General features: G+C 48.6%; 1 protein-coding gene across 2 annotated transcripts; it reads right to left on the bottom strand.

Annotated features, from left to right (window-relative positions):
- Positions 1 to 5,705: 5,705 nt before the first annotated feature.
- LEP (leptin) lies at positions 5,706 to 19,105 on the bottom strand. Of its 2 annotated transcripts, XM_003261290.3 has the most exons (3): positions 19,083 to 19,105; positions 11,514 to 11,685; positions 5,706 to 8,948 (listed from the first exon to the last, which is right to left on the bottom strand). In XM_003261290.3, the coding sequence occupies exons 2-3, from the start codon at positions 11,655 to 11,657 to the stop codon at positions 8,589 to 8,591; spliced, it is 504 nt and encodes a 167-aa protein (XP_003261338.1). In that variant the 5' UTR covers positions 11,658 to 11,685; positions 19,083 to 19,105; the 3' UTR covers positions 5,706 to 8,588. The 2 variants fall into 2 exon arrangements, with proteins under 2 accessions (XP_003261338.1, XP_012367606.1); XM_012512152.1 differs by lacking the exon at positions 19,083 to 19,105 and having other exon boundaries at positions 8,456 to 8,945; positions 11,514 to 11,665.
- Positions 19,106 to 56,539: the final 37,434 nt, after the last annotated feature.

Genomic DNA, 56,539 nt, shown 5'->3' with positions numbered 1-56,539 from the left:
TCCTGTTGATGTGGTTTGAACACTGGTTCAACTGCATAGGAAAAGCAAGGCAAGTGAGGGTAAGCAAGTTTAGGATTGGCTAGTTTGAGTAATTTCAGTGGGCTCTGGAGCATGGGGGCTGGCTCTAGTTGTCTGGTACCTGGCCCTGGGAAGATTAGGGCAGGGGATAGTGGCTCTGAGTGCGACAGCCCAATAGAGGAGGTGGTGGGGTGTGGGCTCTAGATTGGTTGGTTTGCATTTGAAAGGTATGCACCCCTTGAGCTCTTTGCTATCTCTGGGAATTAGCTAACCCTGGGAGGATCAGTCCCTGCAATTCAGTGAGGTCCCAAGATGTCACAGCATCAGAAAATATAGGAAAAAAAAAAAAAAAAAGACCAACTAATACAGCTGGGATGGCTGGGGCTGGGGCCCCTCTCCACAGGGCCGCTTATCCTCTTGGAGGCTAATCTGGGCTCCTTCGCATAGTGGCTGGAGACTTCCCTGCAGTGAGAGAGGACAAGCCCCCATGGGCAAGCACTTTTCCAACCTTCGCTTGTGTCTTGTTTGCTGTTGTCTCACTGTGGCAAGCAGGTCATATGGCCAAGCCCAGTGTCAGTGTTGTGGGGAGCCTGCCTCGGGGGTGGACACCAGAAGGCAGGAGTCACACCTGGGCGCCATTGCCACAGCAATCTGCCCACAGCCTGCCCCAGCTAGCCCTTCTATCGGAGAGTAGTTCTAATGGTAAGACTAAGCCAAAGCTTGCCTTCTGCCACATTCTACCTGTTGATCCCCAATCTCCCTCCAGTCTTGTCCACATGACAAGACTTTGGCAACCATGTCTGGCTTGGAATCCTCTAAGTGGACAGACTGCTGAGCATTCCACCTCCCCTCATGCTGCTTCTTTGTACCCAAATGCAAAGGGGACATAGGGCGTCAGCTCTTGAGGTTAGAGACCCATTCGGCCAACAGGTTGTACCTACTCTGTGCCAGGATCTAGCCTAGATGCTGGGGATCTAGCGGGAAACAAAACAGACCAAAAGGCAATCCCTGCCTGCTGGGAGCCTACATTCTCTTTTTTTTTTTTTTTTTGAGATGGAGTTTCGCTCTTGTTGCCCAGGCTGGAGTGCAATGGCGCAATCTCGGCTCACGGCAACCTCTGCCTCCCAGGTTCAAGCGATTCTTCTGCCTCATCCTCCCGAGCAGCTGGGATTACAGGCATCCACCATCATGCCCGGCTAATTTTTTGTATTTTTAGTAGATACGGGGTTTCACCATGTTGGCCATGCTGGTTCCGAACTCCTGACCTCAGGTGATCCACCTGCCTCGGCCTCCCAAATTGCTGGGATTACAGGAGTGAGCCACTGCGCCTGGCAGAGCCTACACTCTTATTGGGGTAGATATTAATTAATAAACAAATGTACAAGTAAAATATACGAAAATGAAGAAGAGTGGATGGGGTGAGGAAAAGGAAAACAATGACTATGATTTTTTTTTTTTTTTTGAGATGGAGTCTCCCTGTGTCACCCAGGCTGGAGTGCAGTGGCAAGATCTTGGCTCCCTATAACCTCTGCCTCCCAGATTCAAGTGATTCTCCTGCCTCAGCCTCTCAAGTAGCTGGGATTACAGGTATGCGCCACCACTCTTGGCTAATTTTTGTATTTTTAATAGAGACAAGGTTTTGCCATTTGGCCAGGCTGGTCTCAAACTCCTGACCTCAGGTCATCCACCCACCTTGCCTTCCCAAAGTGCTGGGATTACATTTGTGAGCCACCGTGCCCAGCCACAATGACCATGATTTAAAGAGCTCTTCATCTCAGAGAAGGAGCAGGACAGGAGACTAATGGAGGGGGCTTCCAGCAGTGCTGGTGGGGAAGGTGGGCAGACCTGTGGGTGAGCCCTAGAGCCAGCTCTGTGTGTGTGTGTGCATATGTGTGTGTGTGTGTGTGTGTGTGTGTACAGTCAACCCAGGCTGTAAGCTGCTCAACTTTAGGACACTTCCCAGCACTTTGGGAGGGTGAAATGGGAGGATCACTTAAGGCCAGGGGTTTAAGACCAGCCTGGGCAACATAGCAAGACCCCACCTCTAAAAAAAAAAAAACTTAGCCAGGCATGGTGGCATGTTCCTGTAGTTCCATCCATTCAGGAGTCTGAGGTGGGAGGATCACTTGAGCCCAGGAGTTTGAGGCTGCAGTGAGCTATGATGGCACCACTGCACTCCAGTCTGGGCGACAGTGAGACTCCATCGCTAAACCAAAAAAAAAAGCACAATAAGAACAAATAAAAAACAACATTAGGACAGTGACATGACCTGCAAGTGCATTTCCTAATGGATGTCCCTCTGGGGGAAGAGGTGGGGATGGGTGGGCAAGCAGAAGACGGCTGGAAATCTCTGTGTGTATGTGTTTGGGACACAGATGGGGCAAGTAAAGAAATATCCATCAATCTCTGTCTTTGTATTTCTACATGTATACCTATGTCACCTGGGCATTGCAAGTCAGGTTCTAATCCTCAGATGCGAGTTGTTTGGGGGCAGGTCTTGTGAGGCTTCTAAGCCTCAGTTCCATCATCCATTTAAATTGACATGCTCCCCTGAGGCTGGGCAGGACCCTCAATTGTTCCATCCTGAAGTATGGAGGGGGTTCCTAGACTGTTTCCATGAGCCCCAGATCATTGCTGGGCTGTGCAGACCGGCTCCAGATTTTGGGTCAGAGGCAAAGTCCAAGCCCATGAGAGGAAGGGAGCCCCCACTTCTGTGATTGTTTCGGGCCTGCGTTGGGGAGGCTCTGCTCCATATGGCTGGCACAGCGCCTACGGCTCTCCCTCAGAGAAATGCACACATTTTCTACACAGAAAGCGTGAAGCTGTGACGGTTGGCGTTTCCTCAGAAATTAAGGCATGAAAAGGGTGGGGCAGGGGTGCTTTTCTGAGGTGTGACTGGGGACATTTGCCCCAGATGGAACACCAACCTTCTGCAGGGAGGGTCTGTCTGTGTCTGGAAGCCTCTGGCGCTGGAGGGCCCAGTTTAGGCTGGCTGAAGGGAAACCCCAGAGGGAAGGCTGGCAGGCCTCTGAACAGGCCCCTTGGTGGTTCCTTCTGCACTCTCGGAATCTCCTGGACTCAGGAGGATTCTGTCTGGGGTGGGTGGGGTAGGATGTGAGTAGTGATCTGCCCCTGGCCCTGGAAGGGCTCTAAGTAAGCAAGGGAAGAGCTGGGATGAGCTGGCCACAGGCTGCTGCTGGATCAAGGTTGTGAAGGGAGAAATAGGAGCCTCGTTTCTGAGGCTTACAATGTACAATTTAGGGGTCATGTAGCTCCTGGGTAAATTACAATTTAGGGGTCATGCATAATTACAATTTAGGGGTCATGCAGCTCCTGGCTCCAAGAGTCTGAACCTCCCCAAATTTCTCCTGGGGGTAACAGCACTGTTGTAAAATCTAAGATCAGTGCTTGAGATATTGTGCAGAGCCTACACTCCATAGATAGATAAGCTGACCCCACCCAGACCAGTAATCTGGCCCAACCAGTTCTGCCATCGCACCCAGGAACAGAAGACATTAAGAAAAACTAACTTGACCGGGGTGATTCTATCTCCAACCTGACCAATCAGCACTCCCCACTTCCAAAGCCCTTACCCGCAAAATTATCATTAAAACCCCCTGGTCCGGGGAGACTGATTAGAATAACAGTAAAACTAGCCTGCTCTGCATGAATTACTCTTTATTGGAATTCCCCTGTCTTGATAAATCGGTTCTGTCTAGGCAGCAGGCAAGGTGAACCCATTGCACGGTTACGAATGGTCTAAAGGCTTCTCTCTCTACACAGTATTATTTAATATGGAGGGACAGCTCCACAGCAGGAATACCACGATGCCCCCTTGGGTGGGGGGAGTTGGCTTCTGTGAGACACGTGAGGCCCAGCAGGACTGGGGCAGAGCTTGAGGCCCTGATGTCTGCTGCTTTGGCTTTTTCCTGTGAGCTTCAGGACTTGCCTCTCCCTGCCCCTTGCAGCTGGTTCTTACCATTCCTTCCTTGTTTGATTTGCTAAATCCCTGTCTTAGTTCACTGTTTCACACTCGCACTGACAGTCTGCCGTCCCCCCAAGGCCCCGGGACATCTGCCAGGCAGTGAAATCAAATGTGCACTTTAAATACAGCTCAGCTCCACGTCACATTCTCCTTTTCCCTCTTCTCTCCCCACCTCCCCTCCTTTCTTCCCAGGAATGCAACATTGCCCAGGCAGGGGACGGGCCAGGATGAACTGGACATTTCCAAAAAGTATTTCTTCTGGAAATTTCACCCAAAAGGAAAGGGTCTGGTATAATGGACTCCCATGTATCTGTCACTTAGCTTTAGCAATTCTCAACATTTTGCTGATCTTGTTGATATATATATAGATATAGATATAGTTATATATATAGTTTATATAATATTTATAAAAAATTATAAGATATATTAAATTGTTTTGCTGAAGTTTTTTAAGGTTAATCCCAGACATTGTGCTATTTCACCCTAAACTTCTGTTTGCATCTATCACGAATGCATAAGGAAGCACTGAAGAATAACTACCCCACCATGCCATCATTATACCTAGTAAAATTAACTAGAATTTCTTATCAGCATCTGAAATGAAATTGGGACACATGTTCTCAGGACCTTCTGAAGTTGTGTCACTGGCAAAAAAGTTTAAAAAAAAGAAAGAAAGAAAACAGCCCACATTTAAATTTTCTTCATTATCTCAAAGTTACCTTTTATACAGTTGATTTGGACCTCTATTTGAACTCAGAATGGTTTGTTGAACAAATTAAGATTAAGCGGAATACTAATAAGGAGTCTAACCTTTTATAGGTATGTTTTAAGCTTTTTGAAGAATTTGCTTACATGTTAAATAATGGGCTTGTTATCCAAGAATCTCAAGAATCTCAATTTTTTTTTTTTTTTTTGAGATAGAGTCTCACTTGTCACCCAGGCTGGAGTGCAGTGGCGTGATCTCGGTTCACTGCCACCTCTGCCTCCCAAGTTCAAGCAATTCTCCTGCCTCAGCCTCCCAAGTAGCTGGGATTACAGGCACGTGCCACCATGCCTGGCTACTTTATATGTTTTCAGTAGAGATGGGATTTTGCTATGCTGGCCAGGCTTGTCTCGAACCCTTGGCCTCAAGTGATCCGCCCGCCTTGACCTCCCAAAGTGCTGGATTATAAGCATGAGCCATTGTGCCCGGCCCAAGAATCTCAATTCTTCTGGCCACCAAATCAGAATGGAGGGGTGCATTGTGCCAAATTAGTTGCATCATAAGGTGATGCTGAACTCTTTATTTCTTCTCTCTTCATTCCCCTCATCCCTCTTTCCCTGTGGATCCTGTCCTTCTTCCATCCCAGTGGATGTCCTTGCTCTGTCCCGTGTTAAGGGGCCTCTCCGAAGTGGATCCCTTCGTCCCGAGGACCCCTCTCTTTGTCCTCATTCCTTGGGATGGCATAGAGGCCTCTCTCTGGGTCTTGGTGTGTGCTTCCTGCGCCTCCCTGCAACCTGTTTCCCAGTCCTCTCAGCGTCCAAACCCAGCTCTGTTTTCTTTACAGGGTAATCCTTTTGCCTGAATAACTGGCGGCTGGCTGTGGCCAAGCCTGGGGCGGAGCTGACCCCAGTGATGGATGGGGGCCAGCCAGGCCTTGCCCTGTCACACACAAACAGCTCTCCCAAAGCCCCTCCAAGAACGGCGACAGGAAACAGAGAGCAGGGGGCAAAGTTATTTTATTTAGATATTTTTAAAAACAAACTTTTTTTTTTTTTTTTTTTTTTTTTTTTTTTTTTTTTTTTTTTAGACGGAATCTCGCTCTGTCACCAGGCTGGAGTGCAGTGGTGCGATCTCGGGTCACTGTAATCTCTGCCTCCCGGGTTTAAGTGATTCTCCTGTCTCAGCTTCCCGAGTGGCTGGGACTACAGGCGCCCGCCACCACGCTCAGCTAATTTTTGTATTTTTAGTAGAGACGGGGTTTCACCATGTCGGCCAGGATGCTCGCCATCTAGTGACCTTGTGATCCCCCTACCTTGGCCTCCCAAAGTGCTGGGATTACAGGCGTGAGCCACTGCGCCCGGCCAAACTTTTTCTTTTTTAAGTTACAAAAACAGACAACCATTTATACTTAGGAAGTTTCACACTCTGGGAATTAGCCATTGTGCCAGGTTTTGTGAGCAAAAGGCTTAAGACACCTCCGCCTGATTAGGTGGTTGTGATGATCTGGGCCACGTTTTCCAGAGCAGCTCTCACCCTGGCCACAGCACCAGCCTCTTCTCTAGAACTTGCTACTTTTAACTCCTTTAATATCAAACTTCTTTACCCTTCAAGGTCCCTTCAACATGGCCCTTTCCCTCCCGTCTCTTCTTTCTCTTCCTCTCGCTGTAACTCACTGCTCACACCTTCACCTCTGCATCTCCACACACCAAACCTGCCAACAAAACAGCCTTCTCTCTGCAGGCAATTCGCATCCCTCACCTCCTTCAAACTCTACCTCGAAACTCCTCTTTTCCAGAAAGCACTCGGTCTCCCTGGTTCCAGTCCCTCATTACCTGGCTCACGTAATGCTCTGGGGATCAGAGGACCTGGGCTAAAGTCCTGGTCCTGCCATCTGTTGGCTGTTATGGTCTTAGGTACTTTCTTATTTTTAAATTCTCAGTTATCTTGTTTCAAAGGGATGTGGCTATAATAGATGCTAAGATGTCCTGAAAAGTAAACATGTTACAAAGTGCAAGCAGGGTTCCATGTGGGCCCCCGGGCACGGCCCCCCTCAGCTCATACCATTTCCCACCTGCTGTCAACTGCACCATGCATTTGGCTGTTCAGCTGCTGTTGTAAATCCCCCACCTTGGCACATGGGTGAGTGCGGTTTGACCACTGGGAATGCAAGATCCCTGAGGGCAGGCCTCAATCTTAATGTTTATTGGGTGAGCTTCCCAGCCTATAGCACCAGTCAGGGCTGAGCATGAAGCAGGTGCCCAGTCTTAAAGTTAACTGCTTTGATTCAAGTTTCCTTGGACAGATCCACCACCCACTGTGTGATGGCAAAACCACAGCAGTAGGATGGCGGCAAACCCCAAACCTCCTCGCTCATCTTCCTGAATGTGACCCCCAGTGGGAAGGGCCATCCTGGTGGCCTGGCCTGGGGGGTCCTGGCACTCACCTAGCGGTGCTTGTCAGGTCTCAGGACCACCTGCTAAAGGAGTTTTCTTTACCACTGGAGTAAAACCCCCCACGATTTTTGGTAATTTTGGCCTTGCTTGGGTGAGCCAATCAGACAAGAACTACAATTTGGCATGCAAGCCCCAAATAGGAACACTGTCATGTAATAAACCCAGAATGGGATCAACCCTGGACCATTCAGAGGGTCACACCAAGGACCCCTGCTCTGAAGATCGCAGTCTCCAGTGTGGGACCGTCACTCCATGACAGGAAAGACCACTCCCTAGTGGTCGGAGAAAGCCAGAGCTTACCACTGCCCCAACAAATGGCTTTCAGCCCTTTGCATTTTATTCTGGATAGATCTGAAGCAAAGCATCAGCTTCTCCAGGCTCTTTGGGGTCAGCCAGGGCCAGAAACTTCTCTCCAGGGGTGCCTGGCCAGGCCTCACAACCCCCCTGAAAGAACTATTTTCATGAAAAACATCCTAAGCAATTGCAGAAGATGAGAAAATGATCTCACTCCTTCCAAAGAACCCACCACACAAATGTTATTCAGAAAACACAATCTAGATCCTTCTCCCTTCTGCCCAAACATTCCCCACCCCTGGGTGCAGACACCTACATATGACACTTGACAAAACAAATCTTTTTAAAATAACCTGGTCCTTGGAGATCCACTCAGGGCAATAACATTGCAAACACTGTGATTTAACATCAGTCACAGTAGAAATGAAACCAGTTACGAGAGAACTAACTGGAGAGCCACCTTTGCCAGCCCTTGTTCAGATGAACCCAACCCTTGAGTCACTCAGAATAGGTTCACCTCAGCCAGACCCATCTATGGGATTGGAAACTGCACTCCAGGGGGACCCCTGGCCCTGGCTGACCCCAAAGAACCTGGAGAAGCTGATGCTTTGCTTCAAATCCATCCAGAATAAAATACAGAATAAATAAACATGTGCTTCCAGCTTGTGTTGCTGGGAGTTCCTGCTGTGTGTGGATGTGATCTTCATGGAACTCCTTGGAATTCTCAGAGGGAACCTTGTTCTGGTCATCCAAAGGCTCTGCCCACCCCTCTGCCCTCTCTGAAATCACCCCTGGTCACACTGAAGCATTCAGTGAGGGGGAGATGGGCCAAGAGGGGACAAGACAACTCTTGTTGATGGCGGAAGACCTTGGTGGGAATCCCAGATGCAGCCCACTCTTTGCTGGGTGGACCCCCTTCCTGGTGAGAATAGGATCCTGTGTATATATCTTTGGTTTCAAGCAAAAGGAAGGTTAGGGTCTTATGCCTTTGGAAGGGTGGCTTAGAGGAGTTAGGGAAATTGACAGAGTCCTGGATAAGGGGTGTCCATGCAATGCTCTTCAATCCTGGAGATACCTGGAAGCCAGAGTTCCTTCCCTTAAAGTAGTCCTTGCAGGAAGAGTGACCTTCAAGGCCTCAGCACCCAGGGCTGAGGTCCAGCTGCCACAGCATGTCCTGCAGAGACCCCTGCAGCCTGCTCAGGGCCACCACCTCCATGGAGTAGCCTGAAGCTTCCAGGACACCCCCCAGGCTGGCCAAGGTCTCCATGCCACTGGCCCAGGGCAAGTGGCAGCTCTTAGAGAAGGCCAGCACGTGAAGAAGGTCCCGGAGGTTCTCCAGGTCATTGGATATTTGGATCACATTTCTGGAAGGCAGACTGGTGAGGATCTGTTGGTAGACTGCCAGTATCTGGTCCATCTTGGATAATGTCAGGACGGGGTGGAGCCCAGGAATGAAGTCCAAACCGGTGACCTTCTGTTTGGAGGAGACTGACTGCTATGCAGGAGGAAGAGGGAGAACAAGTGCTCAGCACATGGGAGGAATCGCTCTCAGAGCCCTCTGCCTTCCCTGTGGGCATGGAGGGTCATTCTCTGGGCTGCCTCCTTCCACCCTCCCTCACCACTTTGGCTCAGGCCCTTGTATCCTGCACCCAGGTGACTGCCAAGCCTCTAAGCTGGTCTCCGAGATTCCTGCTCTTCCCACACCATCCTTCCCTCCACTTTCAGACCAACTTTCCTAGGTCATTCCTTTCTTTCTCTCTTTTTTTTTTTTTTTTTTTTTTTGAGACGGAGTCTTGCTCTGTCGCCCAGGCTGGAGTGCAGTGGCACGATCTCGGCTCACTGCAAGCTCCGCCTCCTGGGTTTACACCATTCTCCTGCCTCAGCTTCCTGAGTAGCTGGAACTACAGGCGCCCGCCACCACACCTGGCTAATTTTTTGTTTTTTAGTAGAGACGGGGTTTCACCGTGTTAGCCAGGATGGGCTCGATCTCCTGACCTTGTGATCCACCCGCCTCGGTCTCCCAAAGTGCTGGGATTACAGGCTTGAGCCACCACACCCAGCCAATCATTCCTTTCTCTACATGGCCTTTGCTGAAGAACCAGCCATGGTTTCCTATGTTTTATTTAGTGGAGTCTGTTCCCTAGGCATCTGAGGTCCTCCATAAGCACCCCCACCCCCAGCCTTCCTTAGTCCCTTCTACCCCCAGCCGAGTCCTCCCTCCCAGTCAGCTTTTCCAGGCAGTCCCTCCTCCTTAGAGATCAAGGCCGTACCCTCAGTGAGGCCCCCCAACCCTGCTCCAGTGACTCCAGTTCCGGGAGGGCTCTCCCCATCCATCTGCCTACAGCACTGAGGCTGACACCTCCGTGGTTACCACCCGGGGCTCCTGTGATATCGTATATTGACACCACCTAAGGTGGGGCACTCGGGGTCTATCACATGCAGTCTTGCTGAGTGGCTAATATGCCCAGCTAATATTTTTTATTATTTTTAAAGGAGACAAGAGTTTTTTATCTATAAAATGCCCAAGACTCTATCTAGTTCTGAGCCATCTTTGCTTCTGGACACCTAACTTCTCCCTAACTGCCCAAGACCACCATGAAACACCCACAATGACCAGGAGATGTGGAAGTCTCCAGAGAGCTCCATGCAGGGGGTAACAAGGATTCACTTGCTTTAGCTAATTTAGGCCTCATAACAACCTCGTGAATAGTGTGATATCCCCATTATCCAGATGATGAAAGCAAGGCTTAAAGACATTAAGGAACTTGCTGAAGATCTCGCAGACATCGGAAGTGTGAAGATTCAAACTTAATCTTCCTAATTTCAAATACAGACCTCATCAGGAAAATGGCTGAAGGTCTAGGCCTGCTGGACCCCAGAGAAAAGACCAGGGTCGGCACTGACTGCTATTTGCAAATCAGTAGAGGGTTGAATGTGAAAAAGGGTAGACTTGCTCTTTTGGGTATCTTTGAGAGGCAGGGCCAGAGATCAGCTGGAACTACAAGAACCCTAATGACAAGCACATGTAGAGATGGGATAGAGGCCCTGAGGAGATGTTGCTGGGGTCTTGCACCTGCCAATGGGACACAAGGAACTTCATGGTTCCCTCTGGTCATAGGCACTAAGATTCAACGAAGTGAAGTCAGGGAGGAAGGTGAGTGCAGAAGGTGGGGACAGAGGGGACAGGAAGGAAAGAGACAGTGGCTGTGCCTCCATGTGGCTCAGCTAATCTCTGAGGCCTGGGTTTCCCCTTGGTAGGTTGAAAATAAGCACGTGAGGCCTCATGATATCAGAGAATCCCATGATTTTTTTCTTATTTTTAATTTTTTTTTTTTTAAAGTTAGAGAGAGAGGTCTTGCCATGTTGCCCAGGCTGGTCTTGAACTCCTGGCCTCAACTGATCCTCCTGCCTTGGCCTCCTAAAGCAATGGGCTTACAGATGTGACCCATCGTGCCTGATCAAATCCTATGACTTTTATTTATTTATTTATTTTGAGACGGGGTCTCACTCTGTCACCCAGGCTGGAGCACGGTGGCATGATCAGGGCCCACTGCAGCCTCAACCTCCCAGGCTCCGGTGATCCTTCCATATCAGCCTCCCCTAGTTGGGACTACAGGTACACACCACCATGCCCAGCTAACATTTTTTATTATTTTTGTAGAGATGGGGTCTCCCTATGCTGCCCAGGCTGGTCTCGAACTCTTGGGCTCCAGTGATCCTCCTGCTTTGGCCTCCCAAAGTGCTGGGATGACAGGTACAAACCACCACACCCAGCCCAAATCCTATGATTTTTAAATGGAAACATGTAGCAAAATCAAATGTTCTTGGAGTGGTTTAGATTAGAACCACCCACCCTTGGAATCCCAGCAGGCAGAGGGGCCAAAAGAAACAACCAGAAAGAGTGGAGCCCTGTGCTTTCAAATCCTTCTCAGCTTCCAGTAGGTGCCTGGCATTCAGGAGGCATTCAATAAATGTTTCTTGGACTATCTGGGTCCAGTCCCACTAGGAGCCAGTGCTGGGCTGGCTGCAGTTCTGCTTCGTCCCCACATACTCTCCTTACCATGTGTGAAATGTCATTGATCCTGGTGACAATTGTCTTGATGAGGGTTTTGGTGTCATCTTGGACTTTTTGGATGGGCACAGCTTGGACGTAGAAAAGATAGGGCCAAAGCCACAATAATCCACACAGCGTTCCCCAATGCATTTTCCTTCCCAGGATGTGCTTCTTGGGCCTGAAAACAGAAGGAACCACACATTGCAAGGAGCGGGTATCTCAGAATACACCCATCTGCCACATTACCAACCACATTACCGGATGGGGATGAAAATCAGCTTTGCTTTCTGCCCTGGCTACCATCCCCTCAAAGTCAAAGACAATTCATGATCTACATATGTATTAATGAAATGCATCCCCTTAGGAAGAGGATTATTGTCTGGTCAATAAAACCACCATGAGGTATCCTGTAGACCACAGGGCTGTGAGGCCAGGGTGTGATCAAATGGACATGGTAGGGATGATTCTAGACTTCATTGCGTGCTCAAGGGAAAAATAACGGACTTTCAAGGTCTGGTTTGAACCCAGTCATTTACTCACTGCGTAATTTTAAGCATGTCACATAACCACAAAATACTCCACCTTCATCCCTGTAATAGATCTATCTCTAGGCTTTTATGAGGATCAAATTATCTAATGCATGTGAAAGGGCTTAAAGGTGTTGTGAAATGTGCTCTATCATTACCCTATCATTAGCGATTATGCTACTCACCTGTCCTCTGCATTTCTCCCTCACACCCGCCTGCTGATACTCTGTGAGGGCCTTTACCACTTGCTTCCTTACTTCCTTTCTCTCCCACCCACTGGGAGCCTGAATCCCACTAGCACTTACTGACCTTCTAAATAATATGTCAGACGCAGTGCTCAGCACCGAGGATGCAATGGTGAACAACAGATGCTCTCTTCCCTCGAGTGCCTTACAGTTTAATAGGAGAAACAAACAGGTCAATGGGCCACTCTAAGCCAGGAGGAAAGAGCTTTGCAAAAAGGGCAGGTACAAGATACCACCAGAGCGCATAGGGGGCTCCCCGGAAGAAGTGTCTCCTGAGCTGGGGATTGGACTGAATATGGGCTACTAAGACTAGAAAGTGGTTGCCACAGTGGCTGAGAAATCAGGGGGTATAAAGACATGGCGGCAGGAGAGAGCATAACACATTCACCCAGAACGCTTGAAACTTTCAAAGTTTTGGAACTGTGAATTCTAAAATTAAAATAATATGCAGATCCTTGATTAAGCAGCAAAGTTTTAATGAGATACATGAGGCAAAAGGTAATAAAGTTAAATGTATGCGAGTCTGTGGCCAATGATCCATGCTAAGTGTATGTGCATGAGCCTGAAATAATAATAAAATGTAAGTAAATATTAGGATGAAGGTTCTGGAGATGGCAGTAAAATTAATCTCCGCTTTTCGTGTTCTTCCTCGTCTGGGTCTTGATGAAAAACAGGTAATATATTTTCTGTCCATAGATGGCAATATTAGTAGGATTCATTTCTGGCAATACAATAAAAACAAGCAGTCTGTCTATATATTATTTATAATGTTTGATCAAAGCCATGTTTTTTTAATCTGAATTTTACAGAAGAGAAAAATATGGGGCTCAGGAAGAGGAGTCAACTTGCCCAAAGTCAAACAGGTCCCTGACAGAGTCAGGATTTAGATCCAGGAAGCAGGAGTGCGAGCCACCCACCCCTCCAGCCCCTCAAGGATTTAAGGAAAAGCCCAAATCACACCCCAATTCCCAGTCAAGGGCAGCTGCTAGGAACATGGCATTTGGAAACAAATACCCTGCTCTGGAATGAAGCTATGGTATTGTACCCACATCTCAACTTCAAACATGGAAAGTACTATGTACCAAGTAATTTGGGAAAAGGCAAATTTATGTCTTAAAAAAGTAAAACCTCCTCTATTAGCTACTTGTTACCTGAGTAATACACCAAATGTTCGTGCAACAGAGTTAAATAGTGCTAATCCCCGATACGATGTCATGAAACCCTAGCACAGATGGGCGGGTGTAGTGATTAGGCTCTGCGGCTCCAGCTGCAGGCTCCACTCTTGTTAGCTTTGTGTCTCCAGGCAAGATGCTTCCTTAAAGCATCCTTTCCTTTCAGTAAAATGGAGCTAACACCACCACCTGGCTCAAAAGGGTAAATGAGATGAACCTGTGAAGCCCCTGCCCATGGTGTGCGTGTCCAGAGCAGGCTGAGGGGAGTAAATTATTACAATTACCAGGCAGGGCTTGAAACGCTGGGCAACACTACCTGTAGCCAATTGTGAATCAAGCATTTGGCCCACTGCCTCCCACGAGCTATCTCAACAGGGCGCCTGGTGTCTCTGGGTCTTCCCCATGTGGCACAAGATCAGCTTGCCTCCTTTTCTAAGATTCATGTGTTGATGACACCCTCCTATCCATGAGAATTTATTACCAGATTAACTGTGGTCATAGTCACTCTCAAATAATGGCCACCCTCTAATACCTAAGTGGAAAAACAATTTTACAAGGCCCCATCTATCACCACTGATAATATGCTTCAGTGGATGCTGGAAATAAATTGTGGTTCCTTGAAAACATGGAGCTAAGAAGCTGCCGCTGAGTACGGCTGCCTAATAGGAGAGGCCAGGTTTAGGGGAAACCTATGGGGGTCTGCAGAGAGAACTGGTAGCAGGTCCATCTGAGAGCAAAGTGCTCGCAAGAATCTGCCCCACCAACACACAACACATAACACACATGCTCATACACACATCTCACACACACACACACACCAACACAGATCACTCTTTTAGTAGAGGCTGCTAGTCTTTCCCAATATCTTGTCTTCCATTCTTCCCCAGTCATAGAAAACCCAAGTCTTAGGTAGGGATATGGCCATCTAGAATAAATACTTTACTTCTCAGAGTCTCCCAACTAGGTGTGACCATGTGACTAAATTCTGGCCAGTGAAATATAAGCAGAAGTGTCCTGTGCCAGCTCTCAGGAACCTGTCATGTGCCTTCATCTCTTCCTTTTTCATCCCTTGCTCCATTCTGATGCCTGGACTGTAAATATGGTAGCCAACATTCTACCACCATCTTGAACCAGGAGGATGAAGACCTCACCTTATCACCTGCAGGGCAGGGAGCTGCAGGAGCTCGGTTCCTGAGGTTGATGGATCTGAGATGCCATGCTGGTCTTGGACTTGTGCTGGGTGTGTGTGAGAGACATGTCCTCTGCCTTTTAAAAGCCACTGTTCTTTTGGGTCTCTGCTAAATGCAGCCAAACTTAATGCTAACCGACTTAACACATGCCAACATGGGCATCAGAAAAGAGTGGGCATTAAGTCTTCCTTGGTTCACCTGAGTCTTAGTACCTGGGTGGGGCAGGGGTCCCAGAGTGCAGGAGCAGGAGCTAGGCTCATGAAAGGGGCCATGGGAGGGATCTTGGTTCTCCAAGTTGCTCAGAATCTAGTGGAACAGATAGAAGTTTGAACAACTCATTTTAACACAACCTGGTGGAGGTTATGAGGGAAGAAGCATAGAACCCAAAGAACAAAGGGGAAGAGGGACTCTGGGGATGGGAGGAGAGCTTTGCAAGGGAGGCAGTATGTGAACTGAGGCCTGAAGGACAGGTATTCCCCAGGGGAAAGAGGGGAAGCAGGGCATTCCAGGCCAAGCTCTGGAGTTAAGGAAAGCCATGGTTGGTTTGGGAAAATTCAATGTGGTAGAGGGGTGGAGTGTATGAGGCTGGAGAGCTAAAATTTGGGGGGCTTAAGTCTGTTTAGTAGGACCTCCTGGGAGATCTAACCTACCCAAGAGACACACATACGCACACACACACACACACACTCACACAGAGAAACACACACACACACATACACAACCCTTGGTGGCTATGTTTGCATTTACGCTCCAGCCCCCTTGGCTACAACTACCTGGCCAGTGGTAGGCGAGAGACCAAGAGGCTCTTCTCTCCTCCCTTTCCTCCTCCCTTCCTTCTCCTGACCCTGATTGGGTCAATCAACTTCTTTCTTAGGAATTTAGAGTGGGGCTGCAGAGTCCAGTTCATCTCTGTTGAGGGCTCAGAAGCTCTAGGGTAGCCACATTTGGCCTCATGTGCATGGAACAGCTGAGAGAGACCAGAGCCCACATAACCACTGAGCCAGCGTATGGTCACTGCCTGTGCTCCTTCTTAGCCTTCTTTGTGGTTCCTGGGTCCTCATGAGGACTGGTGGCCCTCCCTGTCCTTAGCCTTCAGGGTGAGATACTCTTTTCTTATACTCACTTGGATAGCTTTCAACTTTCTAAATATATTTTTCATTTGAGACATAGATAGATACATGTAAGAGAAATAAGTGTCAAGAAGTAAAATTCACCCTTACCATGGGTAATGCACTCTTGAGAGTCTCGGCTCTTTTTTCAAATGTTGATCACAATATACAATTTGAAAAACACAGGGCCAGCATGAGCGATTTTCTCTTATTTGCAACCAAAAGCCTCATCTGAGAAATCGTGTTAACATATGTAACCAGCAGACAGGGTGTGAGTACAGGGGTTACATTCTTTATGTTCATCAGAAAGATCTGATCTCATCAGAGATACAGATAGGTTTCTACTCCTGTGTCAGCTCTAATCTTGTGTGTGTGTGTGTGTGTGTGTGTGTGTCAGGGTCTCGCTCTGTCACTCAGGCTGGAGTGCAGTGGTGTGATCAAGGCTCACCGGACCCCCAACTTCCCAGGCTCAAGCAATTCTCCCACCTCTCAGCCTCCCGAGTAGCTGGGACTACAGGTGTGCACTATCACATCCAGTTAATTTTTGTTTTTTGTTTTTTTTATAGAGATGGGGTTTTGCCATGTTGCCCCGGCTGATATGGAACTCCTGGGCTCCAGTGATCCACCTGCCTTGGCCTCCCAAAGTGCTGAGATTACATGCGTGAGCCATGGTGCCTGGCCTCTGATCAATTTTTGAGGCTCCCTCGAGCTCTGTGTGAGGGGCATCTGAAGCTCCAGCAAGACTCAGAAGGAGAGGTTGCCCTGATCAATTAATGACACCTGTACCTGTTCCAGCATCTATCACAGGCCTGGAACACGGCAGGGCTTCGTTAAATATTTGTTGCATGAATAAATGAAAGATTTCCCATTCTTGATCTGCATTGGCTAACTAGGGTAACCTACCTCCTCAGTGGTTCACTTGCTTCCATCTTAAAGTCATATCCTAGAATTCACTTTGGCCCAGCAGGAATTCTTATGGAGTTGTCTTAATAAAGACAGAAAATGCTTCAGTGTCCAGGTCTCCCTTTCTTGGGGACCTTGGTCTGCTTCCTGCTTTTCCTATGTGCCCTCTAGCACCCGGGTGGGCCAGGATTCCCTTCAGCTTCCTAAGCTCTGCTCCATCTTGACTGCTGTCCCTGGGTACTCTCTCCCATGGCCCCTTTCATGAGCCTGGCTCCTGCTCCGGCACTCTGGGACCCCTGCCCTTCTCAGGGACCCCTGCTCTGCCCTCCCATCTTCTCTGCGGTTTCTCTTCTCTTCCTTGGCAACCCCCCAGCCTGGAGCACCCCAGAGCAAATGTAATGTACACCCAGATGGAGACTAAATCTCCTATGATATCAGTGAAATGTTGGTATGGGCACTGATTATAGATTCCATTCCAGAGAGCTAACAAACTGAGCAGGAAAGACGGTAACATGCTGTGTGCTAAGCAACGAGGCACATCGGCTGTCACACGTGGAATAAGTGCAAAGGAGTCTGTGGGCCCAGACACCAAGTGTGTTGTTTTTAAGCAGAAACAACCTCTCTGTTTCTCTGAGACAAGTGTGTGGACAAAGAAGAATTTCAAGGCTCTCTGCCGACTGGCCAGAATGGAGCTGCGGCTGCCAGACTCCTACCCCGGTGGGGATGGGGTAACTGACTGCCGGAGAATTTGGCTCAATTTTCCTTTAAATCATACCAGTGCTGTTCACAGATGCACAAGACACAAGGACTCTACCTTCCTGGAGCCCCTCTTCTCTCCTTGGCTCCCACGCCCCTGGTGACATCTAAGCGGGGGTGGGACATTGACCCAGGTTCCATGGCGGCCACCTCCATGCTCTGCATGGGCCACTCAGATTCGCAAGGCATCTGCCTGGGGCTGACGGGCAGGAATTCATTGCAACTTCCCTGGCTCTGTCCTTGGCACTTGGAGCCATTTCCTGGAATGGAGGGGGAGGAAAATATTTCCCCAAATACCAAGAAGAGTTATTTTGGGTATAAAATGTACAAAATATGAGGAGGACACTCCTTTAGCCAACGTGGAAATGTTCCCTTCAGCCCAATGTCCACAACTGCTTGGGAAGGAAAGAACCTAAAAGCATCCACTGTTTCTCTCTTGCCTTGTCTCCCTGCCTAAGTGATAGAAATGATCAGTGTGGCCTTCTTGTTTCTCAGGGCATTAGAACAGGAGCACCCACGTCGCTAGAAGCCTCCATATTTGGTTCTGCAGACAATCCTAATAGGAAAGAGATTGGGAACACCTCCCAGTTCCAGCTGCCCGTGGCCCACCTCAGAATCCAACAGAACAAACACAACTCCGGCTGCCAGAGGTCATTCTGCACTGCGAAGGAAGAGAGCTTGTGCTCCTGGAACGGTACCACCAAGTCTCTGCTCTTCACCCACCTCCCCAAAGATCACCCTTCCAACAGAAATTAATCACCTCTTCGAAGCTGCTATTCTGAAATGACAGCCAGGCCACTTGTCTCACTTGGACCTAACTGTATTTAAGGAGTCACTTTCCCAAAGCACCACTATCTTTAAACTATAGAAACAGGAGTGTAAAGGCGACAGCACCCACAGTGAAATCCAAGCCAAGCCCAGACTGAAGGAAGGCTATGGGTGAGCCTGCTGGGCCAACAGCGCGTATTTAGCAGTCCTGGCTAGAAGTTCCCTAATAACCAGTTCTGACCCCCAGAGACAGCTCATTGTGTGCATTGCAAAGAGGGCAATTTGCATGGCTATGAGGACAGATCTGGTAAGACCCTGCACGATTTCTCTGGAAGATTTTGAGTCTTCCTGACACGTGTTTCCCCCCACCTCTACTCATCGTTGCCTTCCTCCTAGACATTGGCCTTACACAGCCTCTCCCATTCAGAGGTCAGGAACTTCCCTGGAAAATGAAGCCTGAATTCCTACCCGCAGAGCAAGGCAATGTCTAGGACTGAGACTGATCACTTGCATCTGCGTCCCTCCTACCCCCAACTTTATCTCCTTCAGACTGGGGTGGGACACCCTGATCTTTGGGGATGTGCCCAAGGCAATTTCCAATGCATCTCAGCTCTGCGAATGCCACAAGGTTGGTGGGTCTGACAGTCTCCCAGGGACCTGGCTGGTTCTGCAAGGTCCTGCCTTCTGGGCACCGGCACAGCCCAGCAGCAAATCCAATGCTCCCCAGTTCCCGGTAGCCTTCTCTCTGGCTAGAACTCGGTACAAAGCTATCATAGTCCAGAACTAAGCCATCTGCCCTGCCTCCCTCCTGACTCAGTTTCCCCAGGATCCAGGGTCGGGTGGGGCCCTGTGGCCTGCCAAGAAAGACCAGCAGGGAAGGAGGAAGGAGCGCGCCGGGGCCTTACCTTGCAACCGCTGGAGCTGCGATTCCTACGGGGCTCCATGCCTGCCCGCCCCTCTTATAGCGGCCCGATCACAACTTGCGCAACTGCCCCGCAGGCCCCGGCGCATTCCTAGCGCCAGCTCCCGCCCCGCCCCTCAGGGTAGCGACGTGCCGGGCGGCTGCTAGCCCCGGGCCCGCAGTGTGCGCCTCGCGGGGCCTCGAGGGAAGGCCTCGGCGCGCCAGGAGCCACGCGCGCACCCTCGGGTACCTCCAAAAAATTTGGGGGTGGCTGGCAGGAGCCAGAAATCCTCGGTGTCCCGCCAGAGGCTCCGGCGCGACTATGGCGCAAGGACCGGCCCCTCCGGAAGGTGCTTCGAGCCGCGCGGGGCGCGGCCGGGGCCGCGGTGGCTGTGAGGGGCTCCGCGGGGCGGGCTGGGGCATCCGGCAGCGCCCTCGTTGGCCCTGGCGCGGCTTCGGGGTGGGAGCGAATCGGGACTCGGCCCCGACGGCCCTGGACGCCCGGGAAGCCCAGGGTTAGAGGGAGCGGCCCGCAGTGCGCCAGGCTCCCCGACCCAGACTGCGGGGTTGGGGGTTCTGCAGTCCCACCCCTTCTCTGGCACGAGAATCGAGTTCCAAGCCTCAGGGCGAGTTGTCTCTGGCTGGCGCCCCAGGGAGTGTGTGCTCTCTGGAGGGCTCCAGGCGGGCACTGTGGCCTTTGGGGACGCTCTGGACACACTGTGGGTCTCCATCCTCAACTCCGTATTTCCTATGTACAAAGTGGGGGTTGGGAGGTGGTCCCAGATGTAGCCACGTTTTCCTCATCATAGCCTGTGAGTGGGGTGGCAGGCATGGTTCACCTGTATCGTTTGCAGTTCCCTGCTTTACATGATGGGTTGGTTTGTTTTGTTTTGTTTTATCCTTGGGCTTAAGGGATGAGGAATCTAAGGTCCAGGGAGGTTAAATGACTTTCCTTAGAATCCACAACTGGTAAGGAATAGCGATGGGCTAGGAACCCAGGCCTATTCTGGTCCCCACTGTGCAGAGCAGCTCCAAAAACAAACCACTCCATTAAGAGCCAACCCAGCCAGGCGTGGTAGCTCACGCCTGTAATCCCAGCACTTTGGGAGGCCAAGGTGGGTGGATCACCTGAGGTCAGGAGTTCAAGACCAGCCTGGCCAACATGGTGAAACCTCATCTCTACTAAAAATATAAAATTAGCCAGGTGTGGTGGTGAGTGTCTGTAATCCCAGCTACTTGAGAGGCTGAAGCAGGAGAATGGCTTGAACCTGGGAGGTGGAGGTTGCAGTGAGCCAAGATCAGACCATTGCACTACAGCCTGGGCAACAAGAGTGAAACTCTGTCTCAAAAAGAAAAAAAAAAAAAAAAAAAAGCCCATCACGTAAAGCGGGGAACTGCAAACGATGTTGGTGAACCAAACCTGCCACTGCTGGGTTTGGTACTGCCCAAAAGCTAAGAGTGGTTTCTACATTTGTAAAAGTTTGAAAAAAAAATCAAAAGAAGAGGCCAGATGCAGTTGCTCATGCTTGTAATCTCAGTATCCCACATTGGGCACCAGATATTGGGGGAACCTGCCCCCAGTATTTCAATGTAGGTTCTTTCTATCTTCCATAAGTGTCAGCTGGCTGAGAAATAAAGAGAAAGAGTACAAAGAGAGGAATTTTACAGCTGGGCCGCCGAGGGTGACATCACATATCGGTAGGACTGTGATGCCCACCTGAGCCTCAAACCAGCAAGTTTTTTATTAAGGGTTTCAAAAGGTGAGGGTGTGTAAGAACAGGGAGTAGATCACATGCTTCAAAGGGCAAAAAGGAGAACTACTGTTAAGGGTCTGTGTTCAGCGGTGCACGTATTGTCTTGATAAACATCTTAAACAACAGAAAACAGGGTTCGAGAGCAGAGAACTGGTCTGACCACAAATTTACCAGGGTGGAGTTTTTCACCACCCTAGTAAGCCTGAGGGTACTGCAGGAGACCAGGGCGTATCTCAGTCCTTATCTCCATCGCATAGGACAGACATTCCCAGAGTGGCCATTTATAGACCTCCCCCAAGGAATGCATTCCTTTCCCAGGGTATTAATATTAATATTCCTTGCTAGGAAAAGAATTTAGCAATATCTCTCCTACTTGCATGTCCATTTATAAGCTCTCTGCAAGAAGAAAAATATGGCTCTTTTTGTGCGACCCCTCAGGCAGTCAGACCTTACAGTTGTCTTCCCTTGTTCCCTAAAAATTGCTGTTATCCTGCTCTTTTTCAAGGTGTTGTGATTTCATATTGTTCAAACACACAGGTTTTGCAATCAATGTGTACAGTTAACACAATTATCACAGTGGTCCTGAGGTGATGTACATCCTCAGCTTATGAAGATAACAGGATTAAGGGATTAAAGCAAAGACAGGCATAAGAAATTATAAAAGTATTATTTGGGAACTGATAAGTGTCCATATTAAAATGAAATCTTCAAAATTTATGTTCCTCTGCCACGGCTCCAGCCGATCTCTCTGTTTGGGGTCCCTGACTTCCCGCAACATCTCAGCACTTAGGGAGACTGAGGCGGGAGGATCAGCGCAACCCTGTCTCAAAACAAAACAAAAGAAGAATAGTTCTCACGGGAAAATTACAGGAAATTTACATTTCTGTGTCTATAAAGTTTTGCATTCTGTCAACAAAAAATTGTGGAAATTGTTTATTCTTATTGTATAAGTACCCATGTAATATCCTCAATTTTGCCTCGACTTACAAAGCCTAAAATGTTTTCTATCTGGCCCTTTAGAGAAAGTTTGCCAGCCCTTGAACCAGGGAACAAACATACATTGCACATTGGTTCCTCCAGGCCTTTTTTCTTTCCAGTACCTCTGTGGGAATGCCCAACTGTGCATCCATCGCTTCTCCTGGAAAAATCTCCCCATTCCACTAGAGTCTCTCCATCATTAAAGAAGCTTGTCCTGGTTCCCCTTGCAGCTAATTCCTGTCTGTCAGTCTGGGTTGGGTGCCTCTTTCCATCTCCTCCCTTAGGTTTTAGGAGGACAGGGATTGGGCCATCTGCTTTAAGTCCTGGTACTTTTCCAGTGCCAAGAACACATGAGTGCCCAGGAAAAATTTGCTAAATTGAACTCCAGGAACAACACACACCACAGAGATGATTTTTGTTATGTGTTATATTCATGTACCACTATACAGGGATTCCTCTAGATGCAAGGCCACTGGGAGGGTAAATGTTTAAAACTTGGGAAAATACACCTGCAGTGATGATGTGGAGGGAACAGGAAAAGCCAGGATCACACAGGTCCTGGAGACCACAGTCACGTTGCATTTGAGACTTTCTAATGGAAACATGTTTCCCAGAGAACGTGCATTCTTTGAGTTGGTAGGGGTCTATTTGGTCATTGCTAGGCTCCTAGCTCATAGCCTGGTGTCTAGCTCAAAGTTTTTCATTTTTAAAACGTATTTTTAAATGAAAATTTTAAACATACAGAAAAGTGTGCAATAATATAATGAACTACAATATACCCATCACCTAGATTTAACAATTATTATTTTCCATATTTGCTTCATTAATTATTTTGGCAAAAATATTTTAAAGCATATTGCACACATCATGACATTTTATCCCTACTTTGGTGCTTCCCAAAAAATAAGGAAGAATTTCTGTGTAACTGCAAGACCATTATCACACAATAATAACTCCCTAACATCATGAAAGCTAGTCTATACCAAATTTCCCCAAATATCTCCCTCTTCCACTATAGACCTCCTTAAACAAAATAATGAAAAATGAATAAACCACAAATTTTAGTGGATGTTTTCATACCTCCATCAGGATATCAGTGGCAGTATTTGGGAAGTTTCAAAAGGTGGTCTTTATAGCATCTCTTCCTCCAGTCAACAAACACACAGTCTTCCATGTTTGTGAGATACATAACACACTATGCCTAAAACTTAGTGGCTTAACCCAAGACTATTTATTTAGTTCGTAATTCTGTGGGTCCAGCAATATGGCCTGACTCATGCCTATGGTGGCTGGCTGGCTATCAGCTAAGATGATGAGGGTAACTGGTCTAGCCTGGGCTCGTTTACATGGTGACAGCTGCTGGATTCCCAAGAGCAGCAAAGGATGGCAAACCCTAATGAGCAAGCACTTTTCGAGTCTCTGCTACCATCCTGTTTCCTGTTTCCTGTTGACCAAAGCAAGTCACATGGTCAAACCCAGAGTAACTGGGAGATTACCCAACCCAGCAATAGAGGGAGGCACCACCAGATTGGGACCTTATTGTAATCAGCCCATCACGGGAAAGGGTGCCACACTGAACTTATGACAAGCTTAGCCAGCAGCAAGCATCAGCACAGGCAGCTAAGTGGCTACACAGAGAAAAGGGCAACTCAACAAGGGCAGGAAAGGATACAGAGAGGCTAAGTCAGCCAGAATGGAGCTTTGAGGAGTGAGAGAGAAAATCCTTGCAAAGAAAGGTAACAAGTGGCTGGGTTTTGAAAGGCCTTCGCAGACAGTGGGAGCCATTCAAGGCACCAGAGGAGATTCACGTGATCGAGTCACCATTTTGGAAGATTCAACTGGCAGAGACATATAGGAAGGATTGCAAGGAATAAAACGAGGATTGCAAGAAATACAGGAAGGATTGCAAGAAATAAAAATCAAGGTGACAAATTATTAAAACTTACTTATTTGCCCATTTGTTCATTCATTGAACCAAGAGGCATACATTGAGGGCATACTGTGCACTGGGTTCTATGCTAGATCCTAGAGATTCCAAAATGAGAAAGGCACAGCCCTGGACCTCAGCAGTGACTCAGGAGCAGGAGTGAGGGGTAGTGGGGAGACAGAAAAGACAGATTCAAAATAAATTTTGAAGAAAAGAACATCAACCCTCTTTGCCCTAGGGAAAAAGTGATCATATTTCCATACACTTTCCCATTTACAGCTCAATGCTGCTTGTAGAGACACAGAAGGAGTGGGTGAGACTAAGATGCTTCATGTGAACATGGTTGCTGAGGACACCCAGCTGCTGGTATTCAGCAGTTAACTGGGGCTACAGTCCAGGTAAGGGACCAAGGATAGAGACAATCCAGGCACGCTCTGCAAGGACACAAAAGATGACTTCTTTTGAAATCAGGGTTATGGGACCAGCAGGCTTGGGCCAGTGAAACATTTTATAATCTGCAAGGATTTGAGCAGATCAGTACACATAGAAGGGTGCAGAAAGGACAGAGTAGAGATGGGAATTTGCTGGTGTGAAGATCAGAAAGAGCTCGGTGGAAGCCACATGCAATAGAGGGCACATTGGAGCTTAGCGGCCCATATAAGTGTGGGGAAAGAGTCCTGCAAGGGACAAAGCAAGAACAGTGACTTTCCCCTCCCTGTAATTATTTAATTGCCCAAATAATCACGTGCATTGCAGAAAATTAGAAAAGGCAGAGAAGCAAAGCCATGAGAAAATGTCATCTCTCATCACACCACGCTGAGATAACCCCTGTTAATATGTTTGTGCTGATCTGCCCAGACTTGGTAACAGCCTCTTACATCCTCGGTTGGAAGCCAGCCTGGAAACCCTGAAGAAACAAATGACAGCCAAGAGGATGATGGCAACCAGCTCCCCCTCTGGGCGGCATGCTCTTTCTCTCACTTGGTTGGTCTTTCCCACTGGAGCGGAAGGACTCGAGCCATGATCCTTTGTAGAGCTGGACCCTGCCCAGGTACCCAGGGCTGCACAGGCATTTGGAGAGATGTTCTGGAGAAGCAGCGAGAAGCCTTGAGCCCTGCAGAAAGCTGTGATCTGACACATCCCGAGGCGTCCCCAGTCTCCAGCTCTACATTTGTCCCTAAAGAGGTGCTTTGCCAGACTGCTTGCATAAGCACCTCTAGATATGCCTCTAGCAGCAAGATTATGGCTCAGTAGGATTCACCACTTGCGCCTGCAGCTGGAGTAGGAAAGAAGGTGGGCTTCGGAGCCGAGAACGCAAGCCCCTGGGAAGGCCCTGTGCACTCAGTGCTCTGCTGGGCCCTGGATGGTCCCACGGAAGTGAAAGCCACAGTTCATGCCTTCGAGGAATCCATAGTCTTCCAGCAAAAATTTGGAAAAAACTCAGAATCACCATGGAAATGTGGATGTGATAGCAATTGTCTGCCAGGGGGCTGCATGGCATGGTGTCTCCCGGGCTGACCCTGGGGCCGCACTGCCTGGGTTTGAATCCTGGCTCTGCGTGGTACTTTGGGTAATCGCTTGTGCTCTCTCTGCCTCCGTTGCTTCATTTGTCACAAAAGCATCACAGTACCCACTCATAGTGTTGTCATGAGGATCATTTGGGTTATTACAAGTAAAGTACTCTGCAAGTGTTCATTATGAATTAGAGCAGGGGCTTTTGAAGCACACGGCATAGTGGAATTAGTCCGGAAGGCTGCCTGAAGAAGGCGCCTGCTTTGCATGAGCTACGCAGTCCAGCGGGGAAGGAGTCTGAATGTGCCTGCTCAGCTGGGTGGAACGCAGTGACCAGAAAAATCTATCCATCCTGCTTTTATGCAACCATCGGGCCTGAGGTCGGGTTTGTCCCATTATGGCCTGTAATGGAGCTAAGGAGTCAGCGGATCTGTTTGCCCAGGGCCGAGGCAGCTTGTTGCATAACCAGGGTTGCTGTATGGCACTTTGCAGAGGAGGGCATGGCTGAGAAGTGTGTCCCAGCAGACAGGAGCTCAGGGGGACTCTCCTGGCCTAAGCAGTGCAGCTCCCCAGCACCCAGCACCAACCTCCTACATGCATGTGCCTCAGATGGGAATCATTGTCCTGTGCCAGGAGATGTCATTTTCAAAAATAGAATATCTTTTATTCTGATTAAACAAATAGTGAACATCATAGAAAACATCCAGAGAATTAAAATTTCTTATTAATCCACTACCCTGAAATCATGAATGTTTTGTATTTTTGATACATGACTTTTCTTTCTCCCTTGTGTCTCTACATTTGTATATATTTTTTTCTATCAGAAATAGGATCATGTAGTACACACTATTTTGCAAATGCCTTAAGTTTCTTTTCGTGTCATTAAATATTTTTCCGTGATGTAATTTACAACTTCTGCATTGTGTGAATATGCCATAAATTATTTAGCCAAACTCTATGAATGAAAATTTAGATCATTTTCAATGATTTTTCTCTTTTATAAATAAGGCTCTCATGCATAATCTTATAGATAAATCTCTGCAAATACTCATGCTTATTTCCTTAAGATCATTTCTGAAAGCTGGGTTCACAGGATGCAAATATTTATGGCCTTGGATGCCCACTGCAAGGGCTCTCCGATGAGACTCTCAGGGATGGCTTCCTTGCTCGATGATCTGAGAAGGCACAGCCTTGCAGGAAGCTGGGCAGAACTCTTCAAGCACCTTGAAGATTCCTCCAGTGCTGAAGTTAAATAGCTGGGACAAAGAAATGTGGGAGGGAGTAGAGTCAGCCAATGTGAAGCGAGGAAGCTTAGATGCCTTTTGGAGAGTCAGGGAACCCAAGGATTACTGGTGGAACCCTGTGAATAATTCCACTGAGGTGAATGAGGTGCCTCAAAGAGGGAGAATACAGACTCTTTTCAGCTCAAAAACCTGCTTGTAGGCCAGGCTGGATGACTCACACCTGCAATCCCAGAACTTTGCGAGGCTGAGGCGGGAGGATTGATCGAGCCCAGGAGTTTGAGACCAGCTTGGGCAATATAGTGAGACGTGGTCTCTGAAAAAAAGAAAATTACCTGGGTATGGTGGCATGAGCCTATGGTTCCAGCTACTTGGGAGGCTGAAGTGGGAGGATCACTTGACCCTGGGACTTTGAGGCTGCAGTGAGCTGTGATCTTGCCATTGCACTCTAGCCTGGGCGACAGAGGGAGACCCTTTCTCAAAACAAACAAACAACACCTGCTTATAACTTTCAAGGGAGCCCTAGGTTTGCCTGCACTTTTGGGCTGTGATCTATCTCTCCCAGTAGGCTGAGCTCCCTGAGGGCAGGAATGTGTCCATTCTTCATATTTGCAGACCACACAGACACCACAGTGATGAAAAATATTTGTTGAGCTGACAGGACAAACTCCACTCCAACTCACAGCCCCTGCACCTCTTCCTCCTGCATTTTCAGACCAAGGCTCCAGGCATCTTAATGCCTGGCTAAGTGTACATTGGAGCATCCTTTCTGGAGGACACTTGAGCAAGGTGCAGCAAAGACCTTAAAACATGCGTACCTGTTGACCAGCTATTTCACCTCTCCTAAAAATAATCCAAGATCTCCGGGAACTGCCTCCTGCCTTCTTACATCCTGGGCCTTGGCATCCTTGACATTAGGACAAGGGCATCACCTGCCCCATTACCCATACTCCGCTACTCCTTGATGCACAGTTAAAATACTCCCTCCTCTAGCAAGCCTGCCCAGACTCCCAGCCAGACCTCTTCTCTACTGTGTGTTACAGTTAGTTACATGCATGACCTGTCTGAACTTCCAAACCTCAATCTATTTGAGGGCAGGCAGGCAGAATCCATATCTGTTTTATCTTTATCCCTTTCTGCACTTCGCTGAGTGCAAAGCCAATAGCAGGTTCAGAAAGTTTAATGAAAGGGCACACTTGGAGAAAACCTCTCGGTCACACCCAGCAGGGCTGTGAAACTTCATCCTCGGCCTGCTGACAATGACATCAGGAATGAGCTATAGAATTGCACAGTCTTCGTAGCAGCAACAGGATTTTCAACCCCACTTTTCAGAATCACAGTCTAAAATTTAGTGGAGCAAATGGAGGCTGGAAGGGGTGAGGGGTGTTAGCCAGACACACACAGATGCTCTGGAATCCATGTGATCTGATAGTAAGTTCCAGGCTCAGATCCTGAGCTAACTTGCTTTTTATTTATTTTGTAATACAAATGTTATTATTTCTTAAAAAAATGCATTCTTTACAATAAGATTCAGCATGCAGAACTTTTGTTTTTTGGGTTTCTTTTTTTTTTTTTTTGAGATGGAGTTTTGCCCTTGTCGCCCAGGCTGGAGTGCAATGGCATGATCTTGGCTCACTGCAACCTCTACCTCCTGAGTTCAAGCGATTCTGCTGCCTCAGCCTCCCAAGTAGCTGGAATTACAGGCACCTGCCACCACGCCTGGCTAATTTTTGTATTTTTAGTAGAGACAAGGTTTCACCATGCTGGCCAGGCTGGTCTCGAACTCCCAACCTCAGGTGATCCACCCACCTTGGCCTCCCAAAGTGCTGAGACTACAGGCATGAGCCATCATCCCCAGCCAGTTTTTCTTTTAGAAGACATCTCTCTCTGTTGCCCAGACTGGAGTGCAGTGGCAAGATCGCAGCTCACTGCCTCTTCGACCTCCCAGGCTCTGTCCCTCCTCCCACCTCAGCCTCCCGAATAGCTAGGACCATATGTGTATGTCAACACACTTATCTAATTTTTTATTTATTTATTTATTTTTGGTAGAGACGAGGGGATCTCCCTATGTTGCCCAGGTGTTCTTGAACTCCTGGGCTCAAGCAATGCTCTCACCTTGGCCTCTTAAAGTGCTGGGATTATAGGCGCAAACCTCCGTGCCTGGCCAAAGGCTGTAAATATATGCAGAGTTCCTATGAAACTCCCCTGAGTTTCAGGGAGGATTTAATTAAGTACAATTTGATTCAAAAGAGCCGGCCTCCTGAAACAGGATTTTATGAGAGACGGAAAAGAGCCACTGTCTTGACACTTGTCAAAGACTGGGAGGACAGGCGGGCCCTGGCATCTTCTTTTTTACATCCCCCAAAGCAGCACCTTTCTATTGATAAGAACTGAATTCTTATTGGTAACGTAGTTAATTACTGATGGTAAATGTCCACTTTCTGACAAGGAGAACTACTGAGAGAGCTAACGCAGGCCATGCTGGTGGAGGACACCAGCTGCGGTCAACCCTGCATGGTGGGTTGCAGCACTCCAATGTTGGAAATGAGAAAACTGAGGCTCAGAGAGGTGAATCAACCTGCTTACAGTTACTCAGCAGAGCCCAAACTCTAGGCCTAGTCAGTCTTACTGAGAAGTCAGGGTTCTTTCCCCTGTCCCAGTGAGTCTCACTCTGGCTACCCATTGGAGGCTCCTGGTGCCCAGGTCTCAGCCCAGCCCAATAAAACTAGAATCGCTGGGCTTTGTGGCAGGCATTCAATTTGTTTTGTTTGTTTGGTTGGTTGGTTGGTTGTTTTTTCTTTTATTTTTTATTTTAAGACTGTATCTTGTTCTGTTGCCCAGGCTGAAGTACAGCGGCTTGATCATGGCTCACTGTAGCCCCGACCTCCCAGGCTCAGGTGATCCTCCCACCTCAGCCTCCTGTGCCACCACCTTCAGCTAATTTTTTGCATTTTTTGTAGAGATGGGGTTTTACTATGTTGCCCCAGGCTAGTCTTGAACTCCTAGGCTCAAGGGATCCACTCACCTCAGCCTCCCAAAGTGCTGGGATTATAGGCATGAGCCACCACACCAGGCCAGCATTCATATTTTTAAAAAGCTCTCTCGGTTCTGTAATGAGCATCTAGAGTTGAGAGGCCTTTACCTCTAGGCTTCTGAACTCACAGGGAGCACTGACTGACAGACGTGATAGAGACTCCCACCCGGGAGCTGTTAAGGCAGATGCTGCCCTGGGCACCACCACGCCTCAATTAAGACAGAAACGCTGGGGGTGGGATCTGCACATTCACATATATACTTTTAAGCTCCTCTGGTGATTCTGAAATGCAGCCAGTGTTGAGAATTAGAGTTCAAAGGCTTAAACCAAATTGCTTCTTCAGGCCTTCCCCTTAGGTAGCCAACTAGCCCCCAGCCTGACTAGGGCAGAGCCTGGGGTCCCATTTAAGCTGTGGGGAGTGAGGGTGGAGGAGAAAAATAATCAATATTTGACAATCCAGTATGCAAAGATGTCATCAAATGTTCAAAAACAATTCCTGATATCAAGTCAATTGAGTGGCTCCCAGCAAGTTTGTTGATAAATTTACTTGACATCAACTTCCTTTACAGAAAAAGCAAAATACACTTTAATCTTTGCTCAGGAAAGTGATTTTTGAAAATGTCATGAATGGGGTCCAGATGAATGAGGTTCACTGCGGAAACAAAGGGGACTTGGCGGACAGGTAGAGAATGGAATCTTACCGTGCATCTATTACACACAGCATCTGTATGCAAAGCAGGCAAGAACTGCTGAAGGGGAAAACAAAAGAAGTTTAACATTCGATGCATAAAGGAGGGCAAGTGAACCCAGGGCAGAGAGCCTGGGAAGGAAGATGGGCTGGGGGCTGGGGGCTGGGGAAGCAGGGGAACAGTCCAGGATGGATTGAGCCTGTTTCTTCTGGATGATGCCCAGGCTCCGCTATACCAGCTGTGTTTGACCTTGGCAGGGCCTGCATGCCCCTCCTCTCTCCTCCCTCCCTCCCTCCCCTGCCAGTGGTGCTACCTCAGCCTGGGTATCCTTTCTTCAGCAGAGCACAAGAATTGCTGGGGAACGATAATTACAAACAAAATCTCCTCTCAACTCAGAAAACCTCTTCACAAAGGTAGAAAAGAAAGAAAACAGTTTTATTATTGCACAAGCATTCAACCAGGATGGGACGCACATGCCAGGTGATCTGTGAAGAGATTGCAAAGACAGAAAGGAGTCTTACCTTTTGTCCAGCCAAGCAGCTCCAATCTGTTACGTACGTGTTCTCACCTTAAACAATAACTAGTTTTCAGGGGACTAGTTCTATTTGTCACATATAGTTCATCCTAAAGTCACCTGGTTATTGGAGTGGCCGTCTGTGTTTGCTAATTGCCTTTATCCAAAGGAAAAATAAACTTCTTATTTCATTATGGCAAAAGGTAGTTTTGCAAGTTGGAGCTGAAGTTAGGCTCCTATGCTTCTCTAGAGACTAGAAGATGGGGAGCTATGTTCCTTGATGATTACCTTTCAAAGGGATGATTCCCAGGTCCTTGGAGAAAGACATACCTGGGTCCTAAAGTTGGCAAGAGGCTTATTTAGCTTTTCAAAAGATTTACATACATTTAAAAGAGACAGAGAAAGAACTACTGATTACAGGTTTCCAAAAGTAAGTGCTCTAGGAAAAGGAAGTGAGATGGGCTGGCAGAGTCTCTTCTGTTATTTTCTTTTCTTTCTTTTTTTTTTTTTTTGAGACAGAGTCTTGCTGTGTCGCCCAGGCTGGAGTGCAGTGGCCCGATCTCGGCTCACTGCAACCTCCACCTCCCTGGTTCAAGCATTTCCTCTGCCTCAGCCTCCAAGTAGCTGGAATTACAGGCGCAGGCCACCATGTCTGGCTGATTTTTTTTGTATTTTTAGTAGAGATGGGGTTTCACCGTGTTGGTCTTCAACTCTTGACCTCAGGCAATCCGCCCAACTTGGCCTCCCAAAGTGCTGGGATTACAGGCGTGAGCCACCGTGCCTCGCTCTTCTGTTATTTTCAGCGGAAAATTAAGCCTCTACTTTGGTGGCTGGGTGCAGTGGCACACGCCTATAATCTCAGCACTTTGGGAGGCCGAGAAGGGTGGATCACTTGAGGTCAGGAGTTCAAGACCAGCCTGGTCAATATGGTGAAACTCCATCTCTACTAAAAAATACAAAAATTAGCCAAGTGTGGTGGTGCTTGCCAGCTACACGGGAGCCTGAAGCAGGAGAATCGCTTGAATCCAGGAGGCAGAGGTTGCAGTGAACTGAGATCATACCACTGCACTGCAGCCTGGGTGACAGAGCGAGACTCCACCTCCAAAAAAACATAATAATAATTAAAAAATAATTATTAAAAAAGCCTCTAGTTTCTTTGTTTGTTTTAGAGACAGGATCTTGCTCCGTTGCCCAGGCTGAAGTGCAATGGTGCGATCTTGGCTCACTGCAGCCTTGACCTCCTGGGCTCAAGTGATCCTCCTACTTCAGCCTCCCAACTAGCTGGGACTACAAGCACTTGCCACCATGCTCAGCTAATTTTTAAATTTTTTGTAGAGATGGAGTCTCACTATGTTGACCAGGCTGGTCTCAAACTCCTGAGCTCAAGAGATCCTCCTTTTTTGGCCACCCAAAGTGCTGGGATTACAGGCGTGAGCTACCATACCTGGCTGTAAACCTCTTATTTTTAATGTGAATTTATCCTTACCGAATTTAGCTTTGGCTTTCATGGGGTGGGGATTGAATGTTTGGTGCCAGCAGTGGGCGTCAGCCCATGACATGAGAAAATCCAAGGAGTAGCCTTAAACTGGATTTGATTTTGCAACCTTGGGAGGGAGCTGGGATGGTACAAGGGTGGAGCAAGTGCTTTTAGGAGCCTCCAGGGCTTGGGTAGTTTCTGAATTTGACTGGGATGTTAGTAACGGAGGTGGTCCCTCCAACCACAGAGCTCCTGACGCCTCCCCCTTCCTGCGCTTCTGGATCTCATCCCACACCGTGTGTCCCTCTTACCCCACACCTAACACTCGGTGTCATCTTTGAGCTCTCTGTAGGGGAGGAAGGCTGTTGGGGATGCTGGACTGTTGTGGGTCCTGGGCTGTGGCTTCTTCCTTCCCTCCTTTCGGCAGCACAGCTCACAGCTTCTGCTCTACTCCAAGTAGACTCTAACCCACTGGAAACTGCAGCCAGTTCTGCAGAAAGTTCAAATCTTTAGGGACTTCATAAATTAGCCTTTACTGCTAAGTTCTCTGGAAAAAAAAAAAAAAGAATTGGGGAGTGGGGGCAGGGGGAGGGGTTGCAAAGCACAGCACAATCACTGCTTCCTCTTCCCAAACTCTGAGTGTCCATGTTGCAACCAATCAGAGAAGCACCATCGGGAAGGGGCCATGGGGGTGGCAGAGTTGGTGCAGGGGATGCTGACTGGCCAAGAGGCACTGGATGACCCTGGGCAGAGTGGGAGTGCGGGCAGGAGGGATAATGCTGAGGTACTGTGACAGCATTTGCTTTGTGTTAGCACTTTCTGAGCAGCACCTTGGATTTTTCCTGTTTGTAAGCATGTGGGGTGTGTGCCCTTCTATGTTTATGTTAGGAAATTCAGAGCGGGCTCCTGCATTTCTGCTCATATGTGTGTCTCTGAGGATGTTTTGCTGTTGCCAGTTGTCATCAGGCCTTCAGCTAATTGGATGGAGCCCACCCACATGGTGGAGGGTAATCTGCTTTACTCAAAGCCCACCGGTTTAAATGTTAATCTCACCCAAAACACCCTCACAGGAACACCCAGAATAGTGTTTGGCCAGCTATCTGGTACTGTGGCCCAGCCAGTTTGATATAAAATTAACCATCACAGTAAGGGATGTAGGGAAGGGGAGGCAAATTGTTGAGTCCCAAACACTATTTCAGCTGTCCCAGCTCCCTTCATAATGAAACAGGAGTAAAATGGAGCAATGGATGGATGGGAGGATGGAGATTGATGGGCAGATAAATGGATGGGAGGATGGATGGATAGGAGGATGGGTGGATGAGAGGATGAACGGATAGATGGATGGATGGATGGGGGGATGGGTGGATGGATGGAAGGATGGATGGATAGAAGGTGGATGGATGGGAGGATGGAGATGGATGGAAGGGTGGAGTTGGATGGGAGGATGGAGACTGGTGGGAGGATGGATGAATAGGAGGATGGATGAGTGGGAGGATGAATGGTGGGAGGATGGATGGATGAGAGGATGGATGGATGGGAGGGTGGATGGATGGGAAGATGGATGAAAGAATGAATGGATGGGAGGATGGATGGATGGAAGGATGGATGGATGAATGGGAGGATAGATGGATGGAAGGATGGACAATAGGAGGATGGAAGGATGGATGGATGGGAGGATGGATGGGTGGATGGGAGGATGGAGATGGATGGGAGGAAGAATGAATGGGAGGATGGATGGATGGGAGGATGGAGATGGTGGAGGATGGATGAATAGGAGGATGAATGATGAAGGATGATGGATGGGAGGTGGATGGATGGGAGGATGGATGATGGAAGGGTGGATGGATGGGAGGATGGATGATGGAGGATGGATGGATGGGAGGATGGATTGATGGAAGGATGGATGATGGGAGGGGGGATGGATGGAAGGATGGATGGATGGGAGGGATGGATGGATGAACATAGACAGATGGGTGGATGGGGAGGTGTCTATGTAGATAATAGACAGGGATAGACAGGCACTAGTACTGGCAACTTTTCAGACACTATTAGATGGAAATTTTCAAAAATACCAAACTGGAGACTAACAGAGCAGAAAGGCCAACTGACCCAACTCTAAATTTCCACATGAGGAAAATGACACCAAGAGAAGAGTGACTTCCTCAAGCTCACATATGGATTAATGGCAGAGGTTCTATTGCCTCCCTGCCTGGTTACTGAGACTGGCATATGAATGAGGTATGTACACACCAGATCAGGTGAGGCTAAACTGCAGGAGCAAGCTACCTCTGAAATCTCAGAGGCCTTGCACCTCCCAGGCTTCTTGCATGCTTACACAACGCGCGCCCAAGTCAGCTTGTAGGAGGAGCTCTATTCCACATCCTGCCCTGACACCTCAGCATGTGGCCCCTGAGTTGGCATGTTGGGTGCCAGCTCCTACACGCATCAGTCACCTTTTTATCAGCCACATGGCCCCTAACTAATGGAAGAGGGTCAGAAAAGTGGGTGGGTACACGGATATTTGATGAGAAATAAAAGTTTCCACAAAAGGGTAGTTTTTCATCTCTTTGTGGGCCCCCAGTGTTTCCTTTTCTACATTTTTTAACCAAACAAGTTGCCCCAGGATATCTCCAAAACCCAAGGGTCTCCTCTGAGCTCTTGAAACCTCCCAGGAGTCTAACTTGACTTTGCACAGAATGCTTCCACCTTTCACTATTGTAGAATTTGGTGTGCTTTTTTGTGTGTGAAGACTAAACCATTTACTGACATTTTCACCTAAAGCACAGCAGCATCACCCCAGGGACACACTGTGTTTGGTCTCTCTCTCACTGCTACTCACTCACCTTTAGGATGTTGGCTGTCCAATTTTCAGGCTTTTAAAACTTGTGCCTCCTAGAATGTGGTTTATTAATAAGTATTGATCAAGCATTATGATAGTTACAAGAACCTTATAGGTTCGCATCGCTAGAACCCCCACAAACTGTTTATTTCCTTTGAGTCTCCTTGCCTGTACTTGAAATAAGCTGCCACATGGAGTCAGGCGGGTTTGAATTGCTTGGTTCCCCAGTGGTGTTAGTAATGAAAGCATTCTTTTCTAATGGCATTGGTGTTCTCTTTTTGTTTTATTTTGAGATGGGGTCTCACTCTGTCGCCCTGGCTTGAGAGCAGTGGTCTGATCAAGGCTCATGGTAGCCTGAACCTCCCAGGCTCAAGCAGTCTTCCCACCTCAGCCTCCCAAGTAGCTGAGACTACAGGTGTGTACCACCATGCCTGGCTAATTTTTGTATTTTTGTAGAGACGCGGTTCCATCATGTTGGCCAGGCTGGCCTCAAACTCCTGAGCTCAAGCAATCCACCTGCCTCAGCCTTCCAAAGTGCTGGGATTACAGGCATGAGCCACCACGTCTGGCTAATGTTATTTAAATACATTTAAATTAAAATAACAAAAAATAAAGAATAACAAATATTAATTTAAAATAAGATATACAGTTGGAGTTAGACCTAAAGAAATATAAACACCTAGGCATAAGCCAGTATCCTCATTACTTGTGCTGTCATTCTTTATTTGGTTTAATTCTTAGGCTCATGTAGAATTAATAGACTCTGAGTCTTACATTTCTTAGGTGTGTATCAAGATTTGTCAAGAGTCCTGGTCTCCAGCCTTGATCTTCAATTTCTTTCTTTTTTTTTTCTTTTCTTTCCTTTTTTTTCTTTTCTTTTATTTTTTGAGACGGAGTCTCACTGTGTCGCCCAGGCTGGAGTGCAGTGGCGCAAATCTCAGCTCACTGCAAGCTCCGCCTCCCGGGCTCATGCCATTCTCCTGCCTCAGCCTCTCCGAGTAGCTGGGACTACAGGCGCCTGCCACCACGCCCGGCTAATTTTTTGTATTTGTAGTAGAGATGGGGTTTCACCGTGGTCTCAATCTCCTGACCTCGTGATCCGCCCGCCTTGGCCTCCCAAAGTGCTGGGATTACAAGCGTGAGCCACCACGCCCAGCCCTTTTCTTGTCTTTTCTTTTCTTTTTTTTTTTGAGATGGAGTCTCGCTCTTGTTGCCTATGCTGGAGTGCAATGGCACCACCTCGGCTCACTGCAACCTCCACCTCCCGAGTTCAAGTGATTCTTCTGCCTTAGCTTCCTGGGTAGCTGGGATTACAGGTGCATGCCACCACGCCTGGCTAATTTTTGTATTTTTAGTAGAAATGGGGTTTTGCTATGTTGGCCAGGCTGATCTTGAACTCCTACCTCAGGTGATCTGCCCACCTCGGCTTCCCAAGGTGATGGGATTACAGGCATGAGCCACCGCGCCCAGCAGGATCTTCAACTTCTAATAAAGAATTCCCTCCTAACTTCTTACAGTTTCCCCCAAGAAGGCTTTGGTTTCTTCTGAGCATCTTTATCTCCATCCTGCTTTGTTCCCTGCAGATAGAAAGAGAGTAAATAGGGAGTAAATAGAGTAACATGTGATGTTTCCAGAATGTTAGAAACTCGTGAGTGCCCTTTTTCTGAATCAGCAGAGGATTTTCCTTACCTGAATTCCTTTCTGAGCCTCAGCTCTCTGCTGAGTAGATTCTCACAAATCTCCACAGAAAGGTCCTTTAGCCACCAGGTCTCTGATGAGGTTAGATTGCAAGCCGACCCTTTGTTTTGCCTGACTCTGCAAACCCTGCTCTTTTATACCTACAAAGCAGGCCATTCCAGAACATGACTTTTTTTTTCTTTTTGATTCTTTTGATAGAGTCTTGCTCTGTCACCTTGGCTGGAGTGCAGTGGCACGATCTCGGCTCATTACAACCTCTACTCCCAGATTTCAAGTGTTTCTCGTGCCTCAGCCTCCTGAGTAGCTGGGATTACAGGTGCATGCACCAAGACTGACTAATTTTTTTGATATTTTTAGTAGAGACAGGGTTTTGTCATGTTGGCCAGGCTGGTCTTGAACTGACCCCAGGTGATCCACCCACCTCAATCTCCCAAAGTGCTGGGATTACAGGCATGAGCCACCATGCATGGCCCAGAACATGACTTTTAAAGTTATTTTAATCAGAAAGTGACACAGAGACACAAAGTGACTTCTACTGGAGCATCCCTGTGTGCTCAGCAGGATCCCAGGGGATAGTAAAATAGAAAAATATCAAAAGAGCTTTCAGTCACTGCAGGCAGAAGTTCCTGGAGAGCTGGGTCCACAGCTCCATGGCCCAAATGTCATAGAGCTGACTCGATGAGACGAACTCCCAGCATCATGGGGTTCATCATTCCTGGGCTCAGACCACTTGTGAGCCACACCGTTTCCTGTGGTTTAAGCACATGCTGCAAGTCTGAAGTCTCCTGTCAGGAGTCAGGGCTGGTGTCCATTCCCACTGTCTCACCAGGTCACCAAGTGCTCTTGCTCAAGTGCAGGAAGAGAGTTGGAGCTCGGTAAAGCCACAGAGCCTAAGCCTCCATCAGCCCGTGTGGCAAGGAGGATGGGAGAGTCAGGAGGGGCCACACTGCTGAGTTGTGCTATGTTCTGGCAGGGAGTCATTCTTGGGGGAGTTCAGGCTGTTGAATCCTGGCTATTTGAGAAGGGCTTGGAGAAGCCTTTGGCATGAATGGAGCTCTCCTCCTTAATAAGGCTGAACCAAATTGGTTAATAAAGTTACCCAATGCTGTTTCTACCAACGGTGTCCAAATTATGCCTCAATTCTGTGGCCACAGCTGCCCTGGGGGATGGCGTGAAAACTGCTTTAGGAACTGCAGATGTAGAAATCGTTACCATGTATTGAGTGCCTGCTGAAAGCCAGGCTCTCTGTGAAACTTTTACTTGATTATCTTATTTTCTTAAGACACACAATATTCTCCATGAAGAGCATGTTCTGTGAGGGAACAATCAAAGGGAGAAAAATTCAACAGGGGGAAGGTCTTGGTCCCAGGAGGAACTGTCCTAGTGAGGTGACCTGCTCCCCACAGTGCCCTCTCAGGCACTGGAGAGGAAAGACACTGCCCTCTCAGGCACCCTCCCCATCCCCCGATGCCTCCTCCACCCACCCAGTGCTAGGGCAAGCAGATCCATCTCTAAGCCAGGCTGTCCCAGGCCTGCTTCGCTTCAGAAGAGAGTGCTATGTGCTTATCCTTCCATGATCTTGTTTTATCGTCAACATAATCTTATAAGGGAGAGTATTTTTGCCTCCATTCTACAGATGAGGACACTGAGGCATAAAGGGGACAAAGGCTTGCTCATGATTCTGCAGCTAAATGCTGGCAGAGCCAAGTTCTACACATGTTCAATCTGACTGTCACCCCCTAAGGTAACCTGCCAAGTTCTGACTCAGTCTCCATGGCCCCACCCCTTGGCGTCACAGTTGGGTGACTAGGCACATTGAGAATCTCAGGCAGGGTTAGGAGAGCCTGAAGAATTGTGGAGGAAGGTCAATTACCCTGTAAAACTGATCAATCAACAGATAAGAACAGAAATAAGCAATCTGGATTGTAGATGGTATTAGCCGGCTAGGACGGCCATAACAGAATACCACAGATGAGCTGGCTTAAACAACAGAAATTTACATCCTCACAGTTTTGCGGCTGAGAATCCAAGATCAAGGTGCCCACGGACTTAGTTTCTGGTGAGGCCTCTCTCTATGGCTTGCAGACATAACCTTCTCACTGTGTCCTCATGTGGCCTTTTCTCTATGCACGCTCAACCCCAGTGTGTCTCTGTGTGTCCACATTTCCTCTTTTATAGGGACATCAGTCAGACTGGATTAGTGCCCCACCTCATTTAACCTTAATCACCTCCTTAAAGATCCTATCTCCAAACACAGTTATATTGGAGATTAGGAATTCAATATATGAATTTTAGGGGACACGGTTGAGCTCATAACAGATTATTCAAAGCTCTTTTTCCCCCCTGCAGCAGCCCCCACAGCAGTGGGCACAGTCAGCTGCAATCCGGGTGTCAGCCCCTCTCTGCAAGGATTGGGGGCCAGATGCTCCCTCCCTGGAAGCCACATCAATGAGAGACCACTGCTCTACTGAGACTTCAATAAAGACTTTTTACAGAACATTACTACAGCTCTTTTTATAGACTCCTACAGTGCTATACAACCCAAAATTTACATGTAATTTTCACTTCAGCAAGATCTTTTAAATTTAAAATCTCAGCACAGTCACTGAAGCCACAACTCCCTATCTAATCAAAGTTTCTATCAATGTTAAAAGTTGGTTGTTGATTTTTTTTTTTGAGTTCTCAAAGCTGTCTGTGATTCCAGAGAGCTATGTTCTTCCCATATACAAAACTGATTCCCCTGATCCCATATCTGGAATAGTTTTTCCAATGAAAGAATGGTTTTGCGAGAAGACACACATGCCTTGGTAAACTAGCTCTCACAAAGAAGGAGGAGGAGGAGGGGAGGAGAAAGAGAAACCCCGATTTGTAGGGGTTTACCAATTTCCATAGTATAAATACTTGCACCATAATAGATTTCAAGCTACTATTGATTTTAAAAATTGGCTTACAAAGCTCCAAAATATTTTACACCTGGCTCTCACAAGCCACTATGAGTCTGCTCCTGCACCTCACTGCTTGTGTCTCTCATGGTCACAAAAGCCCATTTTATAGGTTTTAATCTGGGTCGGGGTAAAATCTGTGATCTTGATCAAAATGAGGTCAACTAGCCCCACCAGGACTCAATCTCACCATCCGGTTTCCATTCTCGCCATGCTTTAAACCCTGAGCACAGGTCACAAATCCATGTTCATCTAATACATGCTTCTGGTAAACCTCCCAAATTTAGAAAGACCACACATTTGCTGGAAATCAGAGTCACCCCGCTGGCTATGGGCATTTTCATGGGATCTCGGTCTGCGTGGAAAAGTGAAAAGTCAGTCAAGAGCAAATCCGGGTTGGACTGGCGGCAGGTGGTACAACTGCCCAAGCATGCGGTGCTTTGTCTGGAATGGAACATCTCTATTTTTCATTCACCAAAGGTTGTGGGGGCTTCAACAAGTGCTTCCAGCCTGACTTCCTGCTGATGACAGGTGGTCAAGGTGGTGTTCAAGTTCTCCTTGGGTCCTCAGTGACTGTCTGCACTCTGTGTGTGTGAAAACGTGCAGAGAACTTTCATCCCAGAGGCAGAATTGAGGCGTTCCAAGGGGGCAGGCCATTGAATGTTCAGAATTCCAAGTTCATGGCTAGGATGTGGTATTTAAGAGGCAAACGATGATCTGGGAGCAGACCTTGGAGAAAACTGGGATTGGAGGTAATATACTCTACCAAATTAAATATAAGTGGGAACTGCAGCAGGCATCTGACCTGGAACTGGAGGCTTCCAGAGCAGCTGGCATGGTGAAGGAAGGACACACAGAATTGGAATTCCCCCACCCCCTTCTCTGACTGCTCTTGCTCCTCCATCAGGCAAGGCTTGCTGGGAAGCAGGAGGAGACAAAGGACCCCTCAATCCCCTCCTGCCTCGAGGATATTCTCTTTCTCTCCCTTCCTCTGTAGTTCACTCTCCAGCTCATTCCCAGGTCCCGGGTGAGCTAGCTGAAGTGGTCATGATAATACTAATAAGCTGATTTCAGAGAAGAGTTTAGTTCATTGCGCCTTTGGGAAAGACCTCGGCTGGCGCTTTGCTAGGATAACAAGCTTCAGTGAAACTAACAGGGATACTAACTCACTCCACTGCTATATTCTTATTTTATATGCTGAAGGTGTCAATAGTCGCTACCGTAAGTAGAATCTGCTTTTCCTCTGGCAGTGGAAAGGCTAAATTATAAATGGTATCTTCAGGCCTTCTTTCCCTTCTAGGACTTCTCTGAGTTCAGGGGAGGGTGGGCACAGACGACTTCACACCTTCCCCTACCCTTGGGGTCCCTGGTCAGTGTTCTCCATAGTGTATGACGGCATTTGAAACATCAGCAATGACTATCCTTTCTCTTACTCCTATACCTTCTCTTTACTCATAGTATTATTTTGAGGAATACATGAAATTATAATCATTATAACTGAGCATCTACTATGTGCTAAATCCTGTGCTAGGTATTTTAAAATATTATTTCCGAACCTAATAAAAACATTGTGCCATTTTATAGATGAAGAAACTGAGACTCAAAGAAGCTAACAGATTTGCTCACAGTCAGTGAGTGTTTAGGTTTTAGCTCATGTCTTTTAATCTCTATTTTTTAAATTGTTATTTTATTTTTTTAAAAAGTAAAATAAAATGGAGTCTCACCATGTTGCCCAGGCTGGTCTCGAATTCCCAGGCTCAAACCATCCTCTCACCTTGGCCTCCCAAAATGCTGGGATTACAGGCGTGAGACACCGTGCCCAACATTTTAAACTCTAAGGCTCACATTTTTCTACTACGCTACCATGTTACATAAAACATGGCATCGGACAGCACAGAATTAGGTTGTGCTGCAGTTACAGGCAGCCTGAGAATCTTGGTGGCTTACAACAACTAAGTTTTACTCCATCCTCACGTGCAATGCATGATACAGACGCCTCACGGCTCATCTGGGAGCTCAGTTTCCTAGTATTCCAGGATTCCGGCTGGTGATGGAAGAGCCACCAGACTGTTGCCAGTTCCCATGCTAGAGGGAGAGGGAGCTCTGGAGGGTCTAAAACTATCAGCGAAATGCCCTGGCATTGAGTTGGCACATGGTACTTCTACCCACAACCCATTGGCCAGAATTTTACATTACTCTTCCAAACCACAAGAGGGAGGAAGTGTAATCCCCCTGGACAGCTGAGAATAAAAAGTACGTGGCGAGCAACACTAAAACCTGCCACGAGGGTCTGGCACTGGGCTTGGCCCCTACATGATTAATAAATGCTATTTCATGCTCCCTTTCCTTCCCCAGCTATGAACAGATTATGGTGAAATCATTCATTTTGGACCAAGAGAAAGGCATAATGAACAGGCCCTCCATTCTGCACTCTGCTGAATGCTCTCTTCCTGGTTTGCACCTGCGTCATAGGATGCTGGCTCAGATTGCTCCAGGGCCTGGGTCTCCAGTGCCTTGATGTCCAACCATGTCTCAGGGGTTTCCATCAGTCATTCTCAAGTGCTGTGTTGCAGATGATAAATGACATTCACATGCATGACACATGATACCCTCCCATGGGCATCCAACAGGGTCAGGGCTGCAGGCAGTCTCTGTCTGGCAGCTGTAACTCCACCACTTCTTCCTTTCAGGGAGGCATATCTGAATGCAACTAAGCAGCAGGGGCATTACTATAGGACTATATTGAATCTGTTCTAATTGATTAAAAAAAAGTCATCAACCATTTGAGAACCTCAACAGTTCATTATCCATAACCAACTGCCTAGGACACACCTCCTAAGTGCTCCAGGCATGCAGCATGTCAGGATACCACCATTGAAGAAGCACTGGTCAAGATGAAGCTGGAGCAACCAGGTGTAAAATGAAAAATAGTGCGAATTTGTCTACAGCGTGCCAAAGAATTGATTGGAAGAACATTTTGTCCATACTCACTGAATTAGCTAGTTGTCTTGGCACTGTGTAGACACAGCCTGAGTATTAAGAATGTGAGCGTAATATCAATCATCAAATCACAGAATATTAGACTGGAAGAAATCTCCAGAGATATTTTTCATACATTCCCCTCATGTCACAGATGAGGAAACTAAGGAACAGGCAGGCTAAAAGATTTGCTTAAGGACATGTAGCACAATTGTCAACTGTTGTTTTAGAAAAGAGGTTAATGTGGGCACATCTTCACCCACTGCATTTTTAACATTTTCTTTAGCTATTTCAGAATCAAGATGCCCACTGAATGTCATTGCGTACTTTCTCTAAAAGTAGACAAGAATTTGAGAAACACCCCATGATGCAATGGTTCATTGCTTAAACTTGCTGCTGACTCATTTACCCTCCACCATTTTTTTCCCAACTTCTCTCGTGGCATCCGGCACTTCCACTGGCTCTTTTCTCCAGCTTGTCCCATTCTCCTGGGCTGGGCTGGGCAACAGGATGCAGCGATGTCACCTCCGCGCGTCCTCATTGGATGGTGGGTGGGGCTCAGAGGTGAGGTCCCTTGGTGAATCGCCCTGGGCGCCTGAGTAGGCCTCCTGGCCTCCAGGCTGAAGCAAGCCACCTGCTGCCCAAAGGGCAGATTGTTCTGGGCCAAAAGCAGTCTGTGGAACAAGGATGCCAAGATGTTCACGCTTTATCATTCTCCTTTTTGGGATACGGTCTCACTCTGTTGCCCAGGCTGAAGTGCAGTGGTGTGACCATGGTTCACTACAGCCTCGTTCTCCTGGGCTCAAGAGATCCTCCCACTTCAGCCTCCTGAGTAGCTGGGACTACAAGTGTGCACCACCACGCTTGGCTAATTTTTAATTTTTTTTTTTTTTATTGTTGGTACGGGGTCTCCCTGTGTTGCCCAGGCTGGTCTTAAACTCCTGACCTCAAGCAGTCCTCCTGCCCCAGCCTCCCAGAGTGCTGGGATTACAGGCAAGAAACTCACACCCAACCAGGTTTCATCTTTTTGATAAAGGACAAACGCCCCCCTCCAAACAAACAACTCCTGTAGGTCACACTTCAAGTGTTTGCTGGGGGAGAAATCCCATCCAAAAATAATCTTTCTGTTGGAAAGAAAGAGAGGAGCAGTGGCTCACTCCTGTAATCCCAGCACTTTGGGAGGCCAAGGCAGGAGGATTGCTTGAGCCCAGGAGTTCGAGACCAGCCTGGGCAACATAGCAAGATCCCTTCTCTACAAAAAAATTTAAAAATTAGCCAGCTGTGGTGGTGTGTGCCTGTGGTCCCTGCTGTGGGGAGGCTGAGGCAGGAGGATTGCTTGAGCCTTGGAAATGGAGGCTGCAGTGAGCTGTGATTGCACCACTGCACTCCAGCTTGGGTGACAGAGTGAGACCCTATCTCAAAAAAACCCTAAAAAACAAACAAACAAAAAACACAAAAATAGTCTTCGGGTCAGGGCCCTCCCTACTCTCCCTTAACTGTGAATAGCACTTTTTCATTCGCTTCAGGTTCCTGCCTCTTGAAATGTCTTTGGTTTGGGCCAGGCAACTTTGCGGTGGGCCCTTTAATCCCTATCCCCCTCCCTATCCCCCCATCCCCTTTTCTCAAGTCAACTTCAGAGGCCTTGGAGGCTCCTGCTTCAGGGCCTGGGAGGGAAGGAATTCCAGACAACTTCTCTATGGTCCTGGGGCTGAGGAATCGGCTCAGTGGCCAAGATATAGGCTCTCCACTGTCACTGCCCAGTCTAGGATTTTGGCAGCTCTCCCAACCCCACAGGCCCAGATGCAGGAGGAATCTTTGGCATGGACAGAGAGCTCTTAGGCCTGGGGCCAAAAGTCAGCCCTTTACCCCAGATGAACACATGGGGCTGCCCCTCCTCTGCACAGAGTACCTCTTTCCCTCGCCCCTGGGTTTACACAGCTTAGAGAAGTGTCTGGAGTCTGGTGGGTTTGGGGAGCAGGGAAGATGGAGCCACAGAGTAATGTCCTGGGACAACTCCCCCTTGACCCACAACAAATAAGAGGGGGAGAAAAGGACCTATAGCTTGAGAGTGGATTCTGGGTCACACTGGTTACCCCTCTTTCCTGGGTTTGATGCATTATTTAAAAGATGCTATGGAAAGTCTTGTCCTTCCAGTTCTTTCTTGTTGGCTTTGGTACAAAGCTACAAACACAGACACACACACATACACACACATACCTAACTCCATCCTGTAACACACATACCAGTCATTTCTTCTTGGCCACTAGGTCAGATTCTGGAAAACCCTAGTTGTAGAAGAATTTATGGCTAAAGAATTTAAGACTTTAAGGGAAAGTAGAATTGGAGAACAAAGGTCGGGAATGAACTAGAGAAAATCCTTATAATTGGTTTTGCATTCAGAAGAGAGCCCAATCCAAGAGCACACTGAATAAATAACATTTTCGGTTGTTTTGTCTGCTGCTGGCACAAGCGTGAACTGGCTCAGCCAAGCTAGCGAGTAAATTGACAGCATGTCTGATAACTGGAATGCATCTTCCCTGTGGCCTAGCAACACCACTTGTAGGGGTCTACTCTATAGAAGCATGTTCAAGGATGTCCACTGCAGAATTATTTGTGATGGTGAAAAACTGGAAACAAATGTCTGTCAGTAGGTTAGTGGATGGATTGTGGTATCTTCGTACAGTTTCATGTTATTCAGCAGTAAAAATGAATGTATCATGCATCAACATGGATCGATCTTGGAAACACAATGTTAGCTGAAAAAAAAGCAGGTTCCAGAATGGTGGGTTTAGTGTGACATCACTTACATAAATTAAGAAGCACTCAAAGCAATGCTAGGTGTAATTTATAAGTAATACATATATGGTAAAGTATGAGCACCAGTGTGAGAATACCTACCAACTTCAAGACAGTTGGAGGAAGGAAAAGGGGCACAAAGACTTCAACTGTGTCTGTGAGGTTTTCTTTCTTCTTTCTTTCTTTCTTTTCTTTCTTTCTTTCTTTCTTTCTTTCTTTCTTTCTTTCTTTCTTCTTTTTTTCTTCCTTCCTTCCTTCCTTCCTTCCCTCTTTCTTTCTTTCTTTCCTTTCTCTCTTTCTTTCTTTCTTTCTTTCTTCTTTCTTCCTTCCCTCTTTCTTTCTTTCTTTTTTTTCTTCTCTGTTCTTTCTTTCTTTCTTCTCTCTTTCTCTATTTCTTCTTTCCTCTTTTCCTTTTTTTTTTTTTGACAGGGTCTCACTTTGTTGCCTAGGCTGGAGTGTAGCGGCGTAATCATGGCTCACTGCAGCCTCAATTTCCCAGTCTCAAGCAGTCCTTCCACCTCAGCCTCCTGAGTAGCTGAAACAGGCACGAACAACCACACCCCATTAATTTTTTGTTTTTTGTAGAGATGGGGTCTTGTTATGTTGCCCAGGCTGGCCTCAAACTCCTAGGCTCAAGCAATCCTCCTGCCTCGGCCTCCCAAGGTGCTGGGATTATAGGCATGAGCCACTGTGCCTGGCCTGTCTTCTTTCTTTTAAAAAATGATCTGACATAAATGTGGCAAAATGGTAGCACTTGCTATTTCTGGTGGTAGGTACAAGGCTTTTGTTATATTACTCCTTGTCTTTTTCTATATGTTTGAAATATTTCACAACAGAAAAAAGGAAAGAAAATTCCAGTGGCATTTTGCACACATTTACATGAGTAGTAATGAGCATTTACCAGGATTTTCCATTTTCATCCCTTCTCTGAAAAACACTTCATAGGATTTCTCTTCCTTGTATCTTCAATGAAATGCTCATGGCTAGGCATGGTGGCTCACACCTGTAATCCAAGCACTTTGAGAGGCTGAGGTGGGAGAATCCTTTTAGCCCAGGAATTCAAAACCAGCCTGGTCAAGACAGTGAGACCCTGTCTTTACCAAAAATACAAAAGTTAGCCAGGCATGGTGGTGTGCACCTGTAGCCCCAGCTACTGGGAAGGCTGAGGCAGGAGGATTGCTTGAGCCCAGGAGTTTGAGGCTGCAGTGAGCCATGATCGTGCCACTGCACTCCAGCCTGGGTGACTGAGTGAGACCCTGTCTCAAACAAACAAAACAAATGCTCATAAATGTGTTTTTCTTTGTTACAGAAACATGCACCCAAAGGAGCATTTTTTCCAACCAATTATCTTGTGCCCTTCCGATCTCATGACTTAGAGCAATTGACGCCATCTCCCTCATCCGGATACGTGGAAAAATGACCTATTTGACATTGGCTGCATCCCACCTACTCACCAGATTCTCTCTCCTCCTCCCATTCCCTGGGGCTGCAGGTCTCATCTCCGGCCAGGGGAATTTCCTGCCAAGTGCCTGATTGCCTCTTTGCCTGGAGGAAGGCCCCAGGGCCTGGTTTACTTTCTCTCTTCTTTCTTTACCTTTTCCAAAGTTTCCTTGTGAAATCCTACTCCTTGGGCACCCCCATATTCCTTTCTTTCTTATGATTCCACTAGAGCTGGCCCATGGGAACAGTGATTCTCAAACTTGAATGTGCATCAGAATCACCTGGAAAGCTTATTGAAACACAGATTGCGGGGTTCCACCTTCAGGGCTCTGGTTCAGTAGGTCTGGGTAGGGTCCAGTGGGGTGCTGGAAACTGTTTAACAATGGGCTTTCAGAAAGAAAAATGAGCACTGATTTGTAATGTTCTACAGTGTAAACACTCCCACCGTGGTTGATTTCAAGCCCCCAGTGTGATGGTCACTAAATGTAGAGTTAGGGAAGAGACATGTGCAATTGGTTCTCCTAAGATGATACAAACTGTCTCCAGCCACCCTTGGCACTGGGATCTAAGAATTTGCATTTCTGTGTTTTGTTTTTTTTTTTGTGAGATGGAGTCTTGCTCTCTCGCCCTGGCAACCTCGGCTCACTGCAACCTCTGCTTCCTGGGTTGAAGCGACTCTCCTGCCTCAGCCTCCTGAGTAGCTGGGACTCCAGGTATGCGCCATCATGCCCAGCTAATTTTTGTACTTTTCGTAGAGACAGGATTTCACCATGTTGGCCAGGCTGGTTTCAAACTCCTGACCTCACGTGATCTGCCCGCCTCGGCTTCCCAAAGTGCTGGGATTACCGGTGTGAGCTACCGCACCTGGCAGAATTTGCATTTCTAATAAGATCCCTGGTAGCGCTGACCTGCTGGTCTTGAAGTGATTCAAACTTTGAGAATCACTGCCTTGGAGGGCTGAGCATAGGAGTATGGAGTTTGGGAAGAGATTCCTGGATTGTGTGAATGACTCTGCAACTTTGACCTGAAAAATCTCATCTCCCCAGGAGCCTAGAAAGAGATTTCCTGTCTCACAGCAAAAGAAGCTTATGTCATGGGGACCAGCACAGGCTACACGGTAGATAAAACAAACCACGGCTCTATTTTGGGCTGGTGCACTGGCCTGGAAGTTCTGTGCCCTACCCTGAATGCCCCCCTGACCACAGACCACTAACCACGCAGCTGCTGCCTCAGGCAAAAGTCCACTCCCACCTTCCCTGGCTCCAGGGCCTGCAACTAAGGAGCACAGCTGGACAGGATGGGTGCACGCGAATCCCAGGGGGCTTCCCCCTTCAAGAGAATGAATCATATCTCCGAGAGTGCTCCTGGCAGAACAGAGCATAGATGCTGGGGAAGAAAGGGAAGGATACAGGAAAGGAAGAATGAGAGAGAAGGAACGGGTTAGGGGCGGGGGTAGGTGGGGAGAGAAGAGGGTCCTGAACACAGATGCTGATGTGGGGTTGGCAACTTCCAGGGGACTTAGGATGCATCCAGATTAGGCAAAAAATGAAAGCACCAAACCACACCTGTCCATCCCCTGACACCAGCTTCATTCCTTGGGCTCTTTGACTTTCACTTCCTTGGTCACCTCCCCCAGGTCCAGCCCAATGAGGCCACCTCTGGGAAGAACAAAGGAGGCTCTGTAGGCTCTGCTGGGACGAGAAAGATCATCCCAGGAGGCAGGCAGGATTAACATGCGGCAGTGTTGCTGCACACACTCGTGATATTATCCTGTTGGTGTATAGGATTACATGTCATTAGGATTACAGAGTATAATAACTCCAGGTGCATTTGACATTTCTATTCAAATTGTACTTTGGGGAAACCTATAGGTTTTTCTTGCTGATGATTTATCTGGTTCCTTTCCCCGAGAACCTGGTGTTCCCATCCTGCCTGCTTCCCCGCCTGCCGCCCTCAAAACTCCTTCCCGTGCCCTGAGCGTCTCCCACTCTCAAGGACAGCTGTTGGGGCCCCAGTCCTTGCTTTTCTGCTGAGTGTGGGGTGGGCCTGGTGGGAGAGGAGATTGTATCTGATCCAGCACATTCCTCTCATTTTACAAATGCAGAAACCCAGGCCCAGAGCATGATGGAGACTAGTTCAGGCCACTCTCTCCAGGTGGCCCAACTTGGATCAGATCCCGGTCTCAGCCTCCTGGGAGAGGGGACACCTTGCCGAGGTGCCTTTGCTGGGGCACTCCCCCACCTTCCTTTTCATTCCTGCCTTTCCTTTGTCACTTCTGTGCCACCTCTCCATCTCCTCCCTCCCTCCCCGAAAGGCCATGATGGCCCACAGGTCAGGACAGCCCTTTCCGGCCTGAGCCTCTCCAGCTCTGGGAGTTCCAACACCACTGCCGGTTCGAGAGCACTGAGGGGACCTGGCTCCCCCTGGCTTCCCCAAGCCTCTCAGCCCACAAGGCCCAGGTCCCTCCTACCCGTAAGACTCTCCCGAGACTACACAGCTAATGCAGGAGGTACCTGAGATTAGCATCCAGCCCTGATTATTCTGAAATCCAGTTTCTCCCTCTGCTCACTCCAGGTCTGGCAGCTGCTCCTCGCTGTGGCGCACTCAGCCTTTGGCACACAGCCGCAGGCTCTCGGCAGGTGAAGAACCTGCTTGGGAGCAGTAAAGCAGGGGGCAAAACTCCATGGCTGATTTCAAACAACCGACTGCCAAATGCCAGACACATCCACACAACTGTGGAAAGACAGCCACTCATGAGCAGCCAAGCAGATGCCCCCCAGAGCTGATATCCCTGGACGCAGAATCGGGGGCCTTGCTTTCTGTGGTAGGGACCATCCGTTGTCCTGACATTATTTCACTGACTAGGACCCACAGCCCTGTCAGAGGGGCATGATTTTCCCTGTTTTACAGATGAGGACACCGAGGCACAGAGAGGGCTAAGGACTTTCCTGAGGCCACATAGCTGGCGCAGGGACAACCTGAGATTTGAATCCAGATCGGATTGATTCTGAAGTCTGGGTTCTTTCCATTAACATTGGGAACAGGAGCCTTTTTGGAATAATGCCTCTCCTGAGTCCCTCTCCTTCTGGAGGGAATAGGTTCTCTAGAGCGGCAGGGATTTGAGTTGCAATTTGTGAGGCTTATGCAAAGGGCTAAGTCGTCAAATGCCTGAGATGTGGACCCAGAAGCCACTTTGAAAGGTGCCCTAGAGCAGCCTGGCTGTAGACACGCTCACCAAGGGGCTCTAGCAACCCTCCCACTCCCACCTCCCCTCCTTCCTTCCTTCTCTCCTTCTCTTCTCCCTTTCCCCTCTCAGGCTCTGCACCCCTCAGGACTGCTCCTCACAAAAACTCTGCTTCTGTTAGGAAAGATCTTACAGTCCTAGAACAGAGTCTGGCACATAGACTCAAAATTCCTTGACTGACTCCGCAGAACGAGGCTCTTTGGAAGCTGTGCGGTGCACTACCCGACTATGACCACACGATGCCACCCTTGAGCTGCACACTCATTCCCACCCGCATGCTGGCAGCAGGTGGCAGAGCAAGAGCTGCTTTGCAGCTGGGTGGGATGGGGAGGGGTCAGGATAGTGGGAGGGTCAGGATAGTATCAGGGTCAGGAGCTCCCGTGGTCACAGGTATTATTCAGCCCTGCCGTTTTGCTCGTCGCCATCGTCCCTTCTCCCACTGCTGTCTGGCTGTCACCTAGTGGGGGCTCGGTTGGCCTCACAAACCTGCAGTAATTGTTCCTGGACCCGTAAACCCGGCTCTTCTTCCTGAACCTCCACAGCAAACCCCCAGCCCCACTCGGGATCCTTTAGCACCTCTGAACTCAGTGCAGGCGACACGCCAGCTCACATATTGCCTTAAAATGGCCTCCAGCAGCTTCTGCTTAGGGAAGGAATCTTCCAGGGGCCTTGTTGAGGGCTGTGGCTCTGCAGCAGTAAAGGCCTTAGGGAGGCCTGATACCACGCCCCCCACCTTGGGCTGTCTCAGCACAAGTGGCCACCCCAGGGCCAAGTGGGAGGATTCCAGATAAGGAGGGTCCCTGCCCCTGGCCATTTCCTGGCCGGAGAGCACTACGGCACGCGGCACTCGGGAGCCTGGTCATCCATCTCACTGTCAGTGGTGGACAACAAGATGGATGTCCGTGTGGTCATTCCTGACCTGCTGTGGCCTCACTGCGGCCGCAGTGTCGATCGCCCAGCTAGCCGGCATGAGGAGGAGGGACTGGGAGTCTACAACCACCTGTAATTGGCATAACCTGTTTTCTGCCCCATTTATTTATTTATTTAGACGGAATCTTGCTCTCTCACCCAGGTTGGAGGGCAGTGGCGCAATCTTGGCTCATTGCAACCTCTGTCTCCTTGGTTCAAGCGATTCTCTGCCTCAGCCTCCCAAGTAGCTTCGATTACAGACTTGCGCCACCATGCCCAGCTGATTTTTGTATTTTAAGTAAGAGTTGGGGTTTCACCATGTTGGCCAGGCTGGTCTTGAACTCCTGACCTCAAGTGATCTGTCCACCTCGGCTTCCCAAAGTGCTGGGATTACAGATGCGCCCGGCCCCTGGCCCCTTTAGAGGTGAGGACTCCACTTAGCTGTATTTCACATCTCTCCGTATCATATAGGTCCTCCTCTGTCCTTTATCCCAACATGGTTCTCACCTTTGGGGAAGTTTCCTTAGGCCGCCAACACAACTCTTGTATATGACCCCTGCTCTCAGCTCTGTTCCCTGTCAGTCCCCTGCCCTCTGGGGGCTGACACCTGTGGGGCCTCCCCCAGGGATGGTAACTCACACCTTCCTCTTTCCCAGGGTATGCAATTCCACCTCCTCTCTCTAGAGGTCTCTGGATCCTCAGCAAGCAATATTATCGACTCTAACAAGCAATCAAGGACTTTATTTGAAGGATTTGGGGGTAGTTCACAGAGTGAAGGGCGCGGTTAAGATCCAGGCCAGGGCAGGGCAGACATTAGGCAAGTCAGTGATACAGGGAGTGGAAACTCATCATCTTCTCACCATACACTGCTGGGATCAATCAGCATCAATTATTTTGTTCCCAATCTCAGTAACCTTTACAGATTTCAATTCTTGTGTCCACCCAGTGGGCAGAAGAGGGCAGGACCTCTTGAGTGACAACCCACCCAGAAGTGTCCATGGTGTGGAAGGGGGTCATCCCCAAAAGGATTTTGGAAGGAGATCATCTGTATACAGAGGACAGAATGCTGGGAGAGCTGTGCGACCTTCAGCCACCAAAGTGGTTTTCCCTGGCCTGTAATTGAGCCACTCCTTAATTTTTCTTATCTGTGGAGTCTCTCACTTGACATTGCCCACTGGTAAATGATGAAAAGAGTGGCATAAGTGAGGCCCAGAGAGGCTCAGTGCTGGACTTAAAGTCACTCAGCAACTCTAAGGGAGAGCCAGGAGACCCCAGTTCCATTCACTGTTCTTGGGTTTGCTGTGACTCACCTGGAGCCCTTGGGGCAGCCTCCCCTGTGGACAAGGCCTCCCGCAGATACTTTTTGGGGTAAGGGCTTCCTGACTACTGTTGAGAGGAACAGCAAGCCCAGACCGCAAAAAGATCCAAAGGAGACAGCAGCCACCCTGTGGCAGGGGGGCTGGAGGGGAGGCTGTGGCCCCTCCAGGGCTTAGCTGCTACCAAGAAGATCGGGTCGGGGCGGCGGAGCCAGGATCTGGTGGGAAGAGGGGAGCGGGGGAGGAGAGGAAGAAAAGAGTCCTGGGGAGAAGAGAAAGCTGAGGGCCCCAGAGGCAGGAGGCAGGCAACAGGAATCCCAGCTGTAAACCCCCTCCACCTCCCAAAGTCACAATCTCCTTCCTATGAGACAGAAGTGGCCAAGCTGTAGCTCACTCCTGGGAAGGGGCAGTTTGAACCTGCGGCTCCCCTTCATTTTCCCCTTTCATCTCCTGCATCCTGCACCTCCTCAGATCCCCCTGCTGTGCCTGGGCTTCATTCGGATGGTCTGGCCCAGGGTCTCTCTGCAGCCTTGGTGCTTCCTTAGTTCCACAGTGTCAGCATACCCAGTTCCCACAGGGGACTCTCCCAGAGTCCCAAAATGCTAAGTGCCCCAAGAAGAAGATGCCATCCCTGGTTGAGATCTTGGGGACAGACATCTTTGAACTTGCAAGTGTGGGCTCTGCTGTGCTTTCAGCAGACGTTGCTGTCATGGAGAAGGCAGGGGTCCCAGGGCCAGGCCAACTTAGCCTGATTAAATTGCTCCTGGCTGTCTCAAATGAGCTGTTTCTCCAAGGTGGCAGCTAAACCCCACGTCTCACAGTGGCCTCCTGCTTCCATAACATGAGGTCAGCAATGCTACACAGAGGTCCCTGAGCCAGCTGGCTGGGTCTTACCTGCCTTAGAGGCTGCAGCCCTGGAAGAGGCGAGGAGATCCCAGAAGGGTCAACATTGCAGGTTTGCAGAATGGATGGTGCCCGCCTCCAGTTCCCTGCAGAGCTCAGGATGCAATGGTTTATCTCTTGCTTTTCCTGAAGGTGTGGAGGAGCCATCGGGACCTGCTGGAGAGGGGCCCTCATGCCTTCCCCAGACTCCCAATATGACACAACACGGGCTTGTCAGCAGAGGCCAGCTGGAGGCACTGGAGAGAGCGGCCCTGCTCTGCAATCTGGTCCAGGGAAGAGGCCCAGAATGTGAGTGTGTAGCCATGGATGGGAGGGTGTGGCTGCAGAGCAGGCTGCAGTGGAGAACTTGGGGACAGAGAGACTCTGAGGGTGCCTGTGCTGGGACAGAAGTCCATCTGCCTCCCTATAGGTTGGCCTGGGTTACTCTCAGGAGTAAGAGGAGAAAACCCTTTCTTGCCCATGGAGCAGGCCTCCCCTTCTTAGCTGCTCATCTTGGAGCCTGAGCCCCTGTACCTGGCAGCGACTCTGGGGCAGCAGCCAGGTACACCTTGAGGGGGCACTGTGATCTTCCACGGAACGGAGAATTGCCCACAGCCAGCTTTCCGCGCTGGCTGCCCCTGGGATCGCTGAGTCCCACCCCCACCAGCATGGTTCCCATGAAATCTCTTGCAACTCCAGTCCCTAACTCCCTCCTGCCCCACCTTCTTTGCTGCAGCCTGGGCCAGAACCAACACAGGGACAATATTGATTGGTGGTGGTGGGGCGTGGACACCCTCCTCGTGGGCTTGAGCTGAGCCACACAGGCCAAAGAGCCTGGGCCACTAGGCAGGGCTAGTGAGGGCAGAGGGGAGCATGGCAGGTCCCTCCGGCACCTACACAGGGGCCTGCCCCCACCGAGGGTGCTCTCTCCTTGGCATCCCCGGGGGCCTCCTCTTCCAAGGCTTCTCCTCCGTGGATTCTGCATGTCCGGCACTTCCGTGTATCCAGTGCTCACTTGAAGCACAGTGCTGTGGGCTTTCCCTGTGGGATCTCACCTGTTCCTACATCAGGAAATGAAAGTCCTACTTCCAGCTTTAGGGCAAAAACCTCAGAGTCCTCTCTGGCTCCTTCCTGTCACTTTACCTCTCCATCAGCAAACATTGTTATGTCTCTGAAAAGACTCTGACCTGCTTCTCACCCCCTCCACCAGCCACCATCTCTTACCTCGAAACAACTCTCCCCTTTCCAGGCTTGCTCCTCACAGTCTAGTCTCCACAGAGCAGAGTGATCCCTTGAAAACCGTGTCTTCATGCCTGTAATCCCAGTGATTCAGGAGGCTGAGGCAGTTGGATCGCTTGAGGCAAGGAATTTGAGACCAGCCTGGACAACACAGCAGACCCTGTCCCTGCAAAAAATTAAAATTAAAAAGTTAGCTGGGTGTGGTGGCACGCACCTGTAGTCCTACCTATTCAGGAGGCTGAGGTGGGGGGAATGGCTTGAGGCTGGGAGTTCAAGTCTGCTGTGAGCCATGGTCACACCACTGCACTACAGCTTGGGTGACAGAGTGAGATCCCATCTCTTAAAACATATATATATATACACACAAAAACAATATCAGACCAGTCTCTCCTCTGCTTAAACCCTCCACCCCCCTCCCCTGCCAGTATCTTCCCATCTGACTCGGAATAAAATCCACAGTCCCTACCATGGATGATAAAGCTAGGCACAATCTTGTGTGCACCCCACCCAGACCCCACTCTCTGACGCTTCTTGGACCATGTTCCCCTTCCACCCATCATGTTCACTCCTTTCCAGACACACTGGCCTCCCTGCTGGGCCTCACATGGCCAACCATGCCTCTGCCTCAGAGCCTTTGTGCATGCTGTCACCACTGCTTGAATGCTCTTCTCCCATAGATCCCCCTGGCTCAACCCCATGGCTCACCCCCACTCCTCACTAGGTTTCTTCTCAAAGCGACACCTTCTCAGAGAAGCTGTGATGGTGAATTCTAGGCGTCAACTTGACTGGGCCACAGGGTGCCCAGGTATTTGGTCAAACATTATTCTGGGTATGTCTCTGAGGGTGTTTTTGGATGGGATTAACATTTGAATCAGTAGACTGCATAACACAGATGGCCCTCTGTATTAGTCTGTTTTCACACTGCTATAAAGATACTACCTGAGACGGGGTAACTTATAAACAAAGGAGGCTTAATTGACTCACAGTTCCGCATGGCTGGGGAGGTCTCAGGAAAATTACAATCATGGTGGAAGGGGAAGCAGGCATGTCTTACATGGCAGCAGGTAACAGAGAAAGAGAGAGAGAGCAAGAGCAGGGAAAACTGCCTTATAAAACCATCAGATCTCTGAGAACTCCCTCACTATCAGAGAACAGCATGGGGGAAACTACCCCCATGTTCCAATCACCTCCCACCAGGTCTCTCTCTGGACATGTGGGGATTACAATTCGAGATAAGATTTGGGTGGGGACACGGAGCCAAACCATATCCTCCCTAATGTGGGTGGACCTCACCCAATCAGTTGAAGGCCTGAACAGAGCAGAAAGGCTGAGTAAGAGAGAACTCTCTCTGCCTGGCTGTCTTTGAGCTGGGACATTATTTTTTTCCAGCCTTCAGACTTGAACTGAACATCAACCCTTCCTGGGTCTTGAGCCTAGCAGCTCTTGGGACTTGTCAGCCTCCATATTTGTGTGAGCCAATTCCTTACAATAAATGTCTTTATACATATGTGTGCACACGTGGGTGTCCTCCTTCTCTATGCCCTCACCTACTTGGTTAGACTTCACAGTTCTTTTCATGACCAGACACTCTATTTTATAATTTGTTGCCATGAGGCAAGACCCCATCTGTCTTCATCGTTGCTACATTTTCTGTGCCTAGAAGTGTGCCTGGCACATAGTAGGTGCTTAATAAGTATTTACTGAATAAACTCACAGATGAAATGAACCCAAGGTTGAGACTGTGCTTGGCAAACACAGAGAACACTCAGATGTGTGGAGCAACTAAACATCAGCCTCATTCTCTCCACGCCCCACCCCCCTGCCGCTTCTTGGACCATCCACACAGCCTGGCTCCGATGTCAAAGGCTCACATTTCCAGTTGCTTCATTAACAGAAACCAGCCCATGTGTGGGTCCTCCTGCTGCAGAAGCCTATGCTTGTTGAAAACAATTCACAGCCTTTCCTCCCAAACCAGCAACTCTCCAGAGCTTTTCTGGCCAACACTCGACCCAGTCTAGGCATTCGTGGTAGGAGGGTTTCTCCCTGTAAGT

Source organism: Nomascus leucogenys, chromosome 13 (assembly GCF_006542625.1).
Source record: "Nomascus leucogenys isolate Asia chromosome 13, Asia_NLE_v1, whole genome shotgun sequence".
Taxonomy (NCBI): Eukaryota; Metazoa; Chordata; class Mammalia; order Primates; family Hylobatidae; genus Nomascus; species Nomascus leucogenys.
Note: the sequence above shows the minus strand (reverse complement) of the source record. Positions and strands in the feature narration are given on the sequence as shown.

Coding starts and splice junctions, on each gene's coding strand:
- LEP (XM_003261290.3), bottom strand. CDS start 11,657: ATGCATTGGGGAACGCTGTGTGGATTATTGTGGCTTTGGCCCTATCTT. Junction 8,949..11,513: donor TCAATGACATTTCACACATG/GTAAGGAGAGTA, acceptor CCTCCTGCATAG/CAGTCAGTCTCCTCCAAACA.